Source organism: Coregonus lavaretus, assembly GCF_964263955.1.
Source record: "Coregonus lavaretus genome assembly, chromosome: 3".
Classification (NCBI taxonomy): Eukaryota; Metazoa; Chordata; class Actinopteri; order Salmoniformes; family Salmonidae; genus Coregonus; species Coregonus lavaretus.
In genome coordinates this window covers 72,651,215-72,720,703 of record NC_139990.1, presented here as the reverse complement: position 1 = coordinate 72,720,703, position 69,489 = coordinate 72,651,215, and the positions used below count along the sequence as shown (strand labels likewise).

At 42.6% G+C, this 69,489-nt stretch overlaps 2 protein-coding genes across 2 annotated transcripts in view; both read right to left on the bottom strand.

Moving 5' to 3' along the window:
- Window positions 1-12,856: 12,856 nt before the first annotated feature.
- LOC311108601 (melanin-concentrating hormone receptor 2-like) lies at window positions 12,857-40,316 on the bottom strand (the record flags this gene model as incomplete). Its single annotated transcript, XM_084151261.1, has 5 exons — window positions 12,857-13,187; window positions 13,709-13,828; window positions 14,921-15,115; window positions 28,880-29,089; window positions 40,117-40,316. 5 exons carry the CDS (start codon window positions 40,314-40,316, stop codon window positions 12,857-12,859), a joined length of 1,056 nt encoding a protein of 351 aa, XP_084007387.1.
- Window positions 40,317-51,991: 11,675 nt separating this feature from the next.
- LOC311126030 (NADP-dependent malic enzyme-like) overlaps window positions 51,992-69,489 on the bottom strand; it is a 107,157-nt gene continuing 89,659 nt past the window's right edge. The window contains exons 7-14 of the mRNA XM_084158469.1: window positions 59,202-59,311; window positions 58,084-58,181; window positions 57,281-57,394; window positions 55,942-56,047; window positions 55,442-55,584; window positions 54,959-55,132; window positions 53,033-53,131; window positions 51,992-52,356 (exon numbers count right to left, since the gene is read on the bottom strand). Coding sequence (XP_084014595.1) covers window positions 52,189-52,356; window positions 53,033-53,131; window positions 54,959-55,132; window positions 55,442-55,584; window positions 55,942-56,047; window positions 57,281-57,394; window positions 58,084-58,181; window positions 59,202-59,311 — 1,012 coding nt within the window. The 3' untranslated portion in view covers window positions 51,992-52,188. The remainder of the gene's footprint in view (window positions 52,357-53,032; window positions 53,132-54,958; window positions 55,133-55,441; window positions 55,585-55,941; window positions 56,048-57,280; window positions 57,395-58,083; window positions 58,182-59,201; window positions 59,312-69,489) is intronic.

Below are 69,489 nucleotides of genomic sequence, written 5' to 3'. Positions count from 1 at the left end.
TAGGGTCACTGGGAGGCATAAAGATAACATTAAAACACTGGGTGAAAAACAGGGCCTTACACAGAACCTACAAGGTTTAATAGACTTTCACCACACTAAACACCCCATCTCAAAGGTGCTCTCTATGTTGATTGGCTACATACAGGTTGGCCAACTGAAAAGTATTGCAGGATCACAAAACCTCCTGATGGAGGATCATTCACTCTCTCTCCCATCCCAAACAGAGAGCCGGGGCTTGTAGCCTGTGTCTTTTTACTCCGTGAGGGGAAACAGAGGTGTGTCTGTTAGCCTAATCGCTAAGCCCACTTATCGAACAGCAGTCAAGTGAATTAGGCACACAACATTACGGTTCAGTGTAATGGAAGCCAACAAGTTGTAAGGGTACTAGTGAATTTGTGGTGCACGCTCAGCGGCTGAAAAATCAGGCAAAACTAGTAGGTTGATTAGTCTTTTATCTGATTGGATTACTGTTACTTAGACCATACAGAGTCAAGTTTCTCTCTCTCTCTCTCTCTCTCTCTCTCTCTCTCTCTCTCTCTCTCTCTCTCTCTCTCTCTCTCTCTCTCTCTCTCTGTGGGGTGGGAGATGGGCTGGAGATTCACTGACCTAATTGGAGAACATATCCAAACTGATGTATATCTATATGATAAACCTTCTATCTTAAATACTGTATATAGTATGTTTGTGAATGTAGAAGAATAAGCAACTTGCTTCTGTGCCTAAGAGTAGGCTTGGCTGAGACTGGAGCATCATGGACTGGATGATGGACACATCCGAAAGATCACTAAGTATATGTATACTACGCATTAAATAACATGATTCCTATAAGCACAATACACCAGCAGAGCAAACCCATATCATCGGCCAAAGGACCATAGGAGTTTTTGAGTGAAAATATACGGGTTGCTTTTTCATTGATTAGTACTAATGTAGGGACATAGGTTGTCTTGCATTTGAGTTAATAAATGGTTTTTAACCACACAATAGAATCCACCTTGAAAAGCAAACTTTGTCACTAAAAGAAAACAACAACCTGCAAAATTCACCTGTTGAACAAGACCCAGAAGAACCAACCCAGAAGACAGACAACACAGAACAAATGACATGGCTAAAGGCATGAGCATGCTTCAGTTCATGCCGAACCGAATGAGTGTGCTCGCATACTCCCTTAAAAACCTTCACTTGAGAAACGAGAAAAAAGCGTTTCCATTTTGAGACGCCATAGGCAAAACAGTCAGAATTAATCTAAGATAACTCAAGAAATCTGTCATTAATTTTGAAGTTTTTGCAGAAGAGATCTTAGTCGCACAATTTAACATCTAACTAAGATGTTTGGTGCAGTAGTTTTCAATGAAAAAATGTGTATGAAAACGAGTCGTCTCTCGTTCAATGACAACAAATACTTTATTGAAGAATCCCTACTGTTGATCAATCTGTCACACCCTGGCTCTGGGGACTCTATATGTTGAGCCAGGGTGTGTAGCTTCTATGTGTTTTTGTTCTATGTTCACTGTCTAGTATATTATTTCTATGTTGGCCAGAGTGGTTCCCAATCAGAGGCAACGAGTGTCAGCTGTTGCTGGTTGTCTCTGATTGGGAGCCATATTTAGACAGGCTGTTTGTCCACAAGTGTTTGTGGGATCTTGTTCCGTTTGGTTTGTTCCGTGTTGGTTGTGTTAAACCTAGGACTTCACGTGTCGTTATCGTTTGTTGTTTTGTTATTATTATCACTAAAGATAATAAAAAATGTTCGCTCATCACGCTGCGCCTTGGTCCACTCCGTTCTACGATCGTGACAGAAGATCCCACCATACCAGGACCAAGCAGCGTGTCCAGGAGCAGGCAGCCTGGACATGGGAGGAAGCGCCGGGAAAGGAGCTGGAGAGGTTGGCGATGGCCCAGGTGGGCAAAGGGTGGTCCTGGGAGGACATGCTCGGGGGAAAAGGGCCATGGGCTAAGATTAAGGCCCTGGCGAGAGAGGAGCAACGGCGTCAACAGTGTCGTCGTCGGACGGACGAGAGGCAACCCCAAAATTTTTTTAGGGGGGGGCACACGGCATGAGCGACTGGGCAGCAGGAGGCTGCCACAGGGCGAATTGGGAGGTTGGCAGAGGAGGCCGCCAGGTTACGGGGGCCACTGGTCAAAGAGGGGAAGGAAGGTGTAGAGGCACGGCGAGAGGTACTGGGGTGAGTTACCAGTCCGGTCCGGCCCGTTCCAGATCCCTGCGTAGGGCCAGTGGTGTGTGTCCCCAGTACGGTCCGGTCTGTTCCTGCTCCCCGCACCAAGGTAATGGTGCGCGTCGCCAGCCCGGCCCGGCCTGTTCCTGCCCCTCGCACCAAGCCTACGGTGCGCGTCGCCAGCCCGGCCCGACCTGTTCCTGCCACTCGCACCAAGCCTACGGTGCGCGTCGCCAGCCCGGCCCGGCCTGTTCCTGCCCCTCGCACCAAGCCTACGGTGCGCGTCGCCAGCCCGGCCCGGCCTGTTCCTGCCCCTCGCACCAAGCCTACGGTGCGCGTCGCCAGCCCGGCCCGGCCTGTTCCTGCCCCTCGCACCAAGCCTACGGTGCGCGTCGCCAGCCCGGCCCGGCCTGTTCCTGCCCCTCGCACCAAGCCTACGGTGCGCGTCGCCAGCCCGGCCCGGCCTGTTCCTGCCACTCGCACCAAGCCTACGGTGCGCGTCGCCAGCCCGGCCCGGCCTGTTCCTGCCCCTCGCACCAAGCCTACGGTGCGCGTCGCCAGCCCGGCCCGGCCTGTTCCTGCCCCTCGCACCAAGCCTACGGTGCGCGTCGCCGGCCCGGCCTGTTCCTGCCCCTCGCACCAAGCCTACGGTGCGCGTCGCCAGCCCGGTCCGGCCCGTTCCTGCTCCTCGCACCAAGCCTACGGTGCGCGTCGCCAGCCCGGCCCGGCCTGTTCCTGCCACTTGCACCAAGCCTACGGTGCGCGTCGCCAGCCCGGCCCGGCCTGTTCCTGCCACTCGCACCAAGCCTACGGTGCGCGTCGCCAGCCCGGCCCGGCCTGTTCCTGCCACTCACACCAAGCCAGGGGTGCGAGTCGTCAGCCCGGTCCGGCCCGTTGCTGCTCCACGCACCAAGCCAGGGGTGCGCATCGTCAGCCCGGTCCGGCCCGTTCCTGCTCCACGCACCAAGCCAGGGGTGCGCATCGTCAGCCCGGTCCGGTCCGTTCCTGCTCCACGCACCAAGCCAGGGGTGCGCATCGTCAGCCCGGTCCGGCCCGTTGCTGCTCCACGCACCAAGCCAGGGGTGCGCATCGTCAGCCCGGTCCGGCCCGTTCCTGCTCCACGCACCAAGCCAGGGGTGTGCGTCGTCAGTCCGGCACAACCCATGCCTGGGTCACCGGTGCCTGGTCAGGTACCGGTCAGCTGCTCCACACCGGAGCTTAAGCAATCCGCTCCTACGATGTCCAGTCCAGCTCCAGCCAGCGGGGCCAGACCGGACCAGGGGCGCTACGGGGTGATTATTGGAGGGTGGTGGGCAAGCCCGGAGCCGGAACCGCCTCCGAGGAGGAATGCCCACCCAGCCCTCCCCTGTTTGGTTTATGTGGAGGCGCGGTCGCAGTCCGCGCCTTTGGGGGGGGGGGGGTACTGTCACACCCTGGCTCTGGGGACTCTATATGTTGAGCCAGGGTGTGTAGTTTCTATGTGTTTTTGTTCTATGTTCACTGTCTAGTATATTATTTCTATGTTGGCCAGAGTGGTTCCCAATCAGAGGCAACGAGTGTCAGCTGTTGCTGGTTGTCTCTGATTGGGAGCCATATTTAGACAGGCTGTTTGCCCACAAGTGTTTGTGGGATCTTGTTCCGTTTGGTTTGTTCCGTGTTGGTTGTGTTAAACCTAGGACTTCACGTGTCGTTATCGTTTGTTGTTTTGTTATTATTATCACTAAAGATAATAAAATATGTTCGCTCATCACGCTGCGCCTTGGTCCACTCCGTTCTACGATCGTAACACAATCACAGACTAAGGGGCGTAGACTTCGGCTCCGAACTTCGGCTTGCCTCCAGAAAAAATGTTGTGCCTGAACAGCCAAAGTCCAAAACGAACAAAACGTCACAAAATGTCATCATAATATATGCATGAACTGTACAGAACTGTTTCGGCTGGGAAGCATGCGGACAGACTACACTCCCACCTTCATCAAAAATAGCTTTTATTTCAAACCCATTTTCCTATTCATCCCTGTCTTTATTGTGAAACAGCCCGGTGATCCTGCTCTGTTTTCAATTAGGCCTCTGGCTGTTTCCAAGTATTGTGCTGAGGCTGTTGGACCCATGTAGGCTGCCCTCGAGGCCATTGTGCCTGCCGACAATGGATAATGAGCTATCCGCCCATTTGTGGCTAGCAGGACAGAGCGGCAGACAGACAACGTGCCCGTCAACCTCCACCAAAACACACACACATGCACACGCAGGCACATACGCGTGCGCACACGCACACAAACACACAGCAATTTCGCTAGACTGAAGGAAACTGTTGCTGCAATCATACACTGGACATGTAGCTTTGACCTCTCCTTGCATTTGTACATCAACCTTCTCCTCAAACCATTTGGAATTTTGCTAAGGCGGGGGTGCAAGGGAAGGGAGGGTGGGGGCATTCAATTCAAGGTCAAGAGGCCGATCAGATATGCTTTTACGAGGCCAGTGAGGGGCTCAATGAGCTACAAAACAGCAGTGTATTTTATTAAGCAACTGCTAGTGCATTTAACCACTGAGTTTAAGGCCTTACTTTAGAATCACCCAACGCTCTTTGCTCTTTTCTCCGGATGTCTACAGGTTATGTCATAGATCCAATGTCATGAGGAGGTCTGTGTACCACCACCGCTATTCTATGGAATAGAGTGAAAGGAGGAATAAGGCAACAGTTGTATACTGTTTGGCTTCAACTTTAGGAATTGTATTTTTAACATGAAGCATTGCAGCAGAGACCAAAAACAGGACAGACAATATAACATTTTTTTTTTTTTTGTCCCCATAGGATAACCCTTTTTGGTTCCAGGTAGAACCTTTTGGTGGTGAAAAAGGTTCTACTTAGAACCTTTTAGTGGAGAAAGGGTTCCACATAGAACCTTGTATTAGTGAAAGGGTTCCAATTGGAATCAGAGGGTTCTCCAATGGGGAAAATTGAAGAACCCTTTATGGTTCTAGATAGCACCTCCTTTACTAAGAGTGTACTGACCCCCGACTCCTACTTCCATCTCAGATGCTTCTCAACCAACCAACTGTCCACTCTGATGTCTAACAAACAGCCACCTCTCTTCTTTCCGCTATTTGAGATTCAGTTGGTCAGATTTGGACATTGTTGCTGCCTGGTCAACTAAACCTGAAGCACTAAATAAAAATGTTCTCATGTTCAGACAGTAACTCAAAAACCCACAACCATAGACAATAATCAGCTTTGGAGAAGTTCTAAGTGGTCTGTTAGGTGGGCTAGTCTGTTGCGTCATGTATTGTTCAGCGGTGGGAAGTGGGGGGTGCGGTGGAGGGTGAGTCTTCGATATCACGTAGACCCTTGAGCAGGTAAGGAGATAAAATGCCAGCTGGATTAACATGCCACAAGTGATGCAGAGAAAGAGCCACCTCATCCATTGCAGCCACATCAAAGGAGACCAGGTTATTAACGGGGGATGGAGAGCACTGGAGGTTGCATTACCATCACACGCTCTCCCACGCTCATTTAGAATCAACAACACATGCAAACACATCCGCCGTTACACACAGCCACACAACCACGTAAACACACAACCACGTAAACACACAACCACGTCAACACACAGCCACATATACACACAGCCACATATACACACGAGTATACATACCAACTATGTTCTATATCTTTCTCTATTATCGACATGATGACAAAACTACTCTATTGTCGATGCCTCTCACAATTAGGCAATTTATTGAGCTCAAGATGCAATATGCATGTTAATTTAATGGGTTCTCTGGTTTGGGGGAAAATGTAAAATGCTTTGATGTTCACCAAACTTGGCAGTCAATCGTCAGCGGCACACAATTGCAGAATTAATGAAGACAGCAAAAACAATGGCCGGGGCTATTGTTTCAAATACATGCATGTTAATATGCCTCAAATACATGCATGTAAATGCAATTTGAAACAATACCTTTTAATTGGCCAGTGTCTGTATTCTTGTCCTTGATACATATCACTTACTTAATCCTCCTGAACGGAATAACCTTGATGATATAATAGTCAAAGAAATAAGAGCAGTTTTAAATGATGTTACCTTCCTCAGCATCTCTCAGTTACAGGAACCAGACAGACTTGGTTGGAACCCCGGGCAAGTCTGCAAAGCACAGTGTCAGCAGTAAGATTTAAAACTCAATAAATATCTCGCTAACAGTTGACAGACTAGGCTAGGGATGGGCAACTGGTAGGCCCGCAGATCAAAATATTATTATGATTTTAAAAATGTGGGAACTCAGTGGGGGTCTCAACTTACTGTTGAGAATTAGAATAGTAGAATACACAAGGTGCAATTTCGAAATTTGGTTGTGCATCAGCAGTTTTTTCTTATTCTTGTCAGTCACTGATTTTCATTGGTAAATTAGTCTAGCCAGGTATCTAAACTTGTAGTAATCATGGTTGAATTACCGACCGGGGGCCCGCATTGATTTTGTTAGTCACTCTCACTCAGATATCATATTAAAAACTGCAAACATTTTCTCCACCCTATGGCAAAATGTGTTGAATTGCAGGAAATTAGCTGTCAAACCCAACAACATGTCAAACCTCATGATGAGTTCAGATTTTTTTGTGGCCCCCAGCCCAATAAAAAGTCTCTCACTGTTCAAATAAACCTACCTTTAAAATGATAGACTGATCATGTCTTTGTCAGTGGGCAAACGTACAAAATCAGCAGGGGATCAAATACTTTTTTCCCTCACTGTAGGTGAAGGTAGGCCTATACTTCTGTATGTTGCAGCAAAGAAGTTTCATTCAAGGACCAGGGTTAGTAAATATGTAAAATGCCTTGTCTGTACAGTGGAGCAGAAGTGAAGGATTTAGGTCAAATGTAAATCTGTATCTTACTTTTCGTATTTCCAGCATGTGTTGTTCCATCTAAAGGTGAAATCTGGAGCTGTAGCTAGAAGTGTATAATCAGCACAAGCTGCGCGAGCATGTGCTGAGATAGTAAGGGCGGGAAAAATAGCACACAAGCAAAATGATACAAAATAGGTCACTTTTTCCTTAGCGTTTGTTGCCAGAAAAATTATATAAATATTTGAATACAATAAACACTATTCAGCCAATGTAAAAAACTGAAGCTATTAGCCTATCAAGTTAACATGGGCCTGGCCTAGGCTACTCAAGGGCTATCAGGCTAATCATAGGTTTTTCCTATATAGGCCTATAGTAGGGTGTCCAATCAAAAACACATATTTTGACCAATGGGTAAAATAATTGTGTAGACAATCCAGCTAGCACATTTGGTTCCTTGGAAGTTCTGGGAACGTACGTTTTTGATTTCCTATTGGTTCTGGGAATGAAGCCATACGTTTCCTGACTGGCAAAACTGAATGTTTTTTAAACGTTCTGAGAACTGAAGTAAACATTTCACCTGTTCTGGGAACATTAACTTTTAGGTTGCAGGGAGGTTCTGAGAACGTTTTACTATGGTTCCCTGAAAGTTTTCCTTGGAGGTTTTATTAACGTTCTGTGAACAGAAATGATAGGTTAATTAATAACGTTCTGAGAACATGTTTCAATAAGACTTTTAATAACTCTGCTAGCTTAAGTTAACTGTTTTGAACTCCAAGCACAGATAGGACAGATGGAAATTAATTTACTTAGGCATTAATCATGCAAACACATTTATATTGTATTGTGGCATGGGGTCAGTGAGATTCGAACCTATGATCAGGAAACCTGTAGGAAATGTTATGCTGAAGTACTGAAAATCCCACCTAAGAAACATATGGTTCTCAGAACATTATGGCTAGCTGGGTATCCTGCACCCTTCCCAGAACATTGTGGGAAGGTTGTATGCAAAATATCTATAGGACAACCAAGCTCTCACCAAGCTCTAAGAAACATATGGTTCTCAAAACATGATGAGCTAGCTGGGAATCCTCTGAGAAAACCAATGGTCCAAACCTCATGTCTAACATAATCCATTCAAAGTTATTGGAGTGTTTACCCTTGTAGGATGGCCAAAATTAGGGTGACTAAATCAATGGAGGCCAGAGAAAAAAAGTGATCAAATTCCACAGAATGACCTCAGCTAGGCAGGATGCTGTGCGAGAATGAAGGTTACCTGACAGGCTTTTCATATTAATGAGATATTCCTGTTATTTGTTTAAAGATTTCTCACAAAACAAGCTCTCTGTGAAATGTCAACGGAGCACTGAGCTTATACCAAGCCTTTTATTTTAAAAGCCTTTTACATTTAATTCAGCTCCTGTCATGTTAATTTAGCTTTTTGCGACCCTGAGCAGGTCAGGTGGAATCCCTACCAATAGTGTGATGTAGGCTATAGTGTGATGTAGGCTATATTTCGCTGCAGTAGCCTTCTGAGTAAAAAAAAAACACAAAGTAGGCTAGTCCTACCACGTCGGATGAGGTCAAAACCATCAACAACCCTTTTTTGGGGCACAAAAAGGGACTGGGTTGCAAAAAGGACAGCGGTTTTCAGTGGGGGCTTCGGGCAAGACTGTCTCCTCTAAATTGAAACAAAAAAAATAATTAAACAAGACTTTAGGTCGTGATCACACTTGTCATGTTCAATTCGGAGTTGAGTCACATGTGGTGAGAAGCCTCGTCTAATTATGGAAAAGTTGTCAAGCCTTTCGGATTTGCTTGCTATCTCCGCGTGGTACCCGCCCGAGAAACAACAGGCTGTCGGAAACCTGTGCCCACCATTGCCTCACAGGCAAAAACCTGTGCATAGCGCGGGACGTACGAGCTGTCTGGTGAACCAAGATGTCTTGATACATTATTCACAGAATCAGTCAAGTGAATCGCAAAACATTCAGGGGTTTTATGCGTGCCATTTTCTCTCTTAAGGACTTGTGTCTGGGAAATGAGGTGGTCCACCAGTTAGCCTAATGTGATGAAAAATTAAGGTCACTCTTAATTAAAGGGCGACTGCACTTCCTGATTGGGCCTCGTCTTAGATTTGGCCAAAGATAGCCGAGTTGACTGCTTTAACAATGTGAATACATGTCTTCAATGATTGAAGGCAGGCGAGATCAGGTGGGACCACTCCAGCCAATGAGAGGGCAGATACGTGTGTGAACAAAAAGCACAACTAAGTCGTTTTTCTAAAAGTTGCCAGAATGCCACCTGCATCCACTTATAGGCCTATCAGTCAGCTGTGAGCATGTGCGCGGGATTAAAATAAACCCAACCCATAGAAAACAGTACCTTTCATTCTGTGACCTACCATTTTTTCCTATCATCTCCAGATCTTGACTTTATGACCAAAACTATCCTGTTTTACACTTTGTAGTCAGTTTTGACACTAATAAATGTTTCTGACTCATATCAATGCCACATATGCCATTTTCAAATTGAGACATTGCTTTTTAGGGGCAGTCGCTCTTACAGGCCTAATCCCCTGGTCTTCGTTTAAAATGTGTGGGGAAGAATTAAATAAATAATCAAATTCTGATTAAATGTATGGTTTACTGTACAAAAAAGATATGTGTACACAAAAAAATATGTTCTAACTTATTGACATTTGGATGCCTTGTGAGGCAAGTAGACAGAACAAGTCAAACCAGTCATGACCTCCCAACAGTTGGGAAACACTGCAGTTTTGAGGAACATTGGAAAAGGGTGCCCTCTGCTGTTTTTTTAAATAATACTAAAATAAAATAGTTTTAATAGGGATTCTATTATTCCGTTCCCCTCTCACTAAAATACAAACATCAAGGTCACATGTTATTGATACATTATTATATTTTTAAAAAATAAGACACCAAAATAAGACATTTTCTATTTACAAACTGTAATACATGTTTTTCTCAAAAGCCTTACCAAGAAAACAACAATACCGGCTTTAAAACAATGGCATCAGACTCCTACAATGTTACGGACTGTCTTGATAATTTTTTTTGTACACATTCAGGACACATTTTATTATCCAGACAAATGCAACACTATTTTTTCCTAAACCAAGTGAAAGAGCTCCGACTCTACATGCAGTTGTGCTGCTCTGTGTGTGACCCTGTGCCTCTCAATGTGTGTTCTATTATTTTCAGTTACATGAATAGTTACATGAATACATGATTATCTGTGGTACCTTTGGATGGTGGGGGTAGACAGACACTAGACAGGGATAGGGTGAGCAGGGTGGGATGGGTTAGAGGAGAGGAGAGGGTGTCTGGGTTCACAATGGCAGACAGTCTTGGGTCAGACAGACGCTAGGCTGCAGGGCCTCAGGGGTGCCAGTGCCACTGACAAGGTCCTGGTGTCACATGACGGGGTAAACAAGGTCAAACAAAGTCAGGTTACAGCTGTCTGTCTCTCTGTCTCCCCCAGACTGGAAGACTGACTGGAACCAGCAAGGTGACTTGTGTCATTTCCAAAAGAAAGTATAAAATAAAATAAAACATAATGTAACAAAAATAATTATCTGGAGTGTGTCATCTCTTTTATATGCTGTCGTCCACGTTGTGGACTACCACCCTTTTAAAACACAGAGACCCTCAATTTGACCAGCAAGGTGCCTAAGCGCAGAGACAAGGTGTATAGGGAGAGATGGAGAAAGGGGAAGAGGTAATGGGGTTGAGGCACAGAGGGGAAAGAAGAGGGTTGAGGTATACAAAGAGATAGAGATGGAAGATTTATATAGGCAGGTGTATGGGAAGGGAATATTTTTGAAGAAACAGTTGGAGTATAGAGAGTAGGAAGAAAATATAATTATATTACATTGGTATATTAGTTGATTTGTTAATTCGATGTTATTGGAGGAGGTGTGAGCGAGAGTTTGTTATTTTTATTTAATTTTTGGGGGGTAGATCAGCTTTAATATTGCAGATAGATTGTTACATCCATCAATGTAATTGTCTGCATCACTTCCAATCCCCCATATGTTTTTTTTCTTCTCGCAAATATATATATATATATATATATATATACACACATACATATAAATACATATACATACATATATATACACATATCCTTTTTAAAAATACATTTCCCTTTATTACTTTCCAACCCCACCACCCCTTCCCTAATTGGAGTAAACTAGTGAACAACAACGCTTAGGCCTCTACTTCCAGCTTATACATACTATATACATTTTATGGGCACAGTCAATTTTACAATAATTATATTTTGTTTGTTTTTACTCCTGAACTTCCTCTACCCTCAACCTCTCCGATCATTTTCATGATGTCCATCCAGTTTGCTTCTATATGCCATATCTTTTTAACTGTGCTCTTTCACAAAAGCTCTCAACCTATATACTTATTATGGACACAGTACGCTTTACATTAGTTATCTTGTTGTTATTCGTTTTTGTTAGTTGTTATTAGTCCCATCCTTCAGCTCCATTCAACACCTCCCATCTATCTCTTAACACCACCCATATTGCGGAGAGTTAATGTTAATAAATGAGGTACACTGGTACTGATAACATACAAATAAATCCATGGTCGACCAATAACACAATGGGATTTAGTATGTTGAGCACAACCAATCCAATAAGTGACTAATTGGAAACCATGGAGACAACAGGAGTAGGTTGACATTGAGACATATTGATCAATATGTCAAAGCACTCTATGCCTGAGGCAGTTTTGGAGTGAAAACAGACAGAGACAGACACAGAGAGAGAGAGAGAGAGAGAGAGAGAGAGAGAAGGGGTTGCACTGTAGTCTCCCCTTAGCCTTGCCGGGGGTGTGACGCTGCGGTTATCTGTCTGATCTGGTTTGCTATAGGCTTTTTATTGATCACAGGCTGGGTGAGGGTAAGGATGAGGGGTTTGATTAGATGCCCCTCGTGGTACTGTCCGTCTGTGGCCAGTAGTCAGTCGGACTGTTAACTGGTAATACCGCTACATCCTGGGGCCAGTTCCAAGTCCAGCCCAGTTAACACCAGACAATCCCAAAACACCCTGGACCGATTCCAGTGATTCCAGTCTACTGTTTAGCATTCAGTCTAATGCTAATAAATGTTTATTCTCTCAGCACTGTTAGCGGTAGATAAAGTACAGTAGAACAGATGTTTATGTGTGTGCAAAGTCCCACACATCACAATCAATGCACCACTTAATGATATAGCAACACTAACTATAGGTTGAAAACAAATACCAAACTATGTGTTAATGGCAAACACATACAATTTGTAATTTGTGTTTTAGCTATACAATAAAATACACAGTGAAAGTAATGTCAGCCGAATTACGGTAAACCCTAAACCCAAAATGATCGTGGATCAATCCTTGCAATATCCCAATCTACCTCTGGATGGAGCCTTGCCACCATGAGAAATCTGAACCATATTCTGAATACAAGTGCAGTATCTTCACAAGCTGGCAACACAAAAATGTCCTAACAAGAGGCAATAACCCCAAGTGTGTTATGCTAACCACCCATGAGACTGATCCATTAGCAATATGTATTTTCCTTAACAGCAGGAACTACTCATTTGAACACAATTACTTTAAAATATAATAACTACAGTGTGTTACCGTACAGCCCGTTTCAAAAACACAATGTCAATTAAAGCAATCCTTGACCAAAAGGTAATGCTCCTACCATAGGTAATGCCCCAGGCAGTGTGCTGGGGATATGCTGTGGTGGTGTGTGTATGTGCGTGTGTGTGGATGCATGCATCCATGTGTGTGCCTGCTTTGAGGACAAGACTGTCAGAAGCTGGAGTGTGGTGTACGGACATGGGGCCCACTAGGCTCCCTCTCAACACTAGGCCTGCTAGCCGGCTTGCGGTAAGTGAGCCGGCGACGGAAGTGTCCGCTGAGCAGGATGTAGATGAAAGGGTTAATGCTGCTGGCGGCGTAGCTGAGGCACACTGACAGGTAGTAGCAGGTGTAGTAGGCTAGCGTGGGCCGCCGCACTGTTAAGTTGACCAGCTGGAGCATGTGGTAGGGCCCTACGCTCACCAGGAAAACCGCCACTAGGACCAGAACCATCTTGGTGAGGCGGATGGCTCGCTCCCGGGACTGGTTGTTAGCACTGAAGCTGAGGAGGGGAGAGGAACCAGGGGCAGGGGTTAGTGACAATAATGACCAGCACAGAAGCATAAATCAAGAAGTTCCCACCTGCATTAGTTAAGATATTATTCTTTCTATAATTTTGGTTTACTGAGTGGATAACCTTGTCCTTAGGCTCAATTTCTACTGACAGAGAGAGAGAAAGAGCTAATGACTAGATTACTGAGTGGAGGTCATGGTTCCTTAATTTTCTCCAGCATAGAACTGTTTTAATGTCATTTATTTTTAGAACACCCACCAAAACCTCTAATTTCATACCTGTGAGCATCTCTATTTCTAGTGCCTCACATTTACTGTATCTAGTACCTCTGTGTGTCTCTGTGTCTATGTTTAACTATCAGCCTCTGCCACGGGTGATGACCACGACCACACGCTCTGCCACTAGAGATACCATATGATCTCACCCTGCCCAGGGTATGACGTTATTCAGCCTTGCTCTATGCACGCCCATGTGTGCCCGCTGGGCAGCTGCCAGCGGGGGTGACTCACCGCCGTTCCCTCTTGTTCTTCAGGTACATCCTCCAGGTATAGCACAGGATCAGCATGTAACAGGTGAGGATAAGGGGCAGGGGCAGAAAGAAAGATGTGATGGTCTGATAGAGGGTGTACCTGGGGGGGAAGAGAGAGAGCGAGAGTGAGCGAGCGAGAGAGAGAGAGAGAGAGCGAACATGTGTATCAGCTTGCAGTAGCTACAGTAGCATCCAACTGGGCGAAAACTGGTTGAATCAATGTTGTTTCCATATAATTTCAACCCAAACAATCTATGTGATGAATGCTGAATCAACGTGGAAAACTAATTGGATTTGCAAAGTCAACGTAAGGGCATTTCATAATTTTTTCACCCCACTTTTAACCTAAACCCAATGACATGGTTAAATTTTTTGTAGATTTCACATTGAATTCACGTTAGTTGACAACTCAACCAAATGTCAATCAAAATTAGACGTTGAACTTACATCTGTGCCCAGTGGGATGTCCCACTTCTATGAATACATTTGATCATTAGATAGAATGTAGGAACTGTAGCTGAACACTTTTTGACACTGTTAAAAGTGTATTCACAATGTTATTCAGTCTTCAGGATTACAGTAATTACAGTGAAGGGTGTGAGTAACGAAGCACTCAAGTAGCAGGTGTTAATTGTTCTACCACTGAGTAATACTATGCTTGAAAGCGGCTCTATTTCTGAGATCAGGTTCCTCCGGTGGTTTTTCTGCCTGATACCCTAAAAGGCCTCTTTACCAATTAAATTGACTTTTGGATTTCTATTAACAGTTTCTGCAGAAGTCCAATAAATTCCCCAGCCAATAACATGTGTATGGTTTGTCTTCTCATTAGTATGGAAAGTTTTGGACTTCAATGGCTGACCTGATGTAGCCCATAGTCTGTGATTGCGTTCCTATTTATAAAGCTAGTTGGGGGGAGGGGTGGTTAAATAAGGCATTGGAGCAGAGGATCATGATATAGACCAGCATGACTCATCTGACCTCTGACCCCACCAGACAAAAACACATTGACTCCAAGTTCTATTAACATCATATTTCGTATTTCTTTCAACACTGAATATTTCTTTCAAGTGCAAACCAACAACATGATTTCATGGAATGGTTTACCCAATGTTGAAATCACATTGGTCAACTCAATTAAATATCCACCAAAATTCAATGTTGATTTGATGTTATGTCAGGGTTGTGACCTTACCAGAGCACCTCTTTGGGAGTGACCAGGTTCATGGAGCAGCTCTCCAGTCCATCAGGGAAGCGGATGACTTTGGAGTGGACCCAGACGGGAAGGACCATGACAAATGACACCACCCACACAAACAGGTTGATCCAGATGGTCTTAGAGCGGGTTCGGAGGGTCATCAGACGGAACGGGTGCACCACCGCCAGGTACCTATGAGACAATTGATAGGTCAATGTGAGGAACTGACCAATTAAACCGTTTTAAGTGGAAATATGACAAAACTATGGTTGTCTGTGAACCAGGAAAATGAATTAAAATGCAAAAAGAGCACCAAGAGGATGTGACATGGGTTGTTAGGGAAATTACATGACAACAGGGATGTATTATCTGTGGGTCGGAGTAGATTACAATGTATTATACCACATTATCCTGTTTCTTTTAAATATTCTTCTCACTCACACACAGACAAATGCCTCTCTGTGTTACCCATATAATTAGAGGATACAGGATTGAATACTGGACCCAGGATTCAGACCTTCAAGGGTAACAGAATGGGATGTAATTGCCTGCAGGTTTAGTTTAAATGAGTAATTTACATGTATACTGAATAACGACACTGTGAATTTAGATCTGGTCCCATGATAAATCTGCATCAGCACTTGAAACCAGGAAAACCAGTAAGTTTATCAATGCTCTTGTCAATCAGACCAACCTCCAAATCAATCTCAGTCCCCCTAATATTAATTGTCTTAATAAGCAAGCTGTATTACACAATATTCGGATAACAAGAACAGCAGCAGCAGCACAAGAGCATGGTCTTCATGTATGTCAGTGGTGCATCATTCATAGAAACATGCTGATTTAATTATCTATAGGCTACAACAGCTGTCCTCTGAATGTATGAGTTCCTCTTCCAATTGCATTATCATAGGAGTGCAAAACTGACCCTATATGTCACTGAGACTATATGCCACAAACATACAATCCCATTAAATAACCTAATTTCTATCCTTGCAGACATAGGCTGACAACACAATCTATTGAAGGGTTGGTTGTTTAGCAACAAAACCGATGCGTGCGTAACTGTGGGGAAAAACAGACAGGGTTGGCTTTAGAATGTTGACAACATGTAAACGATATTTAGTCTCCAAAGTTTATTGAAAACATAATACATTTGCACAATGAGCACTTGTCTCTCAAATACATCGTTAAAGTTGTTGGTTAGCTAGCTAGCTAATTTTAGCCATATTAGCATTGACATGAAATCAATCAAGCACCTCAAAACAAGACAGTGTCAAGAACAAGATGAAACTACAGTCGCTGAAACGAGACACTTATGATTCCCCACATGGCAGCTTCTTGTCATTGTTGCTAGCCATTTGGCCATCCAGAATCACAACAACTTAGACTTCTGCACCATTGAAGCGTGCACATTGTTTTCGTGACGTTGTCAGCTAACCCATCTATACAAAGTCAGGTAGGGTCACTATGTTACTATCTGTAATACAGTGCAGATGAGACTGTAAAGTGAGAGTGAGAGTGTGTAGAGATTGCGGGCGAGACGATTGAGTTTTCATCTTGTACTGGCTTAGAATGAATGGAAAGGTACCTTTGATCATGAGCGCATAAGCACATTCTTCAAGAGCAGAACAGTTAGCTAGAGATGATTTTCAGTGGGTTCGGCATCCAACTGGCATATCTTTAATACGCAGGGGACACTGACATGGAGTCCGCTACGCTCATCAATTATACAACTGAGGCCACGACACCATCTGTATATATCACTAGAAACAGGGCATTCAGGGTAAAGAAAAGCCACAAATTATTAAACTTCCACAAATCAGTTAAATCGGTTAGTTGTTCCTAATCTGAGCCAGATAACATTTACGAATTTGAGGGATATTTATTTTCCCGCCAAGTTATGGTACCTCCTTTAAAAAATGTTGCATGTTTTTAGTGGGACTTGTCTGCCGCTTTGTACGCAATCAATGTATTTGTATAAGAGTGAGTGAATTTAACAAAACCAGAGTAGATGTTTTATTTCAGCTCATGAAACATGGGACCAACACTTTACATGTTGCGTTTATATTTTTGTTCATATTAGATTGTGGCTTCTATCAATGTAATTATCTGCATCATTTCCAATCGCCCACATATTGTTTTATAAATATATATATTCCTGTATTATTTTCCCCTAACCCTACCACCCCTCCCCTAATTGGAGTAAACTAATGGACTACAACACTTAGGCTTCTACTTCGGGCTTACAGTGGGGAAAAAAAGTATTTAGTCAGCCACCAATTGTGCAAGTTCTCCCACTTAAAAAGATGAGAGAGGCCTGTAATTTTCATCATAGGTACACGTCAACTATGACAGACAAAATGAGATTTTTTTTCTCCAGAAAATCACATTGTAGGATTTTTAATGAATTTATTTGCAAATTATGGTGGAAAATAAGTATTTGGTTAATAACAAAAGTTTCTCAATACTTTGTTATATACCCTTTGTTGGCAATGACACAGGTCAAACGTTTTCTGTAAGTCTTCAGAAGGTTTTCACACACTGTTGCTGGTATTTTGGCCCATTCCTCCATGCAGATCTCCTCTAGAGCAGTGATGTTTTGGGGCGGTTGCTGGGCAACACAGACTTTCAACTCCCTCCAAAGATTTTCTATGGGGTTGAGATCTGGAGACTGGCTAGGCCACTCCAGGACCTTGAAATGCTTCTTACGAAGCCACTCCTTCGTTGCCCGGGCGGTGTGTTTGGGATCATTGTCATGCTGAAAGACCCAGCCACGTTTCATCTTCAATGCCCTTGCTGATGGAAGGAGGTTTTCACTCAAAATCTCACAATACATTCATTCTTTCCTTTACACGGATCAGTCATCCTGGTCCCTTTGCAGAAAAACAGCCCCAAAGCATGATGTTTCCACCCCCATGCTTCACAGTAGGTATGGTGTTCTTTGGATGCAACTCAGCATTCTTTGTCCTCCAAACACGACGAGTTGAGTTTTTACCAAAAAGTTCTATTTTGGTTTCATCTGACCATATGACATTCTCCCAATCCTCTTCTGGATCATCCAAATGCACTCTAGCAAACTTCAGACGGGCCTGGACATGTACTGGCTTAAGCAAGGGGACACGTCTGGCACTGCAGGATTTGAGTCCCTGGCGGCGTAGTGTGTTACTGATGGTAGGCTTTGTTACTTTGGTCCCAGCTCTCTGCAGGTCATTCACTAGGTCCCCCCGTGCGGTTATGCGATTTTTGCTCACCGTTCTTGTCATCATTTTGACCCCACGGGGTGAGATCTTGCGTGGAGCTCCAGATCGAGGGAGATTATCAGTGGTCTTGTATGTCTTCCATTTCCTAATAATTGCTCCCACAGCTGATTTCTTCAAACCAAGCTGCTTACCTATTGCAGATTCAGTCTTCCCAGCCTGGTGCAGGTCTACAATTTTGTTTCTGGTGTCCTTTGACAGCTCTTTGGTCTTGGCCATAGTGGAGTTTGGAGTGTGACTGTTTGAGGTTGTGGACAGGTGTCTTTTATACTGATAACAAGTTCAAACAGGTGCCATTAATACAGGTAACGAGTGGAGGACAGAGGAGCCTCTTAAAGAAGAAGTTACAGGTCTGTGAGAGCTAGAAATCTTGCTTGTTTGTAGGTGACCAAATACTTATTTTCCACCATAATTTGCAAATAAATTCATTAAAAATCCTACAATGTGATTTTCTCAATTTGTCTGTCATAGTTGATGTGTACCTATGATGAAAATTACAGGCCTCTCTCATCTTTTTAAGTGGGAGAACTTGCACAATTGGTGGCTGACTAAATACTTTTTCCCCCACTGTATACAGTACATACAATATACATTTTATGGACACAGTATATTTTACATCAGTTATCTTTTGTTTGTTTTTAGTTCCATCCTTCAGCTTCCCTCAACCCCTCCCATCTATCTCCAAATACCATCCAGTTTTGATTTCTATTTGCCATATCATTTTCAACTGTGCTGTGATGTTTCACAAAAGTTCTGAACCTTTCTATTCTGATAGTTTATAGTTTATCGACTACGAGAGCTACACGTTTCCCCTTTTATTCTATTCACATTGAAGAGTGGGTACAGAATTTTGCGCCGTTCTGCAATTTCCTTCGGGAACTGATCATTCATGCCTATTTTCCCGGGCATTTAAACAGAGGCCTTACCATGGCAGAGGCTGCCAGATTAGTTCAACTCAATCTGAAGGTCAATTCGATCATGAGAACATTTCGCCAAGAAAACCGGTAAGTCTGCAGACCTGTGAGGCGTCTGTTTCTCAAACTAGACACTAATGTATTTGTCCTCTTGCTCAGTTGTGCACCGGGGCCTCCCACTCCTCTTTCTATTCTGGTTAGAGCCAGTTTGCGCTGTTCTGTGAAGGGAGTAGTACACAGCATTGTACGAGATCTTCAGTTTCTTGGCAATTTCTCGCATGGAATAGCCTTGATTTCTCAGAACAAGAATAGACTGACGAGTTTCAGAAGAAAGTTATTTGTTTCTGCCCATTTTGAGCCTGTAATCGAACCCACAATTGCTGATGCTCCAGATACTCAACTAGTCTCAAGAAGGCCAGTTTTATTGCTAACATAATTGCAAAAGGGTTTTCTAATGATCAATTAGCCTTTTAAAATGATAAACTTGGATTAGCAAACACAATGTGCCATTGGAACACAGGACTGATGGTTGCTGATAATGGGCCTCTGTACGCCTATGTAGATATTCCATTAAAAATCAGCCGTTTCCAGCTACAATAGCCATTTACAACATTAACAATGTCTACACTGTATTTCTGATTAATTTGATGTTATTTTAATGGACAAAAAAATTGCTTTTCTTTCGAAAACAAGGACATTTCTAAGTGACCCCAAACTTTTGAACGGTAGTATATATATATATATATATACACACACACACACACACACACACACACACATCCTTTTTAAAAATATATTTCCCTTTATTACTTTCCAACCCCACCACCCCTTCCCTAATTGGAGTAAACTAGTGAACAACAACGCTTAGGCCTCTACTTTCAGGTTATACATACTATATACATTTTATGGACACAGTCAATTTTACAATAATTCTATTTTGTTTGTTTTACCCCTGAACTTCCTCTACCCTCAACCTCTCTGATCATTTTCATGATGTCCATCCGGTTTGCTTCTATGTGCCATATATCTCTAACTGTGCTCTTTCACAAAAGCTCTCAACCTATAACCTATATACTTATTATGGACACAGTATGCTTTACATTAGTGATCTTGTTGTTATTAGTTGTTTTGAGTTGTTATTAGTCCCATCCTTCAGCTCCATTCAACACCTCCCATCTATCTCCTAACACCATCCATATTGGATTTCTATTTGCCATATATTTTTCAACTGTACTGTGATGTTTCACAAAAGTTCTGAACCCTTCTATTCTCATTGTTTCTACAGATTGTAAATTGAAAATAAACATTTTTGCTAAAAGTATTATATTATTGATCGATTGACTATGACTTTTCAGATCACCCAGTAGTGCCATCTGCAGGGTTAGCTCCAGGTAAATATTGCAATCCTTCAGCCATTCCTGGACCTGTGACCAGAAACAAACTACAAATGGACAGTACCAAAACAAATTATCTAATGATTCTGTCTCTTCGCAGGAAAATCTGCAGAGCTTGGTGGTGCCCCTTGCTTAGTGGTGTTGCAGACTCTAGGGCCTTTCAGAACAGGTGTATATATACTGAGATCATGGGACAGATCATGTGACACTTAGATTGCACACAGGTGGACTTTAATTAACTAATTATATGACTTCTGAAGGTAATTGGTTGCACCAGATCATATTTAGGGGCTTCATAGCAAAGACATATGCACGCACCACTTTTCCATTTTATTTTTCAGAATTTTTTGAAACAAGTTATTTTTTTCATTTCACTTCACCAATTTAGACTATTTTGAGAATGTCCATTACATGAAATCCAAATAAAAAATCAATTTAAATTACAGGTTGTAATGCAACAAAATATGAAAAACGCCAAGGGGGATGAATACTTTTGCAAGGCACTCGTTCCAATATATCCATAATATTCGTAATTTAAAAAGTGCAGGAGGGTGATAGTTTGTAGTGTGAATTCCTTTGCGGTCCATTGAGATACTTAAAACCGTATTATAATCTCGATAAATTATTATATATATTTTCAAAGAAGCGTGGATCATCATTATTTGGACCATGTAGATTAATGAGACAAATCTGTTTATGGTCCAATTGCATATTTAAAAGGATCCATCTTCCTTGAGGATCTGTTTGAACAGTTTGCACATTCGGATTAAAATGATTGTTAATTAATATCATCACCTCTTTCTTTGCCCATGGGAGAAATATATTTCGCCCCCCAGTCCTTTTTCCATACAACTTATTCTAAAGGTGTTGAATGAGTTTCCTGTAAACAATAGATATTATATTCCTTCTCTTTTAGCCAGGTAAAGACTGATCGACTTTTCTTATTATCTGCTAAGCAATTACAATTATAACTAGCTATACTTATTTCACCACTTACCATAATGAGATACAAGTTTTGATTATACTTACCATAATATACACTGCTCAAAAAAATAAAGGGAACACTAAAATAACATCCTAGATCTGAATGAATGAAATAACCTTATGAAATACTTTTTTCTTTACATAGTTGAATGTGCTGACAACAAAATCACACAAAAATTATCAATGGAAATCAAATGTATCAACCCATGGAGGTCTGGATTTGGAGTCACCCTCAAAATTAAAGTGGAAAAACACACTACAGGCTGATCCAACTTTGATGTAATGTCCTTAAAACAAGTCAAAATGAGGCTCAGTAGTGTGTGTGGCCTCCACGTGCCTGTATGACCTCCCTACAACGCCTGGGCATGCTCCTGATGAGGTGGCGGATGGTCTCCTGAGGGATCTCCTCCCAGACCTGGACTAAAGCATCCGCCAACTCCTGGACAGTCTGTGGTGCAACGTGGCGTTGGTGGATGGAGCGAGACATGATGTCCCAGATGTGCTCAATTGGATTCAGGTCTGGGGAACGGGCGGGCCAGTCCATAGCATCAATGACTTCCTCTTGCAGGAACTGCTGACACACTCCAGCCACATGAGGTCTAGCATTGTCTTGCATTAGGAGGAACCCAGGGCCAACCGCACCAGCATATGGTCTCACAAGGGGTCTGAGGATCTCATCTCGGTACCTAATGGCAGTCAGGCTACCTCTGGCGAGCACATGGAGGGCTGTGCGGCCCCCCAAAGAAATGCCACCCCACACCATGACTGACCCACCGCCAATCCGGTCATGCTGGAGGATGTTGCAGGCAGCAGAACGTTCTCCACGGCGTCTCCAGACTCTGTCACGTCTGTCACATGTGCTCAGTGTGAACCTGCTTTCATCTGTGAAGAGCACAGGGCGCCAGTGGCGAATTTGCCAATCTTGGTGTTCTCTGGCAAATGCCAAACGTCCTGCACGGTGTTGGGCTGTAAGCACAACCCCCACCTGTGGACGTCGGGCCCTCATACCACCCTCATGGAGTCTGTTTCTGACCGTTTGAGCAGACACATGCACATTTGTGGCCTGCTGGAGGTCATTTTGCAGGGCTCTGGCAGTGCACCTCCTGCTCCTCCTTGCACAAAGTCGGAGGTAGCAGTCCTGCTGCTGGGTTGTTGCCCTCCTGCGGCCTCCTCCACGTCTCCTGATGTACTGGCCTGTCTCCTGGTAGGGCCTCCATGCTCTGGACACTACGCTGACAGACACAGCAAACCTTCTTGCCACAGCTCGCATTGATGTGCCATCCTGGATGAGCTGCACTACCTGAGCCACTTGTGTGGGTTGTAGACTCCGTCTCATGCTACCACTAGAGTGAAAGCACCGCCAGCATTCAAAAGTGACCAAAACATCAGCCAGGAAGGATAGGAACTGAGAAGAAAAAAAAAGAAGTGGTCTGTGGTCACCACCTGCAAAACCAGTCCTTTATTGGGGTGTCTTGCTAATTGCCTATAATTTCCACCTGTTGTCTATTCCATTTGCACAACAGCATGTTACATTTATTGTCAATAAATCTATTGTCATTGTGTTGCTTCCTAAGTGGACAGTTTGATTTCACAGAAGTGTGATTGACTTGGAGTTACATTGTGTTGTTTAAGTGTTCCCTTTATTTTTTTGAGCAGTGTATATGTTTGTAAACTTACCATTAAGAAGTTCCTTGATAATTGAGTGTTGTGCTGCATCTAGTTATTTAAAAAGATAAATATTAAAACATCTTGTATATCTTAATTTATTCCCACAATTGACAGATTGTTACCTATAACAAGGGCTGGCAGTATAAATTCTACATTATTGTCAACAGATATGGAATGCATACACTCACTCACCACACCCCTCCAAAACAAACACCTCTGCCCCTCTCCCGCCTTCAACCCATAGATTGACCTACCCCCACCCTAATGATGCATTGTTTGCTATTGGATTAACTGGTAGTTAAAACAACTAAATTGAAAATATATAATTATGTTGTGTTTTGGTGATTAAACCAATGTTCTCATTACATTTCACAATAAACATTTTGAATCAATGGTTGTGTACATTTTTACATTTACATTTACGTCATTTAGCAGACGCTCTTATCCAGAGCGACTTACAAATTGGTGCATTCACCTTATAGTGAGAGATGTTTACAATCCAAATGAATGCACAATGACAGGTTCTGAATGAAAGACGTTATAAATGTGACCAGTTTTAAGTTTTGTACTAAAAGTTGTGAAAATGTACCACAGGCTTGTGAAAGTAGTACCAAAGCAATAAAAAATAACTAAGTTGACATTCGACGGTGGGTGGACCGGCGGCCATCTTTGTGGTAGTAATTAGAAGTTACAATTTCAAATCATTTAAAATTTCAATGGTGCACCAGCTAAATTGAAGTGGTCTGAAGGGATAGGTCCATTCTATGAATTATATTTCTATGATTGAAATGACACCCACCCTGTATTCAAGAGCGTGTTGTGTCTCAACCGATGGGGGCACAACACAAAAACAGATGATGTAAAGTAGGGTCTAAGCTACAACATATTTAAATATGAAAAAAATCAGAGTTTACTAGTTTTTTGATAATTGACGTTAAAGCGGCAATAAGCAGTACAAACAATAACAAAGGGTACTCCCCACCCCTGTTTTGGTAAAAATATGAGGGATGGGGCTGGAAAAATGTAACCCCTCTCAAATTCATAGACAGAACTATGGATGCAAGGACTGACCCATCCATGATATCAAAATACAGAAATACCGGTGGTATTCCTGTATTTTGAAAGTTACATTTTGGGACAATATCAACAATGGACTAATGAAACAAAAATATAGCTTTTTGGGTGGAGTTTTCCTTTAAATACATCAAGACCAAAAAAGTAACCAAGAAAATGTTAATCAAATCAAAATATATTATATATTTGAGAATCTTCAACGTAGCCACACTTTGCCTTCATGACAGCTTTGCACACTCTTAGCATTCTCTCAAACAGCTTCATGAGGTAATCACCTGGAATGCATTTCAATTAACAGGTGTGCCATCTTAAAAGTTAATTTGTGGAATGTCTTTCCTTCTTAATGCGTTTGAGCCAATCAGTTGTGTTGTGACAAGGTAGGTGGGGGTATACAGAAGATAGCCCTCTTTGGTAAAAGACCAAGTCCATATAATGGCAAGAACAGCTCAAATAAGCAAAGAGAAACAACAGTCCATCATTACCTTAAGACATGAAGGTCAGTCAATACGGAACATTTCAAGAACTTTGAACGTTTCTTCAAGTGCAGTTGCAAAAACCATCAAGCGCTATGATGAAACTGGCTCTCATGAGGACCACCACAGGAAAGGAAGACCCAGAGTTACCGCTGCTGCAGAGGATAAGTTCATTAGAGTTACCAGCCTCAGAAATTGCAGCCCAAATAAATGCTTCACAGAGTTCAAGTAACAGACACATCTCAACATCAACTGTTCAGAGGAGACTGCGTGAATCAGGATGTCATGGTCGAATTGCTGCAAAGAAACCACTACTAAAGGACACCAATAAGAAGAAGAGACTTGCTTGGGCCAAGAAACACAAGCAATGGACATTAGACCGTGGAAATCTGTCCTTTGGTCTGATGAGTCCAAATTGGAGAGTGATGCCTCAGATGACCTGGCCTCCACAATCACCCGACCTCAACCCAATTGAGATGGTTTGGGATGAGTTGAACCGCTGAGTGAAGGAAAAGCAGCCAACAAGTGCTCAGCATATGTGGGAATTCCTTCAAGACTGTTGGAAAAGCATTCCTCATGAAGCTGGTTGAGAGAATGCCAAGAGTGTGCAAAACTGTCATCAAGGCAAAGGGTGGCTACTTTGAAGAATCTCAAATATAAAATATATTTTGATTTGTTTAACATTTTTTGGTTACTACATGATTACATGTGTTATTTCATAGTTTTGATGTCTTCACTATTATTCTACAATGTACAAATAAAGAAAAACCCTTGAATGAGTAGGTGTGTCCAAACGTTTGAGTGGTACTGTATACACACAATATACACTGCTCAAAATAATAAAGGGAACACTTAAACAACACAATGTAACTCCAAGTCAATCACACTTCTGTGAAATCAAACTGTCCACTTAGGAAGCAACACTGATTGACAATAAATTTCACATGCTGTTGTGCAAATGGAATAGACAACAGGTGGAAATTATAGGCAATTAGCAAGACACCCCCAATAAAGAAGTGGTTCTGCAGGTGGTGACCACAGACCACTTCTCAGTTCCTATGCTTCCTGGCTGATGTTTTGGTCACTTTTGAATGCTGGCGGTGCTTTCACTCTAGTGGTAGCATGAGACGGAGTCTACAACCCACACAAGTGGCTCAGGTAGTGCAGCTCATCCAGGATGGCACATCAATGCGAGCTGTGGCAAGAAGGTTTGCTCTGTCTGTCAGCGTAGTATCCAGAGCATGGAGGCGCTACCAGGAGACAGGCCAGTACATCAGGAGACGTGGAGGAGGCCAAAAACCCAGCAGCAGGACCGCTACCTCCGCCTTTGTGCAAGGAGGAGCAGGAGGAGCACTACCAGAGCCCTGCAAAATGACCTCCAGCAGGCCACAAATGTGCATGTGTCTGCTCAAACGGTCAGAAACAGACTCCATGAGGGTGGTATGAGGGCCCGACATCCACAGGTGGGGGTTGTGCTTACAGCCCAACACCGTGCAGGACGTTTGGCATTTGCCAGAGAACACCAAGATTGGCAAATTCGCCACTGGCGCCCTGTGCTCTTCACAGATGAAAGCAGGTTCACACTGAGCATATGTGACAGACGTGACAGAGTCTGGAGACGCCGTGGAGAACGTTCTGCTGCCTGCAACATCCTCCAGCATGACCGGTTTGGCGGTGGGTCAGTCATGGTGTGGGGTGGCATTTCTTTGGGGGGCCGCACAGCCCTCCATGTGCTCGCCAGAGGTAGCCTGACTGCCATTAGGTACCGAGATGAGATCCTCAGACCCCTTGTGAGACCATATGCTGGTGCGGTTGGCCCTGGGTTCCTCCTAATGCAAGACAATGCTAGACCTCATGTGGCTGGAGTGTGTCAGCAGTTCCTGCAAGAGGAAGGCATTGATGCTATGGACTGGCCCGCCCGTTCCCCAGACCTGAATCCAATTGAGCACATCTGGGACATCATGTCTCGCTCCATCCACCAACGCCACGTTGCACCACAGACTGTCCAGGAGTTGGCGGATGCTTTAGTCCAGGTCTGGGAGGAGATCCCTCAGGAGACCATCCGCCACCTCATCAGGAGCATGCCCAGGCGTTGTAGGGAGGTCATACATGCACGTGGAGGCCACACGCACACTACTGAGCCTCATTTTGACTTGTTTTAAGGACATTACATCAAAGTTGGATCAGCCTGTAGTGTGGTTTTCCACTTTAATTTTGAGGGTGACTCCAAATCCAGACCTCCATGGGTTGATACATTTGATTTCCATTGATCATTTTTGTGTGATTTTGTTGTCAGCACATTCAACTATGTAAAGAAAAAAGTATTTAATAAGATTGTTTCATTCATTCAGATCTAGGATGTGTTGTTTAAGTGTTTCCTATATTTTTTTGAGCAGTATATATATATATATATATATATATATATATATATATATATATATATACACACATACATACACACAGTTAAAGTCGGAAGTTTACATACACTTAGGTTGGAGTCATTAAAACAGGGAACTTTTACTAGGATTAAATGTCAGGAATTGTGAAAAACTGAGATTAAATGTGTTTGGCTAAGGTGTATGTAAACTTCCGACTTCAACTGTATGTGTGTATATACATTTGAAGTCGGAAGTTTACATACACCTTAGCTAAAGGTCAGGGCTCTGTGATGGCCACTCCAATACCTTGACTTGGTTGTCCTTAAGCCATTTTGCCACAACTTTGGAAGTATGCTTGGGGTCATTGTCCATTTGGAAGACCCATTTGCGACCAAGCTTTAACTTCCTGACTGATGTCTTGAGATTTTGCTTCAATATATCCACATAATTTTCCTTCCTCATGATGCCATCTATTTTGTGAAGTGCACCAGTCCCTCCTGCAGCAAAGCACCCCCATAGCATGATGCTGCCACCCCCGTGCTTCACGGTTGGGATGGTGTTCTTCGGCTTGCAAGTTACCCCCTTTTTCCTGTGGATATAGATAATTTTGTACCTGTTTCCTCCAGCATCTTCACAATGTCCTTTGCTGTTGTTCTGGGATTGATTTGCACTTTTCGCACCAAAGTACGTTCATCTCTAGGAGACAGAACGCGTCTCCTTCCTGAGCAGTATGACGGCTGCGTGGTCCCAAGGTGTTTATACTTGCGTACTATTGTTTGTACAGATGAATGTGGTACCTTCAGGCGTTTGGAAATTGCTCCCAAGGATGAACCAGACTTGTGGAGGTCTGCAATTTTTTTTCTGAGGTCTTGGCTGATTTCTTTTGATTTTCCCATGATGTCAAGCAAGGAGGCACTGAGTTTGAAGGTAGGCCTTGAAATACATCCACAGTTACACCTCCAATTGTACTCAAATGATGTCAATTAGCCTATCAGAAGCCATGACTTAATTTACTGGAATTTTCCAAGCTGTTTAAAGGCACAGTCAACTTAGTGTATGTAAACTTCTGACCCACTGGAATTGTGATACTCCACCTTACCCGACACCCTAAACCCACTACAATTTGCATACCGCCCAACAGATTCACGAATGACGCAATCCCCATGATCAGGGATGAGTTGTTGAGGGAAGTGAGTAATGGGATTAAGTCTCCAGAGATGGTCTGGAGAAGGAAGGAGGGGATGGGATCGAGTGGGATTTTATCTGGAGAGAGAGAGAAGAAAGAGCTCAAGGTGTAGGGTAGTTATGTGTGAGTGAACAGTGGACTCAATAGGCTGATATATATTAATATTTCGGACTCTGACATTGCTAGTTCTGATATTTCTTAATTTCTGGTTTTAAAATTTATTTTATTGCTAGATATTACTGCACTGTTGAAACATAAGCATTTCGCTGTACCTGCGATAACATCTGCAAATCTGTGTACGCGATCAATAAACTTTGATTTGAACTGACTATACACCTTTTTCCACTAATGAGACACTTAACCTTCAACAGCTTGGCAAAGTCAACTCCCCAGTTATGAACATAATCTAATGAAGTGTCTTATTACATACTCCGTGCATGGCATGCAAGGACATGTTCCAAATATGAAAATGTGAAGATCAGGGCTTAGGACAGAAATTGATTTCCTAATTGTAATTTTGGTGTTTTTATGTGCCAGTCTTCTAGCTGTGCTCTATTGACAACCGGCAATAGAACACAAACAGACTGGCATTCAGGCAAACTGACTCCCATCTCATATGACTCACCTGTCCAGGCTGACAGCGGTCATGACGGCTGCACAGGCCACCTGATTGCAGTTGTCCAGGGAGGTAATGATGGTGCAGAGGGTGCTGCCAAACACCCAGTGCCCCCCACGCGCCCACTGGTGGATCAGGAAGGGCATGACCGTCACGTGGACCACATCAGCCACGGCCAGGTTACAGATGTATACGTCTGGGACTGTCTTCTTTGTGGTCCTGTAGAATAACACACATCTTAGCACTGTCTGTACTCTGTGTTTTATACATTCAGAACTAACAATAGTGGACTGCATAACTACTGCATACTGATCACATCGAACAACAAAGCAACCTTCATCTGTGCTTGTTCAATTTTTGTCCTGTGGGCTGTTCTGCCTCAAAGGGCAGAAAAAATGGTAGGTAGGTTGGTGATGGTGGAGGATGTCATTAACATTCTTATTGTCATACACAAGCTTGCTGGTTCGCAACCCATCCCAAACAAAGGCCTTGCTTCAAAGACTCTCTGTAAGACAGAGGACATCTACAATTTAGTGTACACAGTACACACAGCCCGGTAAATGGGATCTTTAGGATTGCTTTTCAAGTCCATTGTTCCACCTAAAGCAATGTTTCCCAACTCCAGTCCTCGAGTACACCCAACAGCACACAGTTTTGTTGTAGACCTGGACAAACTCACCTGATTCAACTCATTGAGGGCTTGATGATTAGTTGACAAGTTCAATCAGGTTTGCTGGTCCGGGGCTACAACAGAAATGTGTACTGTTGTGGGTACTTGAGGACTGGAGTTGGGAAACGCTGATCTAAAGGAGCTGCTGACACCAACATGGAGGAATACAGTGAGAACACATCCAATTTGTGCTGCAGTGGTGCACGTACAGTGCGGTGGAGTGAAATCCCCTGGAGAATGCCTTTAATGTATGATTGTTCCATGTTATTGCTGTCACTCTCCACTGAATCCATATCTCTGAGTTTCTGTAGCTGTAGCAGGGATGGGCAACTCCAGTCCCCGGGGGCCTGATTGGTGACACAGCTAACACACCTGACTCCAATAATCAACTTATCATTGTCTTCAGTGTAGAACGCAATTATACTGAACAAAACTATGAACGCAACATGCAAAGTGTTGGTCCCATGTTTCATGAGCTGAAATAAAAGATCCCAGAAATGTTACATACACAAAAAAAGCTTATTTATTTCTCTCAAATTTTGTGCACAAATTTGTTTAATTTCCTTTTAGTCAGCATTTCTCCTTTGCAAAGATAATCCATCCACCTGACAGGTGTGGCATATCAAGAAGCTGATTAAACAGTATGATCATTACACAGGTGCACCTTGTGCTGGGGACAATAAAAGGCCACTAAAATGTGCAGTTTTGTCACACAACACAATGCCTCAGATGTCTCATGTTTTGAGGGAGAGTGCAATTGGCATGCTGACTGCAGGAATGTCCACCAGAGATGTTGCCAGAGAATTGAATGTTAATTTCTCTACCATACTGCAACCTGGTCTCAGAGAATTTCATATTATACTGTACGGAAATCCGAGACACTCCATTTAGTATGATATGTTACGTTTCGTATGGTATGTATTAATTTGTGGATGTCCGTCACCCATTTCATATGATATATTACGAATTACAATTTGGATTATATGTTACGAATTTGCAAACGTGCAAAATGTTACGGATTTTCAAAAAGTACAATATGTTACGAATGTTAGCTAGGCTAGAGGTTAGGGTTAAGTTTAGGAGTTAGGTTAAAGGGTTAGGGTTAGGGGAAGGGTTAGCTAAAAGGGTTAAGGTTAGGGGAAGGGTTAGCTAAAAGGGTTAAGGTTATGGTTAGGGGAAGGGTTAGCTAACATGCTAAGTAGTTGCAAGGTAGCTAAAAAGTAGTAAGTAGTTGAAAAGTTGCTAATCTTGTTCATAATGAGATTCGAACTCGCAACCTTTGGGTTGCTAGACGTTCGCGTTATAACCATATGTCTTCTGTGACCATACCGAACGTAACATATCATACTAATTTGAGTATCCTGGATTTAAATGTACTGTTATGCCTAGTCTATGAGACGTTTTAGAGAATTTGGCAGTACATCCAACCGGCCTCACAACCACACCAGCCCAGGACCTCCACATCTGGCTTTTTCACCTGCGGGATCGTCTGAGACCAGCCAACCAGACAGCTGATGAAACTGTGGGTTTGCACAAACTAAGGATTTCTGCACAAATAATAGAAACCATCTCAGGGAAGCTAATCTGCGTGCTTGTCGTCCTCACTAGGGTCTTGACCTGACTGCATTTCGGCATCGCAACCAACTTCAGTGGGCAATGCTCACCTTCGATGGCCACTGTCACGCTGAATAAGTGTGCTCTTCACGGATTAATCTCGATTTCAATTGTACCGGGCAGATGGGCAGACAGCATGTATGGCGCCATGTGGGCGAGCGGCTTGCTGATGTCAACGTTGTGAACAGAGTGCCCCATGGTGGCGGTGGGGTTATGGTATGGGCAGGCATAAGCTACGGACAACGAACACAATTGCATTTTATCGCTGACAATTTGAATGCACAGAGATACCGTGACGAGATCCTGAGACCCATTGTCATGCCATTCATCCGCCGCCATCACCTCATGTTTCAGCATTATAATGCACGGCCCCATGTCGTAAGGATCGGTACACAATTCCTTGAAGCTGAAAATGTACCAGTTCTTCCATGGCCTGCATACTCACCAGACATGTCACCCATTGAGGTATCAGCTGACCTCAATCTCTCGTTTGGTAATTCTAGAACGGACGGGCGAGAGATGGCAGACTGAAGATGGCGGTGCAGAATGCCTAATGAGAAATCGCAATATTCAATATCTCTAAAACTGACTAAATAGTAGCACTACACTGATCTATTTACTCGTGGGCAAAATTCATTCAAGCTGGATAATAACCCCCAAAAACGTATAAGGCTAGCGAAGGTTAATGATAAATATTACAAACACAGTCAAGGCCAAAACATGTTGGAGAGGAACCAGGGAAAAAATTGAGAACTAAACTCAAAGAGAATCTACGAGATTCCTCGACAGACACAGATTATTTATGCTTTTCACCACTTGATACAGTAAAAGTGGAAACCGACCTGCTAAAATCAATAAATGATAAATTGGGCGTACTTTAACTTGTCAGTAAATAAATAAAGGAGATGAAGGGGAGCCTCGAAATGAGTGATGAAAAGCTGTGACAATGGAGAAAGAAACAAACAAGCTAAAAGGTATAGTCAATAGTACTGAAACGGACGTTAAAGAACTTAAAAAGGAGAACATGTTTCTGAGAGAAGCCTTACTTGAAATACAGACTAGATCAATGCGAGAATCTGGTACTTACTGGTATTAAAGAGAATGAGGGTGAAGATCCTGAAAGTGTGGTGAAAGAATTCCTTCTAAAACCGCTACAGATCCCAGGCGATAGTGTCGACAAAATCAAACTTGAACATGTACATCGTTTCGGACAGAGGACAGCGATACGAGTGCTCAATCGTTGCCAAATTAGCATGTGTAGTGTCTGAGGGTCTATGATTTTGCTGACATTTGCAAATGGTGTAATGGATGAACTCTACTCTGATTTGCTGAAACATCTGGAAAGCATTACTACATAGGTTTCTTGGAATAGAGGACATTTGGAGATATGTGGGGAGGCCGGGGATTGGTCTGTCAAAAACCACCCATCTTATGTTACATAGGATAAATACCATGTTCTGAACAAAGGACGGGGAGAAACAACATATTAACTGATTGGGCCGTTGTTCTCCAGATGTCTGCAGATATCTGTAAATTGACGCTGGAACCCTTTGATATAAATAAACCTTTATAATCAAAGTACAGTGTCAGCGGATTTCCTTGTTTTCACAGCATAATTAGCAACGTTTTCTCGACACCACACATGTTTTAAAGATAAAATAATGGTCAAAAGCCTGGGCAAAAGACTCGCTGGCATGAAAATAGGAATGAATCATCAGTTCCCAAAGGAAACTGCAGAACAGTGCAAAGTTCTGGACCCACTCTTCAAGGTGAATAGACTTAAAGGGAAACGCAGCTCTTGTTGTCGAGAAACTGTACATTGATAATCAACTGTTCAAGTTCCCATAGAGGAGTTGATTAATGGAACACCCAATACTATCCATGGTAGGGATTGTAATAATAAAATACATATACACTATAACATTCAAGATAGGGAATGTTGTAAAATAATTAATATCTGACTTTCTATTCATAGTATTTATAAATAGATAAAAGACAGCATTAGAAGAAAGGATAATTATTGAAATAATACATCTTCAAATACAAGGAACTGGAACACAAAAGTACTCAAAAGCCCGAATTTAGGTAGGAATCAACATGGTAGGGATAAAAACAGCAAACAGAGGACATAGAAGGCACAGTATGTGGGTATGTGCTGGTGTATTGTGATGGAAGGTGGGGTGTGTTTTTGTGTTTGGAAAAGTGTGGCGTTAAGTGAGTGAAAATGGTTGCAAATGCCAGAGCCCATGTGTGTGTGTCTGCGAGCAGGAGTTGTGACAGAGATAGCTTTCAATTTTGTGCAGATATGGGATATTCATTTTAAAATAAATTATAAATATTGATTTATTTGTCCTATCATGGTGGAACGGTCCCCAACCCTATACCCTAGGCATCCACCAGAGCGACCCACACACTAAGGAGAACAAAGCCAAAGCCCCCGGATGGGTGAGCATAAGATACAAGGAATTTCTCAAAGCTGCTAATGAGAACCTTGATGGACTTTGTACCTAACAGGTGGGAATTTCGGTGGGGTGCCCCCACCCAGGTAGTGGCAGTGCTGGCAACACTAGCTGCAGTAACCCATGGGGAGGGAGTCACACTCTGACAATCAGAAAGGGTGCTAATTATTGTGGCCCTGGTGGCACAAATCTCCCCATTCTTGCTCAATTTTGCATGCCTTCTAAAACAGCTACAACTGAATATGCATTCGCACATCAAGTCTTCTCTTGAGTTGGGCTCGGGGATGGAACAACTGTTGAACATCTGAGCTTGTGGTTGTTTGTAGGGGAAGGGTGGGGAGAGTGTATGAGTGTGTTTTTATGTATCCCACATCTGTTGCTATGGGGTAATGATGTTAGGGACAATACTGGATGAATCACAATTATTGTTTGCCAAAATAATAATTGCTTGCCAAAAATGTAATTTTTGTAATGTCAATCCTGGTTATAGGTAACAATACTTCATATGAACTGAACTTCCTACATTATTACCCATATTATTTGTTAATTGTGGTAATAAATTAAGATATGCAAGATTTTTTGATATATACAGTGGGGACAACAAGTATTTGATACACTGCTGATTTTGCAGGTTTTCCTACTTACAAAGCATGTAGAGGTCTGTAATTTTTATCATAGGTACACTTTAACTGTGAGAGACGGAATCTAAAACAAAAATCCAGAAAATCACATTGTATGATTTTTAAGTAATTAATTTGCATTTTATTGCATGACATAAGTATCTGATACATCAGAAAAGCAGAACTTAATATTTGGTACAGAAACCTTTGTTTGCAATTACAGAGATCATACGTTTCCTGTAGGTCTTGACCAGGTTTGCACACACTGCAGCAGGGATTTTGGCCCACTCCTCCATACAGACCTTCTCCAGATCCTTCAGGTTTCGGGGCTGTCGCTGGGCAATACAGACTTTCAGCTCCCTCCAAAGATTTTCTATTGGGTTCAGGTCTGGAGACTGGCTAGGCCACTCCAGGACCTTGAGATGCTTCTTACGGAGCCACTCCTTAGTTGCCCTGGCTGTGTGTTTCTGGTCGTTGTCATGCTGGAAGACCCAGCCACGACCCATCTCGGTGCAGTCGTCCTGTCCCCTTTGCAGAAAAGCATCCCCAAAGAATGATGTTTCCACCTCCATGCTTCACGGTTGGGATGGTGTTCTTGGGGTTGTACTCATCCTTCTTCTTCCTCCAAACACGGCGAGTGGAGTTTAGACCAAAAAGCTCTATTTTTGTGTCATCAAACCACATGACCTTCTCCCATTCCTCCTCTGGATCATCCAGATGGTCATTGGCAAACTTCAGACGGGCCTGGACATGCGCTGGCTTGAGCAGGGGTACCTTGCGTGCGCTGCAGGATTTTAATCCATGACGGCGTAGTGTGTTACTAATGGTTTTCTTTGAGACTGTGGTCCCAGCTCTCTTCAGGTCATTGACCAGGTCCTGCCGTGTAGTTCTGGGCTGATCCCTCACCTTCCTCATGATCATTGATGCCCCACGAGGTGAGATCTTGCATGGAGCCCCAGACAGAGGATGATTGACCGCCATCTTGAACTTCTTCCATTTTCTAATAATTGCGCCAACAGTTGTTGCCTTCTCACCAAGCTGCTTGCCTATTGTCCTGTAGCCCATCCCAGCCTTGTGCAGGTCTACAATTGTATCCCTGATGTCCTTACACAGCTCTCTGGTCTTGGCCATTGTGGAGAGGTTGGAGTCTGTTTGATTGAGTGTGTGGACAGGTGTCTTTTATACAGGTAACGAGTTCAAACAGGTGCAGTTAATACAGGTAATGAGTGGAGAACAGGAGGGCTTCTTAAAGAAAAACTAACAGGTCTGTGAGAGCCGGCATTCTTACTGGTTGGTAGGTGATCAAATACTTCTGTCATGCAATAAAATGCAAATTAATTACTTAAAAATCATACAATGTGATTTTCTGGATTTTTGTTTTAGATTCCGTCTCTCATAGTTGAAGTGTACCTATGATAAAAATTACAGACCTTTACATGCTTTGTAAGTAGGAAAACCTGCAAAATCGGCAGTGTATCAAATACTTGTTCTCCCCACTGTATATATACACACACACACACACATATATTTACAAAGAAAATATATGGGGGATTGGAAATTATGCAGACAATTACATTGATGGAAGCCACAATCCATCTGCTATATTAAAACGGATTTACCCCCTAAATAAAAAAACGATTAAAATTAATAATCTATGAGAAGGAGATGTTGCGCTGCATGAGACAAATGGTGGTCACACCAGATACTGACTAGTTTTCTGATCCATGTCCCTATCTTTTTTTCTGGTATCTGTAACCAACAGATGCATATCTGTATTCCCAGTCATGTAAAATCCATAGATTAGGGCCTAATTTATTTATTTTATTTGACTGATTTCCTTATATGAACTGTAACTCAGTAAAATCATTGAAATTGTTGCATGTTGTGTTTATGTTATTGTTCAGTGTAGTTTATACAGGTGTGTTAGCTTTAGGGCTGGGGGAAAAGTTTGACATCAATCAGGCCCCCAAGGACTGGAGTTGCCCATCCCTGAGCAATAGGGTGGTCGGCCACAGCGGGTGAGAAAATATGCCTTCACATAATCAGCACAGTTAATCCATTTAATCTACACATACTCATTAGATTGATTGAAACCCCCTTTCCACCCAACCCCGCCCTTCTCCCCATCAGTGAGTCTCACATTGATCAGATTCTCATAAAGGGAAAGGCCACATTCCAAGTTAATCGATCCTCTTCAGATAAAACTAAAAATAAGAATTTAATGAATTCACCCACACTGATAGCAATGAATTACGAGTAACACATTGTTAAAAGCAGCAAACTGAAGGAAAATGGGTTTCCACAGTCAAGCGTGCTTAACGTGGATTTACAAAGAGCACACTTTCGGAAAAAACGAAATGTCACATGGTAGTTTATTAAAATGCATCTCATACAACAGTTATGTTAACGCCCTCATGTTAAACAGAGCATAGGCCTATTTTGTATAATGAGTGATTACATATGATCTTACAATGCACAGTAACAGATCAGTGTTATCAGTGAATTCAATAATGAAAAGGCAACTGTGGGTACAGTGGTCATTGGTAATGGAAAGTGTTTGGCATCTTAATCAAATCAGACATGATTGAACTATTCTCATAATCTGGCATAAGGTAATTTAACAATGGGACATTTTTATTGAATTAAATATTTACTGTTAAACAGAACAGATACTACACATGTTAGAATGTTGTTTCTATAAAGGAAATTCATTACCATTTATAACATTTTGTGAATCCATCTGCTTAACTTTTGCAGAAAAGCTGTTAGCTTTGTTGTGATATCAATGTAGAAGGCATTGGGTGGTTGAAATTATGTTGAATTTTATATTTGACTAGACATTTTATTTGACCTTGGTTCAATGTTGATAGTAAAATGGTATGTTTGAATCAATGTCATGCTATCAACCTAAATAAAGAGGTATATTGAAATAAAATGTGAAGTCACAGTCAAACGATTCCTGCCTGAACAGTGACCCTGGCATAGACTACCTAAATAACATTGAATAGTTGTAAGTAACTCCTCCTTTCTTACACAAGCTGTATATGAAAGTAAATTCAGACTGAGGTTGGATTTGCCCAAAGGACATCATCATTTCAACGTGTAGCTAGGTACAGTGGGGGGAAAAAGTATTTAGTCAGCCACCAATTGTGCAAGTTCTCCCACTTAAAAAGATGAGAGAGGCCTGTAATTTTCATCATAGGTACACGTCAACTATGACAGACAAAATGAGATTTTTTTTCTCCAGAAAATCACATTGTAGGATTTTTAATGAATTTATTTGCAAATTATGGTGGAAAATTAGTATTTGGTCAATAACAAAAGTTTCTCAATACTTTGTTATATACCCTTTGTTGGCAATGACACAGGTCAAATGTTTTCTGTAAGTCTTCACAAGGTTTTCACACACTGTTGCTGGTATTTTGGCCCATTCCTCCATGCAGATCTCCTCTAGAGCAGTGATGTTTTGGGGCTGTCGCTGGGCAACACGGACTTTCAACTCCCTCCAAAGATTTTCTATGGGGTTGAGATCTGGAGACTGGCTAGGCCACTCCAGGACCTTGAAATGCTTCTTACGAAGCCACTCCTTCGTTGCCCGGGCGGTGTGTTTGGGATCATTGTCATGCTGAAAGACCCAGCCACGTTTCATCTTCAATGCCCTTGCTGATGGAAGGAGGTTTTCACTCAAAATCTCACGATACATGGCCCCATTCATTCTTTCCTTTACACGGAAAAGGTCGTCCTGGTCCCTTTGCAGAAAAACAGCCCCAAAGCATGATGTTTCCACCCCCATGCTTCACAGTAGGTATGGTGTTCTTTGGATGCAACTCAGCATTCTTTGTCCTCCAAACACGACGAGTTGAGTTTTTACCAAAAAGTTCTATTTTGGTTTCATCTGACCATATGACATTCTCCCAATCCTCTTCTGGATCATCCAAATGCACTCTAGCAAACTTCAGACGGGCCTGGACATGTACTGGCTTAAGCAGGGGGACACGTCTGGCACTGCAGGATTTGAGTCCCTGGCGGCGTAGTGTGTTACTGATGGTAGGCTTTGTTACTTTGGTCCCAGCTCTTTGCAGGTCATTCACTAGGTCCCCCCGTGTGGTTCTGGGATTTTTGCTCACCGTTCTTGTGATCATTTTGACCCCACGGGGTGAGATCTTGCGTGGAGCCCCAGATCGAGGGAGATTATCAGTGGTCTTGTATGTCTTCCATTTCCTAATAATTGCTCCCACAGTTGATTTCTTCAAACCAAGCTGCTTACCTATTGCAGATTCAGTCTTCCCAGCCTGGTGCAGGTCTACAATTTTGTTTCTGGTGTCCTTTGACAGCTCTTTGGTCTTGGCCATAGTGGAGTTTGGAGTGTGACTGTTTGAGGTTGTGGACAGGTGTCTTTTATACTGATAACAAGTTCAAACAGGTGCCATTAATACAGGTAATGAGTGGAGGACAGAGGAGCCTCTTAAAGAAGTTGTTACAGGTCTGTGAGAGCCAGAAATCTTGCTTGTTTGTAGGTGACCAAATACTTATTTTCCACCATAATTTGCAAATAAATTCATAAAAAATCCTACAATGTGATTTTCTGGATTTTATTCTCTCAATTTGTCTGTCATAGTTGACGTGTACCTATGATGAAAATTACAGGCCTCTCTCATCTTTTTAAGTGGGAGAACTTGCACAATTGGTGGCTGACTAAATACTTTTTTTCCCCACTGTATACTATCATTCATCAATGGTTGATTGGATCTTTGGAAGTTTAGAAGTAGTTTCCGTTAGCCCTATAAATAGGATGCCAAATTCATGATTTGAATAATACACTTTTACCTTTGTATATTGTCTTTTATATGAAGGATGGTTGGTTGATTTTTAAAAATGTAATCTACAAAATGTTGGATTCACGTCTCCATCTCAACCAAAAATCAAAGTTGAAGAATAGACTAAATCAAATCAAACTATTTTAAGTGCATTTCAAGTTTTATTTGATTTTGTGCTATTCTAACTTTGATTTATGGTTGAGATGGAGACGTGAATCCAACATATCAGTGATTCATTTGTAGACAAACTGGATTTGAATCGTGAACACAACCAATTATCATCATTTAAAGATGTTCTCACCGAAGTGCATTACCCCTCATATAACAGTAGGAGCCACTGTTCAGGCAGGAATAGTTGGACTGTAGCTTCACATTTTATTTCAATATGCCTCTTTATTTAGGTGATTTTTTTATTTATTTCACCTTTATTTAACCAGGTAAGCCAGTTGAGAACAAGTTCTCATTTACAACTGCGACCTGGCCAAGATAAAGCAATGCAGTGCGATAAAAACAACAACAACACAGAGTTACACATGGGATAAACAAAACGTACAGTCAATAACACAATAGAAAATCTATAAAAAGTGTGTGCAAATGTAATAAATTATGGAGGTAAGGCAATAAATAGGCCATAGTGCAAAATAGCCTGATGGCATGATGTTGAAACAATGACATTGATTCAGACATACAATTTTACTATCAACATTCAAACAATCAATTATGAAATTCGACATATTTTCAACCATTCAATATAGGATTACAAATATTTTAAATGTTTCTGTGGAATGTTCTATGCAATTTCAACATATACATAGTTCTGATGATCATCTTGAAATTAGATTGATGTATGAACCCATTAGTCAGGTTAAATCAATTTAAGTTTAAGTTTTACCTTAATTGCAATGTTTACAAGACTGGTTGAAATTAGATGAAAACAGTACTGGTTGATAACTTATTTCAAATCCAACGTATTTTCCACGTTGATTCCACGTCACAATATGTTGACAAATTATGTTGAAACAACTTTGATTCAACTGTGTGCCCAGTGGAATGCTGTGATACATACCTTAGGATAGTCACCAAGACCATAATGTTTCCTACAAGCCCTGTTGAACAGAGGAATCCAATGAGAGAAGGTAAAATAGTGGTCTCTGTTAGATGGACAAAATTATAATAAACATGATCAGGGTCATTGCACTCATTGTCCCAAGATTCATTGAGAAGAACTTGTTGAGAGGTCCGATTCCAGAATGCACGTCCTTCCATGGTGGAAAAGCAAAAACGCGTTCAAGAGCTGGTGATGAGTCACTGAAACTGAACTAAATATAAAATGTTCCATGGTCAGGTGGTGATGATGAGTTTTCAATCATTACTGCTGAACGGTCGGAGCTAGCGTTCTCTTGAAGACTCTTGCAATAAAACTCCAAGAGCGCATTACGCACGCAGTTTGAACAGATGCGGTGTGCATGCTCATTTGCATAGGTCATGCTCGGTATGCTGTTTATCAAACTAAACAGATTAACCAGATTTTATACATTCCCAGAGCATAACAGGATGTTTTCTCTTGAGATAAGATTGAGATTATTTGTCCAAACATTAGACTATAAAAACCTTGTCATTAGATGTTTTGAAAACCTTTGAAAAATAACACCGACTGTTGCTTGAATTTTTCCTCACAGGGGACTATGCATAACACCTATTTCCAAATGAAATGTTAAGAAACTTTATAAAGTGTATTAAACTGTTAATAAAAATGTATGTCTGGTGAAATTACTGTTTTTCTCTTTACACATTGTGCAAATGCACAACAACAACAACATCACATTCTGACACTGTCTAAAACATCACCAAAGGCTACCAAAGGTCAATACATTGTGTCAGCATTAGATGTGTAGAAAGTACACAATGTGTAGGCCTATGTCTGATTACTGTAGTGGATCTCCTTGAGTTCCCTAGTCACGAACGTAGGCTTGTGGAATTGTACAGTGCCTTGAGAAAGCATTCACACCCCTAGACTGTTTCCACAATTTGTTGTGTTACAGCCTGAATTTGATATTGATTAAATTGAGATTTTTTGTCACTGGCCCTAATGTTAAAGTGGAATTATGTTTTTAGACATTTTTACAAATTAATAAAAATTGAAAAGCTGAAATGTATTGAGTCAAGAAGTATTCAAACCCTTTGTTATGGCAAGCATAAATAGATTCAGAAGTAAACATTTGCTTAACAAGTGACATAATAAGTTGCATGGACTCTGTGTGCAATAATAATGTTTAACATTATTTTTTAATGACTACCTCATCTCTGTACCCCACATACAATTATCTGTAAGGTCCCTCAGTCGAGAAGTGAATTTCAAACACAGATTCAACCACAAAGACCAGGGAGATTTTCCAATGCCTCGCAAAGAAGGGCACCTATTGGTAGATGGGTAAAAATAAAAAAAGCAGACACTGAAATTCCCTTTGAGCATGGTTAATTACACTTTGGATGGTGTGCAGACTTATGTTAATTAGATATTGTATTTCATTTTCCAAAAAATTTAAAAACATGTTTTCACATTGTCATTATGGGGTATTGTGTGTAGATGGGTGAGAATTATTATTTTTTTAAAGAAATTTTTAATTCAGGCTGTAACAACAAAATGTGGAATACGTCAAGGGGTATGAATACTTTCTGAAGGCACTGTATACCATACATGTCTTCACAAATGGACTAAAAGCTATGTCTGTGTACTGTCCTCTGGAATACAATGTTCGAAAGACTGTGTTTCTATGTAAACACGTACTGTACACCAGCAACCCTCAGAAAACCACAGTGGCCATCTTAAATAATATGAATGACATCAAAATATCTGTTGTAGTTCAGTGCCTGTACACTACGGAGCCATGTCATGTGGTGAAAATGAAACCCATGGTATACTTACACAACAGCACACAATAGTGTAATATCCAATTTAACACTCACTATCAAGGGAGGAGGACATTGCATGTAATTTTCCTGTTATTGATATCAACACTACATATGCTACCAAGTCAAGCAGAGATAGTAGGCCTACATCAAACTTGAAATTAAGACAGAATACAACAGACAACAATATTTGCACATGCCAAAATTATCTGTTGTAAACTGGTTTACTGGTTGATAAGACATAATTACCAGATTACAAACAACTGGCCTATGTTACAACCGGGTAAAGATGTATTTTTATGACCAGCTCAAGATGTCATGGAAAATACGTCATATTTTGGTTGAAATCTGGTCATTAACAAAACGTATACGATCACTATACAACCTAACCATAAAATATGTCATAATGACATCATTGCAATCCGTTTTACATGCTGGAAACTGGCCTAAATAACTGTCTGTCACTATCTACCTATCACTTGTTCTTAACTTGCAGTGCAAAAATCGAATAGGTAATTATTTCTGCTGGACAGTTAGTTCTGATAAGCAGGGAGTAATACGGTACGTTTTGTCTCCAGCGTTAGTTAGAAATAGAGAGAGACGCACGTGCACAGACACACGCACACACACACACGCACACACACACACATTGAAACTCAGAAGAAAAGTCAACACGCACACAGTTTTTGTGCCAAAACATTGTAGTATATTTTAGTTAAAAAAGCACTGGTTGAATCAATCAACGTTGTTTCCACATCATGGAGACAGCCTCTGTTTCTAAGAGTGTAGAACAAGGGATTTACATAAACATGCATGTTTAATTTGTCCCCTATGACTGAACTAAATGGAGCCTATCTGCTGAACTACATACAACTGAAAATACAGCATAAGAGGAGAATAACATAATGTCCAGGCGTTCCCATTTATTTCAAATACCTGTTGCTCCCTAATAACACTGCCTTGCGCATTCACCTGTTTGAATTGCCAGTGTTACCAGATGTTCTGGCTAAGAATCCTCATTACGCATCTAAAAGACCTGGTGGGAAAATACATATTACGTACAGTGGGGGAAAAAAGTATTTAGTCAGCCACCAATTGTTCAAGTTCTCCCACTTAAAAAGATGAGAGAGGCCTGTAATTTTCATCATAGGTACACATCAACTATGACAGACAAAATGAGGAAAAGAAATCCAGAAAATCACATTGTAGGATTTTTTATGAATTTATTTGCAAATTATGGTGGAAAATAAGTATTTGGTCAATAACAAAAGTTTCTCAATACTTCGTTATATACCCTTTGTTGGCAATGACACAGGTCAAACGTTTTCTGTAAGTCTTCACAAGGTTTTCACACACTGTTGCTGGTATTTTGGCCCATTCCTCCATGCAGATCTCCTCTAGAGCAGTGATGTTTTGGGGCTGTCGCTGGGCAACACGGACTTTCAACTCCCTCCAAAGATTTTCTATGGGGTTGAGATCTGGAGACTGGCTAGGCCACTCCAGGACCTTGAAATGCTTCTTACGAAGCCACTCCTTCGTTGCCCGGGCGGTGTGTTTGGGATCATTGTCATGCTGAAAGACCCAGCCACGTTTCATCTTCAATGCCCTTGCTGATGGAAGGAGGTTTTCACTCAAAATCTCACGATACATGGCCCCATTCATATTTTCCTTTACACGGATCAGTCGTCCTGGTCCCTTTGCAGAAAAACAGCCCCAAAGCATGATGTTTCCACCCCCATGCTTCACAGTAGGTATGGTGTTCTTTGGATGCAACTCAGCATTCTTTGTCCTCCAAACACGACGAGTTGAGTTTTTACCAAAAAGTTCTATTTTGGTTTCATCTGACCATATGACATTCTCCCAATCCTCTTCTGGATCATCCAAATGCACTCTAGCAAACTTCAGACTGGCCTGGACATGTACTGGCTTAAGCAGGGGGACACGTCTTGCACTGCAGGATTTGAGTCCCTGGCGGCGTAGTGTGTTACTGATGGTAGGCTTTGTTACTTTGGTCCCAGCTCTCTGCAGGTCATTCACTAGGTCCCCCCGTGTGGTTCTGGGACTTTTGACTTTTGCTCACCGTTCTTGTGATCATTTTGACCCCACGGGGTGAGATCTTGCGTGGAGCCCCAGATCGAGGGAGATTATCAGTGGTCTTGTATGTCTTCCATTTCCTAATAATTGCTCCCACAGTTGATTTCTTCAAACCAAGCTGTTTACCTATTGCAGATTCAGTCTTCCCAGCCTGGTGCAGGTCTACAATTTTGTTTCTGGTGTCCTTTGACAGCTCTTTGGTCTTGGCCATAGTGGAGTTTGGAGTGTGACTGTTTGAGGTTGTGGACAGGTGTCTTTTATACTGATAACAAGTTCAAACAGGTGCCATTAATACAGGTAACGAGTGGAGGACAGAGGAGCCTCTTAAAGAAGAAGTTACAGGTCTGTGAGAGCCAGAAATCTTGCTTGTTTGTAGGTGACCAAATACTTATTTTCCACCATAATTTGCAAATAAATTCATTAAAAATCCTACAATGTGATTTTCTGAATTTTTTTCTCTCAATTTGTCTGTCATAGTTGACGTGTACCTATGATGAAAATTACAGGCGTCTCTCATCTTTTTAAGTGGGAGAACTTGCACAATTGGTGGCTGACTAAATACTTTTTTTCCCCACTGTAGGTAGACACAGACAGCTCTAAATATGACCTAGGAATGGGGAAAATTGTGCTTGTATCACTATGCACAACTTGGCTCCATTCCTGACTTCAGCACAGTTGAGAAGAGAAAGTGGGAAAGTGATTAGACAACAGCAGAGATCTAACATGAAGAGAGCACGTTTTGACTATCGCCCCACTGAGCCCACATGTGTTTGGGGGAATCAGAGTCCAGGCATGGAGGCGGGCACTGACTCCTATCTTCACTCTAGGCAGAGGGCTGACTGCTGGAGCGCTTTGCGTAAAGATAAGGGGATGAAGAGGATAAATAATTGCTTTATCGTCTGAAGGAGGGGAAAGAGAGCATCACATAACTGAGTGGATAAGACGAAAAACAACAAAACAACGATGGTATCATAAATGAACCAGACATGTCAAAACTCCCCACATCACAACATTGCATCGTCGTGATAGCTATGGTCAGATGTTCTCATTTCTTTTGCAAGCCTTTTTTCATAAAGGAACCATATATTAAGCTCTCACAGCACATCACATATTACAAGACGTGTGATAGAGCTATGTAGCTATGGTCGGGCATTCGAAGGTCTGTTGCTGCCTAAAAACAAGGCCCTGCCCAGTCACCTGTTTGAGCAAGTGATCTGTATTATAGGGTTGACCACTTCTCATTCCCAGACAGAAGGTAAAGGTCACTGCTTAGCAGCATCAGTCCATGGGTATCTCTCACTGCGCTGAGGTCAGTGTCAGTATTTTTATTTGTTTTTATTGGTTACTCTGTCTTCAAAAGAGAACATTACAATCAATATTTGTACTTTACTTCTTGAACTTCTCAAACAAATAACCAGACAGACAAATAAGGTCTCAGTCAGTTCTCTCAAGGTGGTTGTGAGTCATTAGGTGGAAAAATGTTGTTTAAATGCTGAGCGCTTAATGTCCATGACTCCCTACCAGCCTAGTGTGTCGCACTCGCAAATGCGTCACAATGTATTTCTTTGTAGGCTATAGCCTTGAAATAATTGAAATAATATAGCCTAAATAATTCATTTCCGTTCCTTCCGAGGCTCCGTGTCTGACTCCTGACCTATTTAGAGTGTTTATATGTGGTCCTCTGTAGCTCAGCTGGTAGAGCATGGCGCTTGTAACGCCAAGGTAGTGGGTTCGATCCCCGGGACCACCCATACACAAAAATGTATGCACGCATGACTGTAAGTCGCTTTGGATAAAAGCGTCTGCTAAATGGCATATTATTATATTATTATTATATGCTGTTTAATATGACATGTAGCCTATTTGAAACGATGAGCGCTTCTTAAGTTCACCTTTTCATGTTTATTTTAATACTTTTCATTCAAATCATATGGTTTGGTTTCAATACTTCAAAACCAAATGGTAGGTCCAGGTAGTCACACAAATTGATGGGTGTTGGTTAAATTGTGTGAAATGAATGTAGCGAATTTGGAGAGGCTGTTTTTTTCCCTGTGAGCAAGGAGCGGTTTTTAGCGGAGTGGTTGGAAAGGACATGGAGCCCCGGAGCTTGAGCACTGCTCCATGAGTGATGAGCGGGATTTCCGACCACTCCACTCACATACTCTGACAGACACTAATACAGTGAGTATGGTTGGGACTCAATCCTTGTTGTTTGCTCACCTTATGTAGAATACCTAAATGGTAAGCTGCTGACCGTTTTATATACCAAGAGAGTTCTCAACCATAATTATCATGGCTGTCTATGTCCATTCTGACATTCAACGAACTGTATGGGGCCATAAACAAACAAGAAACCGCTCACCCAGAGGCAGCGTTTCTAGTGGGTGGAGACTTTAATGTGGGGCGGCATAAAACCGTCCTACCTCACTTCTACCAACACTAGGGGCGCTAAAACTCTAGACCACTTTTTATTCTACCCACAGAAACGCGTACAATAATATAATAATAATAATATGCAATTTAGCAGACGCTTTTATCCAAAGCGACTTACAGTCATGTGTGCATACATTTTTACGTATGGGTGGTCCCGGGGATCGAACCCACTACCCTGGCGTTACAAGCACCATGCTCTACCAATTGAGCTACAGAGGACCACAAGGCCCTCCCTCGTCCTCCCTCCGGCAAATCTGACCACGACTCCATTCTCCTGCTTCCTGTTTACAAACAAAGGCTCAAACAGGAAGTACCAGTGATGCACTCAATGCGGAAATGGTCGCATGAAGCAGATGTGAGGCTATGTTCCGAGATTCATCCGATACCATTGAGGAGTTTACCACAACAGTCACAGGCTTCATCAATAAGTGCATAGACGATGTCGTCCCCACAGTGACTATACGAACATATCCAAACCAAAAACCATGGATTACAGGCAATTTCCATCTGGGCTAAAGGCTAGAGATACCACTTACAAGGAACGGGACACGGACATGGACGCATACAAGAAAGCCTGCTAGGAACTACAATGAGACATCAAACATGCAAAAGGACAATACACTCTTAGAAAAAAAAAGTGTTCCAAAGGGGTTCTTTGCGAAGGGATAAGGTTCTACCAAGAACTGTTTTGATCAGAAGAACCCTTTTTGGAAGACAAGGGTTATTTGTAAGGCAAAGGGTTCTATCTAGAACCTTTAACATCCTTAGAACTATTTTTGGAAGAAAGGGTTCTTTGATGATTCTTTGGAAGGCAAGAATGATTCTTTGGAAGGCAAGAAGGGTTCTACAAAGAACCATATATAATATTTCCCAGCATGCTCTATTGCAGGGAGATTTTCAGAATTGCTTTGTTTTACTGTTATATCTGTTGTTTTTGCATTGATTGGTTGATACATTTTATGCTACACAAAGATAAATAACATATCGTTTTCTAAACTAATCCAATCTGTTAGTAATTGGATTTATTGCACCCATTACCGAGATGGTTGTTCCAGTTTTCAATCTTCCCTACCCTGGCAGTCATTCTGAATGCAGGTTGCGGGTGATTAACAATTATTCTTGTTGGATATCCTAACTTTGGCTGGATTCCAATAGGAATTACACTTTGCAAGGCAGCATAATGTGACTTGCAGGCCTGATGTGGCCTGTACACCAGGAGATTCCTAACACCCCTGCGTTAGAGTATAACTAGGCCCTTAAAGAAAGGCCTTATATATGCAATGCATTGTCATAAATCATTCAATTTTAAAGGCTAATAAGGCTGGTGGAACTGTTCATAGCGGGTTCTAGGAAGAACCCTCCAAAGATAAAAAGGTGTCGGTAGAACCCTTCATAGACGGTTCTAGGAAGAACCCTTAGATGATAAAATGGTTCTTGGTAGAACCCTTCACAGAGGGTTCTAGGCAGAATCAGTCACAGAGGGTTCTAGGTAGAACCATATACAGGACATCAACCTCTCCCTCAACGTCAGTAAAACTAAGGACCTGATCGTGGACTATAGGAGAAAGAGGGGAGAGACCCCATCCACAGGGCTGTAGTGAAGAGGGTCGAGAGCTTCAAGTTCCTTGGCGTCCACATCACTAAGGACTTAACATGGTCCACACACACCTGCACGGTCGTGAAGAGGGCACGGCAACACCTCTTCCCTCTCAGGAGGTGGAAAAGATTTGGCATGGGCCCTCGGATCCTCAAAATGTTATACAGCTGCACCATTGAGAGCATCTTGACTGACTGCATCACAACTTGGTATGGTAAATGTACCGCCCTCGACCGCAAAGCGCTACAGAGGGTGGTGTGGACAGCCCAGTACATCACTGGGGCCGAGATCCCTGCCATCCAGGACCTCGATATCAGGCGGTGTCAGAGAGAGGTCTGAAAAATGGACTGTTCACTCCGTCCGGCAAACAGTACCGGATCATCAGCTCTCGAATCAACAGGCTCCGAGACAGCTTCTACCAGCAAGCCATAAGACTGCTAAATAGTCAATTAATGGTTACCTGAACTGTCTGCACTGACCCTATCTTGCACTGACCCTGTGCACACTCACTAGACTATATATATATATATATACACACACACACACACTAAAACACACTACATTGACACCCCCACACAAAACCCCCAGACGTTCACATACGCTACATACGCACACACAACCACATAACACACACATGCATATCGACAACACAAACACACACTTTTACACTCATCATTTGCTGCTGAAACTCTGTTCTTCATTATACTCTTTATTATCCATTATGATGCCTAGTCACTTGACCCTGCCTTCATGTACATACACTACATTACCAAAAGTATGTGGACACCTGCTTTTCGAACATCTCATTCCAAAATGATGGGCATTAAAATGGAGTTGGTCCCCCCTTTGCTGCTGTAATACAGTGCCTTGCAAAAGTATTCATCCCTCTTGGCGTTTTTCCTATTTTGTTGCATTACAACCTGTAATTTAAATGGATTTTTATTTGGATTTCATGTAATGGACATACACAATAGTCTAAATTGGTGAAGTGAAATTAAGAAAATAACTTGTTTAAAAAAATTCTACAAAATAAATAACGGAGAAGTGGTGCGTGCATATGTATTCACCCCCTTTGCTATGAAGCCCCTAAATAAAATCTGGTGCAACCAATTACCTTCAGAAGTCACATAATTAGTTAAATAAAGTCCACCTGTGTGCAATCTAAGTGTCACATGATCTCAGTATATATACACACACCTGTTCTGAAAGGCCCCAGAGTCTGCAACACCACTAAGCAAGTGGCACCATGAAGACCAAGGAGCTCTCCAAACAGTTGTGGTCCTCTGTAGCTCAATTGGTAGAGCATTGTAACGCCAGGGTAGTGGGTTCGATCCCCAGGACCACCCATATGTAAAAATGTATGCACACATGACTGTAAGTCGCTTTGGATAAAAGCGTCTGCTAAATGGCATATTATATTTATTATTTTATATTAAGTACAGATCAGGGTTGGGTTATAAAAAAATATCCAAAACTTTGAACATCCCATGGAGCACCATCAAATCCATTGTTAAAAAATGGAAAGAATATGGCACCACAACAAACCTGCCAAGAGAGGGCCGCCTACCAAAACTCACGGACCAGGCAAGGAGGGCATTAATCAGAGAGGCAACAAAGAGACCAAAGATAACCCTGAAGGAGCTGCAAAGCTCCACAGCGGAGATTGGAGTATCTGTCCATAGGACCACTTTAAGCCGTACACTCCACAGAGTTGGGCTTTACGGAAGAGTAGCCAGAAAAAAGCCATTGCTTAAAGAAGAAAATAAGCAAACACGTTTGGTGTTCGCCAAAAGGCATGTGGGAGACTCCCCAAACATATGGAAGAAGGTACTCTGGTCAGATGAGACTAAAATTGAGCTTTTTGGCCATCAAGGAAAACGCTATGTATGGCGCAAACCCAACACCTCTCATCACCCCGAGAACACCATCCCCACAGTGAAGCATGGTGGTGGCAGCATCATGCTGTGGGGATGAATTTCATCAGCAGGGACTGGGAAACTGGTCAGAATTGAAGGAATGATGGATGGCGCTAAATACAGGGAAATTCTTGAGGGAAACCTGTTTCAGTCTCCCAGAGAATTGAGACTGGGACGGTGCTATAACAGCCTCCACTCTTCTGGGAAGGCTTTCCACTAGATGTTGGAACATTGCTGCGGGGACTTGCTTCCATTCAGCCACAAGAGCATTAGTGAGGTCGGGCACTGACTTTGGGCCATTAGACCTGGCTCACAGTCGGCGTTCCAATTCAGCCCAAAGGTGTTCGATGGGGTTGAGGTCAGGGCTCGGTGCAGGGCAGTCAAGTTCTTCCACACCGATCTCGACAAACCATTTCTGTATGGACCTCGCTTTGTGTACGGGGGAATTCTCATGTGGGAACAGGAAAGGGCCTTCCCCAAACTGTAGCCACAAAGTTGGAAGCACAGAATCGTGTAGAATGTCATTGTATGCTGTAGCGTTAAGATTTCCCTTCACTGGAACTAAGGGGCCTAGCCCGAACCATGAAAAACAGCCCCAGACCATTATTACTCCTCCATCAAACTTTACAGTTGGCACTATGCATTGGGGCAGGTAGCGTTTTCCTGGCATCCGCCGAACCCAGATTCGTCCGTCAGACTGCCAGATGGTGAAGCGTGATTCATCACTCCAGAGAACGTGTTTCCACTGCTCCAGAGTCCAATGGCGGCGAGCTTTACACCACTCCAGCCAACACTTGGCATTGCGCATGGTGATCTTAGGCTTGTGTGCGGAAACACATTTCATGAAGCTCCCGACGAACAGTTATTGTGCTGACATTGCTTCCAGAGGCAATTTGGAACTAGGTAGTGAGTGTTGCAACCGAGGACAGACGATTTTTACGCACTACGCGTTTCAGCACTCGTCGGTCCCGTTCTGTGAGCTTGTGTGGCCTACCACTTCACGGCTGAGCCGTTGTTGCTCCTAGACGTTTCCACTTCACAATAACAACACTTACAGTTGACTGGGGCAGCTCTAGCAGGGCAGAAATTTGACAAACTGACTTGTTGGAAAGGTGGCATCCTATCACGGTGCCTTGTTGAAAGTCACTGAGCTCTTCAGTAAGGCCATTCTACTGCCAATGTGTGTCTATGGCGATTGCATGGCTGTGTGTTCAATTTTATACACCTGTCAACAACGGGTGTGGATGAAATAGCTGAATCCATCAATTTGAAGGGGTGTCCACATACTTATGTATATATAGTGTCTCTACCTCAAATACCTCGTACCTCTGCACATTGATCTGGTACTGCTACTCCCTGTATATAGCTCCATTCTTGTGTATTTTATTTGTCTTGCGTTACTATTTTATTTGTATTCTTTTTTAACTCTGCATCACTTGTATTCGGCACATGTGACAAATAACATTTGATTTGATTTGTAAAGAAGTACATTGTCCTTGACTGTTAAAGGTAATTTACTCTTGAGCCAACATCCGCAGCGTTTACAGTGAATGTGGTGCCCACGAACATCGTGAATATTGCCTTTAATAGGCACATTGTTGACAGGGCAGCACGCTTCTCTGTATCCCCGGTCTTTGTGTATGGATGACAGACTCTTACCAGTATATCCATGGGAAAAGAGTTAGTCATGCTACTTTGGGACGGCTGAGTGGAGACATCTAGCATGTGACATCAAAGACCCACTTTAAAAAAGTGGAGCATTACCCCCCAGTGTGCGCTCTCCTCTCACCCTGTGCATCACAGCCAACAGTCTTCCTCCTAGTTATATGTTTTATACACAGATTTTCTGTCAGCTTTGAAGATTGGATTTTCCCCTCTTAGTATGACGGGGTCATGGGAACAAACATTGGTAATGCCCAAACCCTACCCAAGACACCCCTAAAAGTACTGTACAAACACAAACACAATTACAGCAGATATGAAGTAAACAATAATTTAAACCCTTTTATTTGATCATCATGTCTATTTTGACTCACATTCATAAAGATATTTTCCCTTTTACATTAAAACCACAATCACCATTTTCTCAATGATATTGCACTTCTGTAGTCTCCTTCACTCCCTTCCTGGACCCGGGTCTCCTGTCACTTCTCCCTTGTGCCCTATGTCCCTCAGTCTCTCCACCACGTCACAGTTTGCATGACTGCATGGTCATGGCGTCCTCGGGCCAGCGGTAAGAGTCCACGGCAAACTCGTCATAGTCAGTGCTGTAGATGAGGGAGCGCACAAAAGCCTCCTTATCCTCAGGCTCCGGGCACAGCGTCGCCATCTTGTGCTCATAGGCATACTCCACGATCTGTAAGGCACACACACACACACACACACACACACACACACACACGATAGTTCATAGGTGTACACTGTATACATTAAGGAAACCTGCTATTTCCATGACATATACTGACCAGGTGAAATATATGATCCCTTATTGATTTCACTTGTTAAATCCACTTCAATCAGTGTAGATGAAGGGGAGGAGACAGGTTAAAGAAGGATTTTTAATCCTTGAGACAACTGAGACATGGATTGTGTATGTGTGCCATTCAGAGGGTGAATAGGCAAGACAAAATATTTAAGTGCCTTTGAATGAGGTATGGTAGTAGGTGCCAGGCGCACCGGTTTGAGTGTGTCAAGAACTGCAACGCTGCTGAGTTTTTCACGATCAACAGTTACCCATGTGTATCAAGAATGGTCCACCAGTCAAAGGACATCCAGCCAACTTGACACAACTGTGAAAAGCATTGGAGGGGCGGTGTTTCTAATATTAGGAAGGTGTTTCTAATATTAGGTATACCCAGTGTAAGTATGAAGACCTATTGAGGGTATGGAAGCATGAAGACCTAAGGAAATGTGTGTGTGTGTGTGTGTGTGTGTGTGTGTGTGTGTGTGTGTGTGTGTGTGTGTGTGTGTGTGTGTGTGTGTGTGTGTGTGTGTGTGTGTGTGTGTGTGTGTGTGCCTGTGTGTGCACTCACCTTTACGGCCAGCTTGAGAGAGACATCTCTGATGGTGTTCAGGGGAGGGTACAGTCTTCCCTCCGACAGATCCTTCTCTGTCACCAGGTCAGCAATAGTCTGTCAGAGAGCAACCAAATGGATGAGTTAAGCACACACAGTCACAAACAGATATTCTGCTTACCTTAACACACACACACATTTTACTGTAAAGAGTACTGAGAGGTTGGAATGCACTTGAAATGAAGTTACATTTGATTAGATGTTCTATATGATGCACTGACTAGGTGGGCATGAGGGCATAATGGGTGGCAATCAGTGTAGATAATGTAACTAAGACTTGACATTCATCCCACCCTCCCCCTCCTGCTGTTGCGCAACCGTCCTCCATCCTCAGTCTCCCTCATTGGCAGGCTGAATGTGGATCTCACATGTGAAGCTTTAATCGTCTCCCATGTCTGCAGAGCCAGGCAGCACAGAGCGAAGCGAGCTGATAGGCTGTTCTTGTGCGAATGCCAATGAGAGGTTATCAGTTTGGGCATTTTTTTGATGGGTTATTGACTGGGCTCATTTTCCATGCCACTGAGCTGGGGACAGACATTTTTAAGTGATTTCCTTTATTATCTGTAAGCACAGACTGGGTTTCACTGTAGTGTTTTTACAGACTTTACTGTAGTATTCAATGTAGTGTTTTTGCGGACATGAATGTAGTATGCTATAGTATTCAATGTAGTGTTTTTGCGGACTTAAGTCTGCAAAAACTCTACAGTGAATACTGTAGTATTTACAGTTAACTATAGTATAAATACTGTAGTAAAATAACTAGTATATACTATAATAATGAATGTAGTGTTTTTGTGGAGATTACTGTAGTATTTACTATAATGTTTTAGTTGTTTTATCTTTGACATAGAAGTGGAGGTTTTCTCCTTCAGGAAATCTACTGGAGAAATACTAAAAGAGCAAATTGTACATAACAGATAGTTCAGAGCTTCTACTCTTTTCTATACCTGAGGTCTATACCTGGCATGTAGGTTCCCCACTTATGGATGGCACAAATTGCGATATGGGGGAGGGGAATGGCCAGGGTATATGCAAATTAAATACTGTAGTATTTACTATAGTTTAAAAAGTGTAGTGTTTTTGCAGACAGTGCTTTTTTTGCAGATAATACTGTACTATAGTATTCTACAGTTTACTATAGAATTCTATAGTAAATACTGTAGTATTCTATAGTAAACTGTAGTATTTTTCATGTGGGGTCTCCAGGAAAGAGTGAAGATGAAGAGGAATGAAGAAAGGGGGAGAGATATGGGGGAAGAATTATAGCAAGATCGAGTTGAAAAAATAGAGGTAGAGATACTGGGGCAGAAAGAGAGAGATATTGAGTTGGAGAAAAGACATGTAGAGAAGGAGAAGAAGAGATATACTAAAGGAGATAGATAGAGAGGGAGGTCACTAGGAACTGACAGAGAGAAGGGAAGAGAGTGTTGAAGAGCGAGAAGGCCAGATATAGGGAGGAAGGTACAGAGAGAGAGTCAGTTGAAGAAGAGCGAGAAGGCCAGATATAGGGAGGAAGGTACAGAGAGAGAGTCAGTTGAAGAAGAGCGAGAAGGCCAGATATAGGGAGGAAGGTACAGAGAGAGAGTCAGTTGAAGAAGAGCGAGAAGGCCAGATATAGGGAGGAAGGTACAGAGAGAGAGTCAGTTGAAGAAGAGCGAGAAGGCCAGATATAGGGAGGAAGGTACAGAGAGAGAGTCAGTTGAAGAAGAGCGAGAAGGCCAGATATAGGGAGGAAGGTACAGAGAGAGAGTCAGTTGAAGAAGAGCGAGTTGGAGGGTGTGTGTGTGTGTGTATTATTTTGATATTTTCATGAGTTCCCTGTCACCAAGCTATTTGAAAGTCAATTAACTGATAATTAGATGGATGCATTTGTGTGTGTGTTACTTCTGCGGTGGTGAGGAATATCTCGTCGGTGACGTGTCGGATTGCACAGGCGGTCACGCCCAGGCCGACTCCAGGGAACACGTATGCATTGTTGCCCTGGCCAGGGAAGAATGTCCGCCCATCAGGCAGGGTCACGGGGTCAAATGGACTGCCACTGGCAAAGATGCCCCGCCCCTGGACCAAACACAAGAGTGTCAAGGGTGTCAACATAGGAAAATATATTATACTGTGCATATACTGTACATACACACTGACTCAACCCCTCTCCTCTCTAAATTAACTATCCCCCAGGGTCGTTGTAGTAAGTACAATATGTGCTCTTAATCTATTTATGGAGTGGCTGCATGGCCGAATTCTCTGGACGATCTCTAAACAACTGAACCTTCTGTACACATACTGTTCAAGCACAGTGCTGATCAAGTGTTGAAGTACACAGACACTTCAAGACATTTGCAACAACACACTTCAGACCCACTCCAGTACCTCTGTGATGGTGTAGCACTGCTCGGCGGTGCACTCTGCCTTGCTGGTGGGGTTGCTAAGGGCGAAGATGATCGGCCTCTCGTTAAACGAGGCCATGTCCCTGATGATTTCCTCCGTGAAAGCTCCAGAGATGGCTGCCACACCTAGAGAGCAGGATCATATTCATTAGGCACCAAAAGGAAGAAAACGGACTGAAACATAGAGGGACTACCTGAACTTAAATCCAATACGAAACGCTCACTTTCGTTTTCCGTTGCAAAATGTTTTGCTACGGCGTATCCTAATGAATAAGACCCACGAGAGAACACATTAACCATGCAGACCACCACAGCTTCTAACCCAGGGGTGGTAAACCATCTCTATCCACCTGGAGAGATATTGGGTAATTGGAATTTCAATGAATCTCAGTGATTTACTGGATTGTATTGAATTGTAACCTGTATAAATAAAGGTTAAATGAAAATGCAATTGCCCCCCCAGTGAGCTGATTGGTGTATTACCTATGATGGCTGTGGGTTTGAGCTCATGTACCACATCTACCAGGTTCCTCATCTGCTTGTGCTCGTGGGCAAACCTCTCCTTCTCATGGGTCAAGTGGTCTCTGCCCTGAGGGTGGGAAGAGAAATAGTTGGAAGACAGATTATGATGGAGCTCGTTTCTACACATGCCACCTGGCAGCTGCCAACAACTGATGCTCTCTTGATGATCTCTGAAATCGATACATAGAGGGATTCAAACACAGACACACAAAGAATATCTGCAAGAGCCAAGGATTCTGAACTTCTCAAGGGATAGTGGGTTAGGGGTTTCAGTGGAGTCAAGTGCTGTGTGTTCTCGTCACTAGAGGGCAGTGTTGACTCAGTGCTGGTCTACAGAGCTGGTGACAAATGCCCATCCAGCTTTCCAAAGCCTCCATGGAGTTAGTGACTTTACCAGAATCCTATAAAGTGAATATCAACAGGCACCACCAATCTGTCTGCCTGTCTGTCAGTCTTTCTGCCTGCCTGAAAGCCTCATCACTTAGTTTATCAAATAAGGATTACTTCTATAAACAATTCCCTCATCTTTTATTGTGTCAACATGGGGTCAGAATGACCTTTTCAAGACAAACAGACTGTTCTGAAAAAGGTCATACAGTGACAAAAGCACGGCCACAATACCAGCTTCTGGTGTAATTTCGTGTGCACTGTGCAGAGTTATCCTTATCATTGATCTAACAGAATTGACTCCACAAACATGCCTCAGATGGTAATCTCTGGGTAGTTCTTCAGTCTCCAACTACACGTGGATCATGACAGGGCTAAGACTGTGGCAGTTCTCTGTTGTAAGAAATGCAATACTGTTGGCTGTGTCAATACAACAACGGACTCAAAGGACTGGCAGACAACCAGGCTCAAACCCACCTACACCCAGGCAGCATCTTGTGAAACCCTTAATGAAATGCATAACACATCTACAGTTTTTCATCCCATGATAGACTCTGCCTGTCTTGTTGAGCTATGAGAGCTACTACTCTTATTCAGACTCATGTCTGTCTGTCAGTTCATGACCAATGATGTGTAATAAACAAGCGTTGCGGTCAATTCCATTTAAATTCAGTCAATTCCATTTAAATTCAGTCAATTCCATTTAAATTCAGTCAATTCCATTTAAATTCAGTCAATTCCATTTAAATTCAGTCAATTCACGAAGTAAACCGAGACTGTCAGTCATGTCACACATCATGAATATATGCATGTCTATAGGTCACGACAGTGGAGGCTCCAGACAGAGCTGTGTCTACTCTACAGGGACTGAGTGACCCTGGCCGTATGGCCAGAGCGGAGGTACTAGGATCACCTTGACGATGAGGCCCTTGGAGTCAACCATCCAGATCTTCCTCAGAGCCTCGTCTTTGGGGAGTCCCTCCTTCTCCATCGCCATCGTGATGAGGTCAGCTATCCCCATCGCGGCCTGGGGAAAAGAGGGCGAGAAAAGGGAGGGAGGGAGGGAGGGAGGGAGGGAAAAAGCAGATGTGATAGGAATGCCTCTGTGCCCCACCATTCACTTCCCTGATCAAACAAGGAATAAGTCCCTGGCTTTCAGCGTTATTGTCATCTTGACTCTAGTTATATTAATGCACACCTTCTATTTTGTGATTTAATTCGATGAAGGTCCGTGAAATGCTTGAAAGGCTCAACACGTCCCTTTCTTCTGTTCTCAGCACAATAAACCCATTACTATAAATGCACTCGAATTCTACACATTACCATCTACTTCTCTTTCAATACAAAGTGGTCATACATCAACATGGAAAACACATGAAACAAGGCATTTTAAAGAAGATGGGGGTACTGTAGTTCACAGTCAGCCAAGAGCCCCCAGAGACTAAAACCCATTCTAAATGTCTCCCCATTACAAATGATTTTGTGCTAATCCCAGTTTTATGGCCATGTTCTCCTGTTTATTAGAGACAGGGTCTGTTGAGCATAGCCTAGGGGTCTACTAGACCTCAATAAAAAAGCTCAGTGATTGGGAATGGGAATTTGAAGCATTGGTCTGTGGTTATTTCTGATTATGTCATTAGGGGCAATCAGTCTGCCGTGTTTCTGGGCAGAGAAAACAGGAGTGAATTTGCACATTGACATGAGCTCTGCACCCACCTCCCCTGCACCCTGGAACACAATGGTATGGTCTGACATCTTGCTCTTGGTGACACGAAGGGCAGCGAGTAGGCCGGCCACTGCCACTGCAGCGGTACCTGAGGGGGGTTTGGGGGGAGAGGGTGAAATATATTATTTAGACCTGCAAGTATGAGCATTCCTCAAGTGAGTTACTATTGCAGTGAGTTACTATTGCAGTGAGTGTGAGAGAGAGAGAGAGAGAGAGAGAGAGAGAGAGAGAGAGAGAGAGAGAGAGAGAGAGAGAGAGAGAGAGAGAGAGAGAGAGAGAAGAGAGAGAGCATAAAATACAGAAAACTGAACAAATTAAAGATGAGACATATTACAGAGCCACACCTTCACACAATCTTCTCAGTACATCATAGTAAAGTAAAAGTCAATTTGCCCTTTAATGTTGTCTGCAGTAATAGCAAGCAGATTTACCGAGACAGAGAATTAGAGAGAAAATATGGTTTAGATTAACCTTCAGAAATCACAACGGCTACCAGGGCTAATGTCTGGGGGAATGTAGTTTTATCTGACAGACAAACTAATGGCTCCTTAGACATGGTGTGACTGATACTGTGGTCTCATTAACAGAGCCGAAACAAAAACTAGAGTTGCATCCCAAATGTCACCCTATTCCATATATAGTGCACTACTTTTGAGCAGGACCCATAAGGCTCAGGTCAAAAGTAGTCCACTATAGAAGGAATGGGGTGCCATTTGCGACGCAGCCCTAGTCTGGAGTCTCTGGACTTACTGTTACATTACTGTTGTTTTCCACAGGACTCTATCAATCCAAACCCACTGGAGAGAGAGGGATCAGGGGCTCGGTGTGGTTGAATGAGATTTGAATTAGTGCTCTACGACCAAGCTATTTGGAAGTCTGATTTAAACTGATTGATTGGATAAAATGGGTGGGTGCATGGATGTGTGCCTGCGTGCGTTGGAGAAGAAAGAAAAGGAGGATGTTTGATCGAGAGGGAGTTTGAGTGCATGTGGTGTGTGGAGTGGTGTGTGTGTGTGTGTGTGTGTGTGTGTGCGCGTGTGTGCTTGTGAGCACGTTATCGAGTCTGTGCAATTGATATTGGCGTTTTGCAATTGAAGTATACGTGTACCTTGGATGTCATCGTTGAATGTGCAGTACTGGTTGCGGTACTTGCTCAGCAGACGGAAGGCATTGGTATTGGCAAAGTCCTCAAACTGGATGAGACAATCCATTCCATACCTGTGGACAGCCAAGTCAGATAAGACAACATTCACATTCCTTTTTCTAGGTCATCCACCACAGAACCAAGAGAGTTCAAACAAAGGAGAGAGCTGAAAATCAGACTAATCACTTCCAGGACTGTGATAATGTTGTGCATCTACAGTACAGGGGAATGTTGCACACACACACACACACCTCTAAGTAGCATGCTCTATATAGTGCATTGCCTCTGCCTGTCCCAAGTCCCTCTTCTACACAACAGGAATAATAACCTTCACAGTTCTGTCCTGGAGAGGGGACTCATTCACTGTTGAGGAGCTCAAGTTACATTTGAAACATGTGGAGTGGGATGCTGTATGAGCTTGGTGTGGTTATGCATACAATGTATATGACTAATTATGAATGTAAATAAGCATGTGTCAATGTGTAGGCTGTACCATCCAGCAATCCACTTTGTCAGTGACTTAGGCCACACAAATACAGGAAGAAACCCTGGTTTTCAGGACTGATTCTATGACAGGCTATTTGTTTCTGTTTAGTGACCAATCCTCAAAAACAGCCGTTACTAGACAGGTTAAATGTCTGTCAAGAAGGGAGGAGATCTACTAGCTAACACAAAGGAACGGAACCACTATAAAACCCTGTGTAATGGTAAGAATAGTAGGCCCACCTAGTAAATCATCACCAGTCTACTTTACAAGCTAATCCCCAGTCCACATGACACCCTGTTCACCAACATATATGACCTCGTCATACACTAATACAAAACCCTACAAAAACACGATACACAAAAAATAAGAAGTGTATTATGACTTGCTAAAATAGCCTGGTTCCCATGCTCTCTTCCGCAGTGCTGTAAATCTGTGAAAACAGTGTAACATAAGCTCTCTCTACTAGCCAAGCCCAGTGTCACACAGATACGATAGGGGTAGAGGGAGGGAGAGGCTGGGTCATGCACTTCTAATGAAAACTTAAGGGCTCGCATTTCAGCCGCGGGAGGAAATTGGGGACAGGTCGAGCAAACAGAGAGACACCAGCCCAGAATATGGACCTGTCAATCATGAGTGCCAGGAGAGGGAGATGTGATGTGAGTTTCACCCCCTTGTTCTTTATGCATCTTCCTAGCTCCAATTAAACTTGGTTGTCCCTCTCCATTATTTCTCTCTCTACCTCTCTTTCGCTCCCTCTCTCCATCTTTCTGGTGAGCCCCACCTCGTCATACCCGGCATATGGAAAAGATTCCACCCCAGCATTTCCGCAGCTTATTGTACAAATCACTAAAGAGGTTTCCCAGTTGGCCTTCTGCTGCTAAAAAGCTTAAGCCTCCAGGGCAGGAGGAGGAGGAAGAAGCGAGAGGGGGATGAGAATTGGGCTTCGGTGATAATAAAACTTTAGCTCCAGATCAGAGAGGTGGGATCCATCACTGTGTCGGTCTGTCTGACCCTGTATTCATCCGACTCAGCCATCGGTGATACAGCACATACTGCAAGTGACGATTGACGCAGGGAATGACTGAACGAGTGCTCAAAACGAGCACAGCAGGACTGTGGAGAGAAAATGTGTTTTCGATCAGGCAGAGAGGAAAGGAAAGTGCTAAAGCAGTGCAGCTCTGACTACGTGGAGGACGCAAGAAGCAGCCAAATAGGCACCATAAACCTCTCATTGTTTCAGGGCAAGAGAGGCGAGGATGCTGTTGCCACTGCAGCACCACTACCGCCCCCTATCACGCTTTAAATGTGTATCGCTACGAGGTCGCCTCAGTTCATCCAGAAAAACAGCTCTTCAAAAGAGGTGGTTTTGGAGGCAGAGCATTGTGGCTCTGTAGCTCTGAGACAGACGACAATCATGCAGCTCTCGTGTTGCATGTGACAAAATCATATAGTAGGGAGTGGATAGCTTCGAGTTGAAGCACAGACTGATTTATCCTGCTGATAGATAGTACGTGATCCACGCAGCTCTGTTATTGAATTCTAATGAGGAGGACGGAATGGCCACAATTAATCAATCAATCAATCAATCAAAACCAAAATGAGAATATTTGTGATGGTGGGAGAGACTGAAAACAGTGACTGTGTTGGATCAGTCTTGGCTAGGGCCAAGCCCCTGGTCCTCAGGCCAAACCAATAGAGAGAGGGGGAGAAGAGGGAGAGGGAGTGAGGGCTTGAGGGGAGTTAGGCCTGAGGGCTAGAGAGGGGTACCTCCGACCAGAACAAAACCCCCTGGTATGTATTGACCCCCATTGTATTAACGATTTTCATTCTCCCCTAAAGCCTGTTGTCTTTCCCTGATGTCTGACGTCTGAATGGGCCCTGCACTCCCACAATGCAACTCTCAGCCTACCGTAAAACACCCAAGACAAAGAGGCTGACTCTGCTTTAGGCGAGAAGCCTCTAGAAACTACCAATACGCCACACCCAGAGATGAGTAACATGTCTAGCAGTAATTCCTAAGTGAGGTTGAAGTGGAGAGAACACATTAGTCTCTCAGTGAGGAGGGAACAGAGAGAGAGCGAAAGAGAGAGAGAAACAGAGAGAGATGAGAAGACCTAAAGGTGTTGAGAGGAGCTCCTCTACCCAGTGCTAAATCAGTCCATAACTCGATGATAGCCATGAGATATTGGGGAAGATGGATGTTATGGAAAAAAGGAACAATACAAATCCATGTAATCTGACTGTGATTTGGCAGGGGGAATACTCTCTCTCTGCCGGTCACTCCAGCTCCACTCCTCAGCTCCTCTGTCAACTAGACTGTCCACTCAGACTCCTAGGAGACAGAGTGGCTGCAGAGAAAACTGGAAAACACTCCATCCATCACTGTGGATGAGAGGGACATAGTGGAAAAAGTATTCCTCCTTGCACCTGCTTATGGAAGTGTTCACAAGACAGTTAACCTAGCCTGGTCCCAGATCTGTATGTGATGACTAGCCAACTCATATGGTCGTACAACAACCATAAGAGTTGGCTTCAAAGCACAAACAGATCTTGGACCAGGCGAACCACATCATCTCCCTGGCACAACACACACCTGTGAGCTAAGGCTGTGTGTGTGTGTGTGTGTGTGTGTGTGTGTGTGTGTGTGTGTGTGTGTGTGTGTGTGTGTGGCCCTGCTGAAGAGGCTCAGAATAGGTCTGGGTTGTTTACGCATGGCTTAAAACTGTACCGCATCAGGCCTCTCAAAAATCAGTGTTCCGAGGAAAAGTTGAAGAAACACACCCAGTAACGTAATGCAGATAAATAAATACAAATGCACGGTTACACACACACACACACACACACACACACTCTAAGCATTGCTGGTTGTGTGCTACTGTACTAGTGAGAAGACACCATAGATCTCAACACAACTAGGTTGGTCTAAGTCTAAAGGTAGGCCTAAACTTTACTACAAACTGACAGTCTCTTGTACACTGCACACTACACTGAATTACTTAGGTATGCATTCTTGGGTGATGTCATAATGGATTCATCATAAGGGGCTTACTATTGGGATAGAATCTTAGGTGAGAGAACATTCAGGGAGACAGGTAGCCCTAGGAACATGCAGACATCTGTATGTTCCTAGAGGTAGCCTAGTTGGAAAAAGAAAGTGAACTGGTAAGCAGCTTAGATTACAGAATACTAACAGGTTTTTAGCCGAATATTATATAATTCTCCATAAATGTAGGCCTATATTTAAGTATTGTTTAAAAAATAAAATGGTATATTTATGTGAAAATGTTCAAATATAGTTGATTTAAGCTTACGTTGTGTAAATAACTCCAACACATCTAGAGAACTGTCAAGCATTATCAACTTTGACATATGCAAGATAAAGAGAACATTTGTTAAGTGGTTGATCACAGATTGTTTAATCGGATTTGCGTCTGTAGCCGATAGCTAGAGCTATCTTAAAGAATGTGAGTCACAAAAATGTAAGGCTTGAATTTAATTATTGATTAAAGGGTACAGTGGTATTTCTGTAGATTGGCTATAATCAATTCAAGTGTACTATTGTGTATAACTTCCTTGACTTGGTGACATCATCATGGGTTGGCATGGTTATTATTGCTAAACGATGTGAGGTTAAGTAAAACACAGTGTGGCGTTAATAGCATAATACTGTGATATCACAACAGTGTTTACATGGAAGGTTGACGTAACCCCCTGACAAGAATGTAACTAACCAAAGTACATATTGGCTGGACTGTGGGAGTGGCTCCGGTACATTTTAATTTGAGATTAAGATACAGTAGCTGCATAAAGTTACATGTGGAGAATGAAGGAAAGACCTGCTGTTGCCACATTATCTGTGCTTGATACTGTATGTCTGACATTGTTTATCTCAATGGTGATAGGGACTAAAATGGTTGTCAACGCTACCATAGAAATTGATCTTTTGAGCTTCAATGCCTGATGTCACGAGACATGATGGTATTCCGTTTTTTTTATCGCTTTGGTACTATTTTCACAAGTATGTGGTAAAATTTCACAACTCTTAGCACAAAATTCAAAAAGATCATCAAAAACATTAAGCATATTTTCAATTGACTAAGTACAATGCACAAAATCACACAGAAACTTTTTCACCAATCCTAATCAGTGTTTCATCTAGAAATATCTTTCATATAAAGTAATTGCCCTTCACAATGCAATGCTCACAATACTTTCCATATGATTCTCTTCTCATTTGTTTAAATACGTTTGACCATCACTTAATCCAACTGCGCATAAATGGTTAATCACTTAACAGTTTCTTAAACTTATAGATTTTAAACAGGTTTGTCTATTATATATGGATTTTGAGAACTACAGAAATAAAATGTGTGTTTGTAAAGTATAAACATCTAAATTACATGTATGATACATGATAACCATACATAATGACTACTCCATATTGCTAATTGATTTCACATAGTGGTAACCACAATTGGTCACCATATAAAAGGGTGTGTGTGAACACTTGCAATTTCTTTCAACATGGAGCAGGATAGACAGCAAGGGAGAGGAAGAAATCAAAGAACTTGTGGACAAGGGGCCGTCAGAGGTTTTCTTAGCAAAATGTTCTCATGATCAAATTGACCTTTGATCATTTCAAATTGGTGTGAACTAATCTGGCAGCCTCTGCCATTGTAAGGCCTCTGCTTACCACAATGGTCAACGACGATGGCCCAGACTTCATTAGACAACAGTTCCCAATGTGGCATCCATCGGCCTACCAACAATCGCCCGCCTTTTGAAGAGGCACCAGGTATCTATGAAACACATTTACCTGGAGCCTTTTGAGAGAAACAACGACCTGGTGAAACAACTGCGGGCCGAGTATGTTCAGGTACAGCACTATATACTGTATTACTGTTACTATTTGATGCACATGCTACTTCACAATATCATATTGGAACTATACTGTAAAAAATAACTAACCAAAATATATTTTTTAGAGGGTGATGGTGCTTGATGCTGCTGTGAACCATCACAAGTACAGTGAGGTAAAAAAGTATTTGATCCCCTGCTGATTTTGTATGTTTGCCCACTGACAAAGAAATGATCAGTCTATAATTTTAATGGTAGGTTTATTTGAACAGTGAGAGACAGAATAACATCAAAAAAATCCAGAAAAACGCATGTCAAAAATGTTATAAATTGATTTGCATTTTAATGAGGGAAATAAGTATTTGACCCCTCTGCAAAACATGACTTAGTACTTGGTGGCAAAACCCTTGTTGGCAATCACAGAGGTCAGACGTTTCTTGTAGTTGGCCACCAGGTTTGCACACATCTCAGGAGGGATTTTGTCCCACTCCTCTTTGCAGATCTTCTCCAAGTCATTAAGGTTTCGAGGCTGATGTTTGGCAACTCGAACCTTCAGCTCCCTCCACAGATTTTCTATGGGATTAAGGTCTGGAGACTGGCTAGGCCACTCCAGGACCTTAATGTGCTTCTTCTTGAGCCACTCCTTTGTTGCCTTGTGTTTTGGGTCATTGTCATGCTGGAATACCCATCCACAACCCATTTTCAATGCCCTGGCTGAGGGAAGGAGGTTCTCACCCAAGATTTGATGGTACATGGCCCCGTCCATCGTCCCTTTGATGCGGTGAAGTTGTCCTGTCCTCTTTGCAGAAAAACACCCCCAAAGCATAATGTTTCCACCTCCATGTTTGACGGTGGGGATGGTGTTCTTGGGGTCATAGGCAGCATTCCTCCTCCTCCAAACACGGCGAGTTGAGTTGATGCCAAAGAGCTTGATTTTGGTCTCATCTGACCACAACACTTTCACCCAGTTCTCCTCTGAATCATTCAGATGTTCATTGGCAAACTTCAGATGGGCCTGTATATGTGCTTTCTTGAGCAGGGAGACCTTGCAGGCGCTGCAGGGTTTCAGTCCTTCACGGCGTAGTGTGTTACTAATTGTTTTCTTGGTGACTATGGTCCCAGCTGCCTTGAGATCATTGACAAGATCCTCCCGTGTAGTTCTGGTCTGATTCCTCACCGTTCTCATGATCATTGCAACTCCACGAGGTGAGATCTTGCATGGAGCCCCAGGCCCGAGGAAAATTGACAGTTATTTTGTGTTTCTTCCATTTGCGAATAATCACACTAACTGTTGTCACCTTCTCACCAAGCTGCTTGGCGATGGTCTTGTAGCCCATTCAGCTCGTTACCTGTATAAAAGACACCTGGGAGCCAGAAATCTTTCTGATTGAGAGGGGCTCAAATACTTATTTCCCTCATTAAATGCAAATCATTTTATAACATTTTTGACATGCGTTTTTCTGGATTTTTTTGTTGTTATTCTGTCTCTCACTGTTCAAATAAACCTACCATTAAAATTATAGACTGATCATGTCTTTGTCAGTGAGCAAACGTACAAAATCAGCAGGGGATCAAATACTTTTTTCCCTCACTGTATATCTTTGTTCATGAAGCGGGCTTCAACCTGGCCAAAACTCGGCGCCATGGGCGGAACCTCATCAGCCAATGGGCGTCCATTCAAGTGCCTGGACAACGTGGGGGAAACATCTCCATGTGAGCATCCATCTCTGAAGATAGTGTTGTAGGATATAGGTCATTACTTGGATCCTACAACGCTGCACACCTCATTGTGTTTCTCAATGAAATTGAGCAGGCCTGTCAAGGTGAAGGGGTCACCTATGGCATTGTGTGGGACAAATGTCAGGTTCCACCATGCAGAGGTGGTTCAGGCATGGTTTCGGGCCAATCCCCAATTCGTGATCCTATACCCGCCCCCATACTCTCCTTTCCACAACCTTATTGAGGATTTTTTTTCAGCATGGAGATGTAAGGTGTACGATCGCCATCCCCATGATTGTGCCACCCTCCTTCCGGCCATGGATGAGGCATGCGACGACGTCAATGCAGACTAATGTCAAGCTTGGATTCGCCATGCCAAAAGGTTTTTCCCGCGGTGCATGAACAACGAGGATCTTCACTGTGATGTGGATGAGAATTTATGGCCCAATGCTCAAGACAGGCTTGATGCAAATTAATGCTTGCTAAACGTTATGTTATATTTTCATTCATATCATTTGTTTCATTACATTTGATTACAGACAGTACACCTATGTTGCAATTATATCTGAAAGGTTTTTGCATGAATGATTGTAGAGGATGTCTTCTTTGATCACACATTGGATAGATATTTTGGAAATTATAGATTTCCCGTCAATTTTGTTGGGTAATGTAAGTGTATTGCCTAATGTGAAAACAGTGTAATCTACTGTAATAGCAAATTACTTTCAGCACTTCTAAGGGCGATTTGAAACTTGCATTGTTTGCTATTGGATTAACTGGTAGTTAAAACAACTAAATTGAAAATATATCATTATGTTGTGGTGATTAAACCAATATTCTCATTACATTTCACAATAAACATATATTTTGAATCAATGGTTGTGTGGTGAGAGATGTTCACAATCCAAATGAATGCACAATGACAGGTTTTGAATGAAAGACTGGCTGCGTTACAAGTGTGACCAGTTTGGAGTTGTGTACTAAGAGTTGTGAAAATGTACCACATACTTATGAAAATAGTACCAAAGCGATAAAAAAAAAACTGTAATAGGTGAAATTCTAGGTGTTCTTCTAGAAGGATGGAGTGTGTTAAAGATGCACTATGCAGAAATCACTCCGCCATTTCCTAGATGCTAAAATTCGAATAGTTTGCCTAATTTCAGTTTATGTGACAAAACAAACAAGTATAGTGTAGAGAATCATTGTACCATCTAAACCGCTGTGAAATATATTTTCCATAACCCAAAATATTGTATTTTCAGCTGTTTGAAGATGGTGTACAAAACCGAAAGTAAAAGACTCAAAACTAAACTTAAGAACGGGAAGCATAGAAATAGCGCACATAGAACAGATCTACTGCTACTTGCTTTCAATGAGAATGACAGATCTAACATCTCTATGTCAATTTGGTCGGGTCGTCCAAAAAGTTATATATATATATCGCAGCTTTAAGTGAAGGGTATCAGCAGTTAGTGAAGGGACATTGAAGAGGCTAGGTGAGAGATATGTTCGGATGTTTCCTATAATAGGCTACATCTAGCTTGATATTTGATTACGTCTACAAAGTCTTTTTTCATCTTCCTATTCATTGTATGGGTTAGAATCAAGTGCAATTGTTAGAATTGTGTCTTTTTCTTTGTCTTGTGTTTAGGCCTATGTGTGTTTTGTCACATTGTTATAGAATTTGCACTCCTGTGGTAGCAACACATATATTTGCTTACACTCAAAACCTCTCGGTCTCTCCCTTAGAGAACATTTATTAGAGAATGAAAAAAATAAGACATTTGCTATGGAGGAGGATGACTGGTGTTTCAGTGAGGAGATGGGCCTGCTAGAGAAGAAGGAGAGAATCTTCGAAAAATTATGCAGGCCAATGCGCAGATGAGACACGTACCATTCAAAATCCAGCTCAGTAGAGGCATGAGAGCTGGCTAGAGAGAAAGGAAGAGAGAAGGGGTATGAGAGGCTGGAGAAGCCTGAAAAGAGGAAGATCGGCACGAAGATGAGGATTGAGGTGAATAGAATGACAAAGAATCTGCAGATGATGTTAGAGGAAAGAGGGAGAGAGAAGAGAAGAAAACAGGAGGGAGGATGAGGAGGGAGGATGAGAGGAAGAAGCAGAAGGGGATATGGGAGGTGGATAGAGATGAGTTGATGGAGGAGGAGATGAGAGTGAGCCATCAAGAGAACTGGAGGAGAGAAAGAGGATAGCGGAACTGATGGCCATCCAGAATGACGGAAAGACGGAGAGGTCAAGTTGGAGTGTGGCGATATCCAGACAGGAACAGTGAGGAAATGCAGAGGAAAGGAATTCAGTCTGCAGGAGAGAATAAGTAATACAATTAGAAAAGAGAGGGAGGAAGACATGTACCTGGAGAGGATAATGGTACAAAGGACTGGGATTGAAGCAAGGGGCAATGCAAAAGAGGAAGCGGCAGAAAAGAGAGGAAGAAGAGACACAGAAAACAACTGAATAAGACAGAATGGTTTATCAGGAGAGAAAGACAGTGGAGGAGAAGAGAAAGAGCAGAGGAGTACAGAAAGGGAGTGGAAGAGAAATTATACAGGAGGAGATAACAAGCGTGGAAGAGGTGATAAAAGAGATGGTGATAAATGACACAGAACTTAAACTTATGTAAAACAGAAGGAAAGAGAAAGAGGAGAAAAATATAGCCGAGGAAGACATGGAAAGCAATAGTGACGAGACTGACTATAGTGATAGCGAAGATATTCCAGATTGCATGAGTGTGGAAATAAACAAAAAAAGATCAGGTGTGCTCGTTCAGGGCTACAATAAAACTGTTAAACGTCTGGGGGTCCCTGAGGAGTGGTTTGAGAACCACTGCCGTAGAGGAAAGGGAAACGACCAAGACCATCCAGTAATGTGTAAAGTTAAAGAGGCTTGAGGGTTGTACTACTGGCTGATATCTGCAGTACTTTGTTTGGATACCTGCAATTGGATAGTGTTAAGCTCTAAGTCTTAAGTAACAATTCTGATGTTTATGTCTCTTTATCATCCTCTCAGATTTCTCCATCTTCTCTGTGGGGAAACACAGACAGTGGCCAAGGCCTCTCCAGCCCAGTAGGTCTATAGGACATCACACCACAAAGTTAAGAACAAGACAAGGTAACACATGACTGGACACCTCTGCCATAGACCTACAGGTAACTGCAAAAATAAAGGAAACA